Source organism: Apium graveolens, chromosome 2 (assembly GCF_009905375.1).
Source record: "Apium graveolens cultivar Ventura chromosome 2, ASM990537v1, whole genome shotgun sequence".
Taxonomy (NCBI): domain Eukaryota; kingdom Viridiplantae; phylum Streptophyta; class Magnoliopsida; order Apiales; family Apiaceae; genus Apium; species Apium graveolens.
Genome location: NC_133648.1, coordinates 248,512,835 through 248,584,923, shown reverse-complemented (window position 1 = coordinate 248,584,923; position 72,089 = coordinate 248,512,835). Strand labels below are relative to the sequence as shown.

General features: G+C 35.4%; 3 protein-coding genes and 1 non-coding gene across 5 annotated transcripts; 1 reads left to right on the top strand and 3 right to left on the bottom strand.

The window, feature by feature from the left end:
- Positions 1-36,432: 36,432 nt before the first annotated feature.
- On the bottom strand, positions 36,433-37,409 carry LOC141708311 (NDR1/HIN1-like protein 26). The gene has a single exon (XM_074511873.1). It carries the CDS (start codon positions 37,216-37,218, stop codon positions 36,583-36,585), a length of 636 nt encoding a protein of 211 aa, XP_074367974.1. The 5' UTR covers positions 37,219-37,409; the 3' UTR covers positions 36,433-36,582.
- A 2,478-nt stretch (positions 37,410-39,887) lies between these two features.
- Positions 39,888-44,489, bottom strand: LOC141708309 (two-component response regulator-like APRR5). Of its 2 annotated transcripts, none has more exons than XM_074511871.1 (8): positions 44,149-44,489; positions 42,556-42,717; positions 42,339-42,469; positions 42,084-42,236; positions 41,687-41,861; positions 41,307-41,598; positions 40,453-41,212; positions 39,888-40,353 (listed from the first exon to the last, which is right to left on the bottom strand). In XM_074511871.1, exons 1-8 carry the CDS (start codon positions 44,318-44,320, stop codon positions 40,201-40,203), a joined length of 1,998 nt encoding a protein of 665 aa, XP_074367972.1. In that variant the 5' UTR covers positions 44,321-44,489; the 3' UTR covers positions 39,888-40,200. The 2 variants fall into 2 exon arrangements, with proteins under 2 accessions (XP_074367972.1, XP_074367973.1); XM_074511872.1 differs by having other exon boundaries at positions 42,084-42,233.
- Positions 44,490-51,517: 7,028 nt separating this feature from the next.
- On the bottom strand, positions 51,518-51,624 carry LOC141710109 (small nucleolar RNA R71). Its single transcript, XR_012570647.1, has one exon. It is a non-coding gene; the product is annotated as a small nucleolar RNA R71 (small nucleolar RNA).
- An 8,224-nt stretch (positions 51,625-59,848) lies between these two features.
- Positions 59,849-60,316, top strand: LOC141699525 (uncharacterized). Its single transcript, XM_074503500.1, has one exon. The coding sequence runs from the start codon at positions 59,849-59,851 to the stop codon at positions 60,314-60,316; it is 468 nt and encodes a 155-aa protein (XP_074359601.1).
- The last annotated feature ends 11,773 nt before the right edge of the window (positions 60,317-72,089 follow it).

Below are 72,089 nucleotides of genomic sequence, written 5' to 3'. Positions count from 1 at the left end.
TTTTAAGTGCAGATGACTTAGTGGTAGTACAATCACTCCTAGGATTGAGGGAAGAGAGTGTTATGAGTGAGAGTCTGGGTTGCTCCCAGGAAAAAGGAGAGGAAAAAAGTAAAAATATGCAATCCAGTTCTTCAGGATTGGCAAAAGAGAGTGTGTGGAGTCCCACCATAGATGCTGAAGGTGAGGGTGTGAGGGTGGGGAGCCAAGGTGAGACCTTGATGCAACAAAAGAGAGATTATGAGAGAAATGCTGGTACAGGAGCTATAAGGGTGGATGTCATTGCAAGTGAGTTAATGAATGTCCAGGATGCAGACAGGGAGGGACTATCTCAGCAACCTCAAGCTGTTATAGATTCTACCTCCCTTGATGCTGAGACATTTACTCACCCTGTTCCAGCATATCAACTTCTAGCTGAACAGGGCAATGACAATGCAGAAAGGATACTCAACTTGGCGCACACCACACAGTCAATGCTAAGAGCTAAGGATGTCATCACAGCTTTGCCCTCTACAGCTGGTGATGTTGATTATGAGACTGGTGGTTCAGAAGAATTCTTTGGAGGTGAAGGTGGAGATAGTGAAGAAGAGCCATTAGACATAGGGGGAGAAGTAGGCTCCAGTTCAAGATCAGGCATGCCATCTTGGGCATTTTCAAAGCACTGTGATGAACACTACTTCAAGACAACCCTGATTCAACTAATAAATCAGACAAATTCTGCTCTTCAAACCACCACAAATGCCAACACCAAAAAGCTCCTTCAAGCACATCTTGCTTCTCTGCAACTACAATAAATTCAAGGTTTTCAACATGCTCGAGATGTCAACACTATCAAAGGTGATATTGATGAGATGAAAAAGGCCATTTCTGACAAGATGGACTTTAAACTTCCTGAAGCTACAATGCTTGGCATCAAGAGACAACTCAGGAAAAATTATGATCTTTCCAAAAAGATAGATGCCTTAGATACAAGAATGTCAGCAATGAAAGCATCTCTTACAGCAATTCATCTATACCAAGCTCAACAGACATACTTGCTTCAGAAACTGGTGGCTGCACGTACCTCCTCTACTCAACTTGCTGATAACAAAAAGGGGGAGAAAGAGAATTCTAGGAGTGAGGGGGAGCAAAAAGTGCTCAATATTGAAGTTAGCAAAGTAATTGTGCCTTCAATTACTTTCACCAAGCCACCAGCCAAAGATAGCATTGATCTGATAAATGAAACAACAGCCAATATAAGAGCAGCTGAAAAGGAGTAGTTGATTCCAATCAACTGGGAAAAAATTGATGAGGACATTCAAAAGAAGTTTGGGCTAGCAAAGAAACCAGAAAAGTCAGCCATTCATCACTCTCAAGTCAGGCAAATCTCTGTGAATGAAATGAGCATGAACTATCTGGAAAGAGGACAGCCATCCTGCATCAAATCTCCAAAGGCTGAAGTAATTTTGAAGCCAAGGGTGAATTATCCAAAAACCTCATTAAAGAACCCTTTGGACACAGTGTATGAGACGCCTAAGCCTGATGAGAAGAAACTGTTATGAAGGTCCATTGCCTTCTACAAGGATCCAGCTAATTCAGCTTTAAAAAAGAGAATTGCTAAAGTTTATAGGAATGGTAAAGAAATTTGTGTGGTGGCTGGACATCCTCAATTTGCTGAAGCAAAGAGAGAAGAAAAGGCAAGATTGAAGCAAGAAAAGAAGCAAGCTGCTCTAGATGCTAAAAAGGTTAAATAAAAGAAAGAACAGGCTGCTATCTTGGCCAAGCTACAAGCTGTGAAACCAACACAACAAATTCCTGCTCAGCCATCTGAAATCACTGAATCTCAAGATCCAAATAAGCAAGTTGAACCACAATAGAAGAAATCTCAAAGATAAAAGGAATTGGCCAAAAGAACCAAAAGGAAATTGAACTGTGCTGGTAAGGAATTGTAGGATCAGTTTCCCAAAGAATCCACTCCAATTACAACTCAAGCATCAAAACCCTCAGTGGTATTTGAAGACATTAAGGTGGTGGATCCTTACAGGAACATTCATGGTGAACCTATTGTGCCTAAGGATGAACCAATAGACTGGGAAAGTCTACCAATTCCTGACTTCAATTTGCCAATCATTAACAAGCCAAAGAGAACAAAGTCAAGAGCAGTCAAGAAAGTAAAGTTGTCACCTCTCAAATCCAAATCTCTAATCAAAACTCAATCCAAAGTCAACAAGGGAGATTACATGTACTTATGTGACATCAAGAAATTCTCTGATCTAAACCTCTATCTAGATGAACTGGAAGAAGTTAGAGGGACTGATGCCTACAAAAATCTACCTGAAAGGTTAGTTTTCAAGTACAAGGGAGGAAAGGAGATTTAATGGCCACTTCACAGGATCCTTCAAGAAAGCCAATCTGTGCTGATAAAAGTTTATTCATCATTCAAGAAGAACTTTGGATTCAATGTAACTGTAAGAAGACTAGTTCTAAAGAAGATTGAAGAACTAAGGAGTATTAGAGCTAAAGATGCACTCTCAAAGACTCTAACTATTCCTTACACAGGAAGAAGAGTGCATCTAAGGCCCTACTGGATGATGGAGTTCATGGATGACAAAGGTGTTAAAAGTTTTTTCAGATTAGAAGACCAATTGAGCATCTCTAGCAATGAGACTCTTCTGGAAATGCAAGAAAATCTAAATCTCTCAGAATCTGATGAACTGGAATTCCACAGACAGCTCCAAAATCAGAGAGAAGAAAATAATAGAAAGCTTGGAAAGAGATCCAGACCTTCAAGGAACTAGATAAATCTGCTCAGGCTAGAGGAGCATCTTGAAAATGACTGTAAGCTAATCTTTGAGCATTTTGTTATTTGAAGCACTTTACAGTTTTATCTACTTACTTTGAAGTTGTATTTTTTTTGGGATTTTGTTATCATCAAGTTTCTCTTAATTTATGGCTACAATTCCAGTAGACATAAATTGGGGGAGATTGTTGTGGATATGTTGTGAACTTGATGATTTCATTAACAAAGCACCTTAGTATATTTTACTTAGTGAAAAATGTAGCACTCGACGGATAAGGAATATAGTTTCGGCGGATGACTCAATATAGTCCCGACGGATGATGATCAATTATCCATCGAGTGAGCAGCTTATGTAATAATGCGTCTGTAGCACATTTCTACATACACCTTGTTTAGATTCTGTAGTAGAACTCAAGTCATGTTGACTTTAATTAGATATGCAGAATAGGCTAATTAATTGTACATAGATGATGTCTTGTAATTCTGCATAAATGAAATGAAGTCAAATGCCATATTGCTACCCGACGGATAAATAACATTTCCACTCGACGGATGATCAACAAGGCAACCCGACGGATGATCATGTACCCGACGGATCATCAATTCAAACATCAGTTGACAGTGACAACACAGTCACATGCGTCGAGTGTATGCAAAAGGAATGTGGAAACCTATTCAACTGGGTTTTAGAGAACAAAGTGTTAGTGTTTGTGCCCTAAAGACAACACTATTATGTTTATATTATGAAACATTTGGATAATTAATTCTGATTATATGGATTATTCTTTAGTAATTTATTATATCTTTATTTTCTGTGATAAGATGTTAGATTAATAAATGTCCTTGGAATATGATATGTAATTTTATATCTCTAAGTACGTGACTTAGAATCAGATTATGAGAATAGTATCGATATTCCTAAAGATCCCTAGTCGAGTATTATTATTAAGGGACAATAATAATGCATTAAGACTAGTGTGAATGTTGACTGATGATCACATCTCATTGATCATAGGTATAGTGATACTAAAGTCAAAACACAGGCACATGTATTATATACATGGTGCTGGAAGACCCAATGTGAGATTCTACATGTCTGTTGTGTCATAAGTAATTCTCATAGTGGTAATGATGTATTGGTCCTTAGACTTGAAATCATTATATTTCTATATGAGAATTAATATACTTTGGTTGCATAAAAAGTTACCTTTGACCGGGTGATGATAAAAGTGTATATTGGGTATATTATGAATCATATGAGAAATATGAATGATCTAGAAAGGATTTAACCCTCCTATTTTAGGAGCGATATTATTGGCCTCTTGTTTGAGTTAGACTATGAAATGCATGGTCATGCTCAAATGTTGATTTGATGTTATAGTCTACTCATCGATCAAGGAAACCTGGATTAAATTATGAAGAGGATGACACATAACATGCCTCGAGTTTAATCTATAATATATGGTTAAATGGATTATAATAGAATTAGGGTTACACGTTTTATTTGATAAAACATAAACCCTAGCAGCTTGAAGAGAGATAGAGAGAGCAAGAAGGCGGCCACAAGAACGTGCTAGTACACACCCATCCTCCGGGCGATCATTCGTATGGATACCTTCAAGGCGTAGATCGTTCCAGCGACGGGCTACGTGGTGATCATTCAAGACCTCCATCTTTCCATTAACGTAAAGCTTCTTAAGCTAAACATACTGAACTACGAATTAAATATTATTTTTTACATGGATCCTGCGGAGGGTTTCATTTTTTTAAGATTTAAATTTACGTTTTCGTTGCGTTTATGTGCTAAAAAACCCTTCAATGGCATCAGAGCTACTTGCGAAAAGTTTTTAATTCGTTTATGTGTTTAACTGTTTTCGATATATGAGCATGTACGTGATACGCCATGATTTGATGTTGATATAATATGCTTGTATATGTATGGTTTTGAATATATGATATTCATGTGAGTTGTATAATCATAAGATGATTATGTAATATGTATATATACTGATATATACATAATTTATGTTTGTTCTAATTATGAGAATCATATTAGATACGGATTTTGAATTGGCTGCTGCAGATTTGCTGAAATCTGGGTCTGGTGTCCGATTTACGCAAACGAATACCCTATTCGATAGGTAAACGAGCGTCTGAACAAAACTGATGGCAAAAGCTATCAATGACTCGTCTGTAAGGCGTTTGACGTCGTTTACTGCCCGTAAACAGTGATTCTTGTTTTTCTGATTTTTTTGATTTTTGTCATATTTTTTTTATGATTAGATCATAGATAATATGATATGTTAAGATCAGATGTGTTTTAACATGCTTTTACGTGTTGTATGAGCATGGTGGATGGTTATGGCCTTTCGAACTTAGTGTAATTATTTTGGTTTTGGTTTTAAATACGACTTGCATGTCGTCAATCTTTGTAATCAGAAATCTCGAATGTAACTCGAGTTATTCTTGTAAGTTCATTAGATTAGTTTTACTTTCAATCATGTAATGTAATTGAAGACTCAAGAAGGCTATCCAATGGAGGTGATACAAAGAAGAAGACGAGACATACAAGGAATCTAAACAAAGAAGAAGACGAAGTATACAAGAAGTCTAAACAAAGAAGAAGACTTATATAATAAGTAGTTGTATTTATTTCCATCACCATATTAGATTGACCTTGATCTTTATCATGAGCTTGATAAAGATCACATAGGATGGGGCCATAACCAAACACATTTACTTTATTGCACTTTACATATTGATGTATGAATGTATGTATAGAATAGTTAATGATGCATGCTTTAATTAGATTAATCATGCATGAATGTATGTATTAGATACGTCACCCATGCCATGCCTAAACAAGATAAAATCTGTAAGACTCAAGATTTTAAAATTTACAAACGATTATGAGATTCTCGTGTTTATGAAACACGGAATGAAATACAAATCTTCTTTATTTCCGACATGGGGCGATTTTGTCAACAACGGGTTCATAGAACTTGTAAGGCTGTGGGTTTTAAGCGAGACCGATGTGACTCCTCCACTACCTGGAAATCAAACCATTGACGAGTATTGATTTGAAGTATTTTATTCAAGGAAAAATGGGAATCGTTTTTTGATGGGATCATGACCGTTATAATACTAACAAAACCCTAATATTTATATTAAGTTATTTAGATGCCTTCCAATATGTCCAACGCGTTAACCCCTAGATCGATAAGGAGTGGCTTCGCCAGAGCGAAGTACTCCCATCTATCGTGGGACGGCGTGTTGAAGTATATGATACTTTTAGACCTTTGGGTTTTAACTTTACTAAGTTACCACAATAGGATTGTGAACTTAGAGGCATAGAGTTTGGTGAGATTTATTGGATAAATAAGAATAAATGTTATTCCACTAAACTATCCAAGAGTTATATAGTTGATATAATTGACAAATGTTGTCTACCTTATTGAATCATGTTTTAGGAGTAAAGCCAAAGCTGAACTAAAACGTTGTGAAAATTTGGATCTTGGCTCACTAGAAAGTATATAGAAGATACTCTTTCCGAATTAATAGTTAGGGCTGTTAATTTGATAAAATAGTGGGAGATATATATTTTGAATATATATGAATAATCACTTGAACATAATTTAATAATCCTCTGTAAACTAATTTATCTCATGCATTTTAAACATTGTAGATATCAAATGGAAATCAATTCAAACAATTTCTCTGTGCGATCAGTTCTTGAGAAGGACAAGCTGACAGGAACAAACTTCCTTGACTCGCAGAGGAACTTGAGGATTGTCCTCAAACAAGAGCGCAAGCTCTATGTCATAGATATCCCTCGCCCGACACCTCTCACTGAAGGAGCATCCCATGCTCAATATAATATTTATCATAAACATATCGATGATGACACGGATGTTCAATGTCTCATATTAGCGACCATGAGTGTTAAACTTCAGAAACAACATGAGAATATGGATTCTTATGATATGATTGAGAACCTTAAACGTATGTTTGAAGGACAGGCTCGTCAAGAGAGGTTTGATACTTTCAAATCGTTGCATGCATGTAAGCAGGGAGAACGTGATCTGGTTGGACCGCATGTTCTAAGGATGATTAGGTATATTGAGTACCTTGCCAAGTTGGGTGCCCCGACTGTTGTGGAACACCAGATTGACCTAATTTTGCAATCTTTAAACAACAGTTATTCTCAATTTGTGATGAATTACAATATGAATGAGATAGATAAGAACCCCACCGAACTGTTGGCTATGTTGAAAACTGCTGAGACCAACGTTCAGAAGACATCCCATGCTCCCATGTTGATGGTGAATAAGGGGAAGGCCAAATAAAATGGTAAATGGAAAGGCAAGAGGAAGATGGGATCTAAATCGAATGCCAATCCGAAACCTGATCTGACCAAGGCTTTGAAGCCTAAAGGTGGTGTTCCAAAGTTTGGTGATTGTCACTATTGCAAGAAACCAGGTCATTGGAAGAGGAACTATCATGCTTATTTGGAGGATCTGAAGAAGAAGAAGAAGGCTGTTGTTACTGCTTCTGATTCAGTTATTTATGTTATTGAAGTCAATTTGTCTACTTCTACATCTTGGGTATTAGATACTGGATGTGGTTCTCACATTTGTATAAATGTGCAGGAACTGCAGGGAAGTAGGACATTGGCGAAGGGAGAAGTCAACCTACGAGTTGGCAATTGAGCAAAGGTTGCTGCTTTAGATGTAGGGACTTACCGTTTATCGTTGCCCACTGGGCTTGTTTTAGAACTAGATAACTGTTTTTACATGCCTGCGATTTGCAAAAACATTATTTCGGTTTCTTGTTTGGACAAGAAATGTTTTTCATTTTTGATTCAGAACAATAGTTGTTCCTTTTCATTCAATAATGTTACCTACTGGATTGCATGTTTGTTTAATGGTTTATATGTTCTTAATATAGATACTCCTGTCTATAACATAAATAATGATAATAAACGTATTAAGATGAAAGACTCAAATCAAACATACCTTTGGCATTGTCGTTTAGGTCACATAAATGAGAAACGCATTTCCAAATTACATAAAGATGGTTACTTGGATAAGTTTGATTTTCAATCTTTCGAAGAATGCAAATCTTGTCTCATTGGCAAAATAGCTAAAGCTCCTTTTACCGGACAAGATGAAAGGGCCACCAAACGATTCGGACTTATACATAGTGATGTATGTGGTCCAATGCGTACGATGGCAAGAGGTGGCTTTTACTACTTCATTACTTTTACTGATGATTTCAGTAGATATGGATATGTGTATCTTTTGAAGAATAAATCCGATTATTTTAAAAAGTTCAAAGAATACAAGGCTGAAGTGGAAAAGCAAACAGGGGAAAGTATAAAAGTTCTACGATCAGATCGTGGAGGAGAATATTTAAGCCTCGAGTTTAAAGGTTTCTTGAAGGAGTGTGGTATCGTATCACAACTTACTTCTCCTATAACGCCTCAATGGAATGGAGTCTTTGAGAGGAGAAATCGTACCTTGTTGGACATGGCGCGATCGATGATGAGTCTAGCAGATCTTCGAATAATTTTCTGGGGTTATGCTCTAGAAACGGCTGCATATACACTAAATCAAGTTCCAACTAAATCGGTTCAAAAGACTCCATATGAGATATGGACTGAGAAACGTCACAACATGTCTTTTATGAAAGTATGGGGATGCGAAGCATTTGTGAAGCGCTTGGTGTCTGACAAGCTGGGACCAAAATTGGATAAATGTTATTTTGTGGGATATCCTGAAGAAACTAAAGGGTATAGTTTCTATAATCCTACCGAGAACAAAGTGTTGGTTGCTCGAACCGCTGTATTTCTTGAAAGAGAGTTACTTTCAAAGAAAATTAGTGGGAGGACTATAGATCTCGATGAAGATCGAGTTGTACAAAATAATATTGAACCAGAGCTGGAAAATGGGCAAGAAGTACATCAAGATGTTCCTGCTCCGGAAACACAGGTTGTTCGTAGATCTACTAGGGCTCGTCATGAGACAGAGAGATATTATGGATTTCTCTTGACTCAAGATGATGATGTAATGCTCATAGATAATGATGAGCCTCTTACCTACCAAGATGCTATGAATAGTCCAGACTCCGAGAGATGGCTAGAGGCCATGCAATCCGAAATGGAATCCATGTATCAAAATAAAGTATGGACTTTAGTTGATCCACCTGAAGGGGTAAAACCTATAGGGTGCAAGTGGGTTATCAAGAAGAAAACTGACATGGATGGTAAAGTGCAGACCTATAAAGCACGACTGGTGGCAAAAGGTTTCAAACAAGTTCATGGTATAAACTATGATGAGACCTTTTTACCAGTTGCTATGGTCAAGTCCATCAGGATTTTGCTAGCAATAGCTGCTTACTACGACTATGAGATTTGGCAAATGGATTTCAAAACCGCTTTCTTAAATGGGAGCCTTGAAGAGGATGTATACATGATACAACCTGAGGGTTTTGTCGATCCCAAGTTTGCTAAGATGGTCTGTAAGTTACTTCGATCTATTTATGGATTGAAGCAAGCCTCAAGGAGATGGAATCGTCGTTTTGATGAAACAGTCAAAGAATTTGGCATTATTCAAAATGAAGATGAACCATGTGTTTACACAAAGGTTAGTGGGAGCCATGTGGCATTCCTAGTACTATATGTAGATGACATATTACTAATAGGGAATGACATACCTTCTCTACAGGCTGTTAAAGACTTGGTTGGGAAATAGTTTCTCGATGAAGGACTTAGGTGATGCTACCTATATATTAGGGATCAAGATCTATAGAGATAGATCAAGGAAATTAATCGGCCAAAGTCAGAGTACATACATTGACAAAGTATTGCAGTATTTTGGGATGCAAGAGGTAAAAAGAGGATATGTCCCAATGTCTCATGGGATATTGATCTCAAAAGACAACTGCCCTAAATCATTAGATGATAAGGGCCATATGAGCAAAGTTCCATATGCTTCAGTAATTGGATCTATAATGTATGTGATGATATGTACTCGACCTGATGTTTCGTATGCCTTGAGCATGAAGAGCAGATACCAGTCTAATCCTGGCGAGGGTCACTGGACAGCAGTCAAGAATATTCTTAAGTACTTGAAAAGGACTAAAGATTCATTCTTGGTGTATGGAGGAGATATACATATATGTAAAGTGCATACTGATGATAATGTTGCAGACCCACTAACTAAGGCTTTGTCGCAGCAAAATCACGAATGTCATACTAGTTCCATGGGTATTAGATATCTGGGTGATTGGCTCTAGTGCAAGTGGGAGATTGTTAGTGTTTGTGCCCTAGAGACAACACTATTATGTTTATATTATGAAACATTTGGATTATTAATTCTGATTATATGGATTATTCTTTAGTAATTTATTATATCTTTATTTTCTGTGATAAGATGTTAGATTAATAAATGTCCTTGGAATATGATATGTAATTTTATATCTCTAAGTACGTGACTTAGAAATGAGATTATGAGAATAGTATCGATATTCCTAAAGATCCCTAGTCGAGTATTATTATTAAGGGACAATAATAATGCATTAAGACTAGTGTGAATGTTGACTGATGATCACATCTCATTGATCATAGGTATAGTGATACTAAAGTCAAAACACAGGCACATGTATTATATACATGGTGCTGGAAGACCCAATAAGAGATTCTACATGTCTGTTGTGTCATAAGTAATTCTCACAGTGATAATGATGTATTTATCCTTAGACTTGAAATCATATATTTCTATATGAGAATTAATATACTTTGGTTGCATTAAAAGTTACCTTTGACCGGGTGATGATAAAAGTGTATATTGGGTATATTATGAATCATATGAGAAATATGAATAATCTAGAAAGGATTTAACCCTCCTATTTTAGGAGTGATATTATTGGCCTCTTGTTTGAGTTAGACTATGAAATGCATGGCCATGCTCAAATGTTGATTTGATGTTATAGTCTACTCATCGATCAAGGAAACCTGGATTAAATTATGAAGAGGATGACACATAACATGCCTCGAGTTTAATCTATAATATATGGTTAAATGGATTATAGTACATTGTACATTATACACAAAAGGTTTAATCGATCACCGATTTAATTATTATTACTTGGGTAACAATGATGTATTACTAGATGCCGCTCATTGTTTATGATTTTAAATTAGATTTAAAATTGTTGCCAACGTAATAATAACCTAAAGGGTCGCACAAAGAATGATTGGAGGATTATTTAATTTAGATTCAGATTTAAATTAAATGTAAGTAATTTGAATTATTTGTTATTAATTAAGTGTGACTTAATTAATTAAATAAATAGGAAATTCGAATTTAATATTAAATCCGAAATTAAGTTATTGGATGATTAAGTGAGACTTAATAATACAATAATTAGAATTTCAAATTTAATAATAATAATAACTCTAAAATTAAGTTTTGGGTTGGAGGCCCAATAGCTCTTGCCTATATAATATCTTTTTCTAATAGAATTAGGGTTACACGTTTTATTTGATAAAACATAAACCCTAGCAGCTTGAAGAGAGATAGAGAGAGCAAGAAGGCAGCCATAAGAACGTGCTAGTACACACCCATCCTCCGGGCGATCATTCGTGTGGATACCTTCAAGGCGTAGATCGTTCCAGCGACGGGCTACGTGGTGATCATTCAAGACCTCCATCTTTCCATTAACGTAAAGCTTCTTAAGGTAAACATACTGAACTACGAATTAAATATTATTTTTCGCATGGATCCTGCGGAGGGTTTCGTTTTTTTAAGATTTAAATTTACATTTTCGTTGCATTTATGTGCTAAAAAACCCTTCACAAAGAAGCATTGCCATTTCCATGCTATTATGAAGATATCCAAAGATGCTGGAATAGAGTAATGAAGTAGCATAGTATTAGACTTGATAGTTTTTGTTTTATTATCTTGTCTTATTACTTTGTAATCTTGGTGATATAAAAACCAAGAAGTAGCAAATAGAACAACAAGAACATTAAGCAAGAAATTCTCAGAGAAACATTTGTAAGCTGTATTTTTAGCATTTCTCTGAAAACTTAGTTATTCATATTTGTAAGCAGCTGTGAGCAAATCTTGCTACACAGAGTTCTCTTGATATAATATATATCTATGGTGGATACATTCAAATCCACCAGAAAGTTTTTAAAGACTTGTGTTTTTAATTACTTGTATTTTGATTCATTCCAAGTTATTATTCCGCACTTTGAAAATCAATTCACACATATATATATTTTAAGTTAGAACACTTTTAAACCAAGAAAAAGTTTCAAGAATTCCATTCAACCCCCCTTCTGTAATTCTTGTTGCATTGTTAGGGACTAACAATTGCGTTCAGAGATGATGATAAAAATCAAACTTACACATTCCAATTTTTTTAAGAAAATGATACTATTTTAACCCGATTAACAAATAATTTGTTGATTGTTACTTATATTTATTTTTATTAAGAAAATTGTTGCTTGTATTATATATATAACAATTTTAATATTATTTTATATCATTTAAGAATATATATTTATAGTTTAATTTCTTAATTAATTATCTATTGTGTTTGTTATGCGGATTATTAAATATTATAGGGCTTCTTTGAAAATATCCAAATCTAAAAATATCTTTTCAAAAATACATTCATTTTTTTAAAAAATTGCAAAAATATTTTTGTTTGCAAAATTACAAATTTTCATTTTTTTGTAAAAATACGGTTTTTTGCAACTGGATGCAATATTTGATGAGTTTCTGCAACTATACGTAACCTCATGCAACCTCAAATGCAATAAAAAAACTCGATTCAACTAGTCACATATCTTCTTAATTTTGGTTGATTCTGTATTTTTGCAAAAAAAATCAGAAAATAGTAAAATCGTAAGAAACTTGAAAATATAGTATTTTCGGTCATTTCTCAATATTATAATAGAATAATAGAATAATGAAATAAATATAATATATAATGTATTTTATTATATTTATATTTTAATTTTTAATTGTAATAGATTTATTATTTTTACATTTGTTCCTTGTTTTTATGTTTTATAGGATTCATGTGCTATAAATTTTTTAGAAGATATTCTGTAGTTTTCCCTTTTTACAAAATGAAACATAAAAAATATTTATTGCTAAATATAATCTAAATATTTTCCTTATTTTATAATGTTGGGGTGTCCAACATCTTCTTATATCGAAATGCGGTGCTGATTGTTACACAATAAAGGTTATAGTTGTGCATTCTCCATAAGTAGATGCTTTTAAAATTACTGGTTAGCGCTGAATCCTAACAAGTGGTATCAGAGCAGGTCACGTGTGTGATTCCCCTTTGTCGCGCAGATTTATGGATTTATGCCAAAGGAATACTGCGCAGCCATGGTCTCAGGCTCTTGCTGCTACACTATAAAGGTTATAGTTGCGCCTTCTCCACAAGTAGCTGCTTTTGGAGCAACTGGTTAGCGTTGGATCCTAACATATAAGATACCAATGAAAATTAGCTATTCAAAAATATTACAATGAAGATCATGTTGTTCAAGATCAGGACTTAGTAAATTCTGATATTACAATGAAGCAAGCAACCTCTGACAGAGCTCAAGTTGGCTTGATATCAGAAGATAAAGAAAAGGAAACCTCTGACATTGCTCATGTTAAACCTTAAAAAATTCTACTACCTGGGTTTACTAAAGCTCAAAAATCTACTCAACCTTTGAAGACTACATCAAGTGGTTTTGAAGCAAGAGTTATTCGAGGAAAGGAAACTAGAGACAAATCAGGATTGGGAAGTTCTGAAGAAAAGAGAGTAAATAATACTACCTCTGATCCAACCTCTTTGAGTGAACCAGGAGTGGGAACAACTCCTGAAAGATTGAATCAACTGGAGTCTGTATAAATGGTCTACCACTATGTGCTAAAAGAAGATATCATGTTATATTTCATGACAGATGGGAGGGTATTCCATATAAGAAAGGATGCTATTCGTTTGAAGTACTTTGAAGAATTGTAACATGTGTTATTTTAACTTTAAGTGAAGAACAGATCAACAGATGGTGCTGCCAGATACATAAGGTCTAATATTGAAATACAGAAGAAATTATAATCTGTAAAGTCTGACAGGCCATACTATCCTAAGTACAGAGCTCACAATGGTGATATAGTTGAGATGAAGCCTAATACCGCCAAAATCACTACATTTCTTGGTATTAAGGGTCTTGAATTCAATCCGGAGTCTGATAAAGCCTACGTCATCAGACTGGATCAAGAGATAAGGAAAGCAAAAATAAATGATCTCAGGGCTGCTATCTTTCAGACAGCAGAAGATACAGCTGAACTTAAAGATGCAAAAAGGAGGATACAGAATGAACTTGAATATACTGAGAGAACTCTTTTGAAGAACTATCTCAGAACAACTCCTGATATTAGAGAAATCACACACTGAAGCCAAGTGAAGAACTATAACTGTTAAATTCTGAAGGATATACAGGCTAAAGCTGATATCAGACTTTAAGGATGGTAAAAGCTACAAGGACTGTGAGTTATAGTTACTTAGTCAAATTCTCATATGCATTTGTACTTAATGTTTTTGACATCATCAAATATCTATTAAACTTGTATATTATGCTAATTTACAAGTTGGGGGAGATTGTTAGATATATTAGTGATGTCATGTTTAATAGTGATTTGTGTTTAGTTTTCAGATCTTGAATAACAGGACAAATCAGGACTTAACTGGAAATCAGTACTTATACTGAAGTCAGAACTTAAGATATCAGAACTTAAGTTATCAGAACTTAAGATATCAGAAGATATTTATCAGGAGATAATATCAGAACTTAAGAAGACATTCAGATAAGGAAGGCCGCTGATTTAAAGGAAAGAAGATCAAGGCTAAAACAAGAAGAGATATGCATGGAGAAGAATTCTATAAAGAATAGAAGACTTGGAAGAAAAGATAACTAGTTGATATATTTTAGGATACAGAATCATATTCGATATCAATTAGAAGATTATCTTGTAACTGTGTGTCTATATAAACACAGCATAGGGTTTACACTATATGTGTTATCTTAATCGAGAATATTATTCATTGTAACCCTAGCAGCTCTCGTGATATTTGTTCATCACTGAGAGAGAACGGTTTCATTGTAATACTGTTTTATTAATAAGATTATTATGTGTTTCATACTTGTGTTCTTAATTCAATTTGATTGTAGTATACATTGTATTAAACCCCCTTCTACAGTGTGTGTGACCTAACATATTAAAACATAGTGGTAATCTGTAATATTTTAATCATTGATAAATGTCTATATCTTTATATATATAATACTCAATATGTCCCCCGAGACGTTTACCTTGGGTGATGAAAGTTTAACACATATTTTAAAGCTCCTAAAAGATGTAGTTTCATAATTTTTTTAATTTTTTTTTTCTGAATAATAATTTAATATTTAAATTTTTATATACAAAAAGAAAATCTTTAAAATAAGTTATAAAAGTATGCTTATAAGAAAAATATATTGTGAGAGTTGTATGATTTAATACCAAATTCACATTATTACAATATTATTCTATTTTTGTATTTATATATATACTTGTTTCACGATTCTCTTAGAATGCATGAGTTTATAGTTTTGATTCGGGGTCGGTAAGAGTTGCACGAAGAAGTTGTGATTTGTGATTGCATTGGGTTTTTGAAAGTGTCCATGTGGAAGTTTGATAAAATATTAATATGTAACTTTTTAATGTTTTTAGTACTTTATGATCAGTTTCCTAATTTGACTGTATTGATTTTTTTATTTTCTTATTTCCCAAATCTCTTACTTCAACCAAAGAAATCTCCTAGAAATTTTAGTAGATCTTCTGCCTTGTATATGTAGTAGTTAAATAATCTTCTTAATCTTAACAGGCTAAAACAGTTGTTAACTTGTTGCTCCTATTACGATTATATTAGCATTATTGACGAATTGGGATGTCTCTTCCTAATAATTTTGGTTTTGAGCTTAGTACCCCACCTAAAAAATAACAGACGTACATGATCTGATTTTATGCGTCTGTTTATAATGTATATACGTCAGTTCTGACCAGACGTTTAAAACAATATATGTCTTTCTTATAACATACGTATATAATTCATACATTATACGACTCCTTATTACAATATATATACGTCTGTTTTGACCAGACGTTTAAAACAATATACGTCTTTCCTATAACAGACGTATATAATTCATACATTATATGACTCCTTCATAAGCATCCAGCAAACTCAGATGCATATAAGCTCTTTTATAAGACGCATATGACACTTTTTGTACTAGTTATCAATATGTTTTGATAGTGCTACAAAAAGTTGACAAAATGCTAATAATCAAATCCGAACCCAACATTAGTGATTGAAAAAAATTTGAACCTAACATTAGTGAGTAAAATAAAAAAAAATATAATTAAGTGGTAAGTCTGAATGACCAGTAAAGCCTGAATCAGCAGGTGGGGGTTCTCTAACAGGGGGTCTCATGCCTGGGGGTGGAATAGTCTGCAGTGGTACGGGCTGTAACACAGGTGGAGGTAGAATAGCCAATGCTGGAGGAATAACAGGACGAGGATCTGATGATAGCGCTCCAATTGAAGGCTCTGAGTGATCAGCTGATACGGGAATAAAAGAGTCGGCCATCGCTGCTATCTAAAATCATATCGCAACATAAGAATCTCGAACCACGACGCGAATTATACTAATACCGGTTATACCGTAACACTCAACCTCTCGACGTTCTATCATTCTATTCCTTACTTCTAATCCTAACCCTCTACCCATTTCCGTCAACCTAAGCTTGTGTCAGTGACTTCCCACACACCTTATTTTTAACCTGCTTATAATAATAATAAAGATAATAATAATATGCAGTGACCCTACTTACTAACTACCACGGACCACAACAAGTTAAAGTATGCACACAAGCTGAACACACACTTATATTACAAACCGTTCAAATCCCAACTATCCAAACTCAGAACTGAGTATTAAACATTATTACAAACTTTTACAAACTTATATTATCCCAAAAGAAGCCTACTAACTCAGCTCGATCAACCTGAACCCCTAGCTCTCGCGCTGGACTGGGGATCTTCGTTACCAACCTATTCCTTCTTAACTGGAAAAGAACATAAACAATATCGCACAAATGAGCTAACTAGCTCAGCAAGTCACAATGACAAAACTGAGAATAATGATCATCAGGTGAAAATGGTTACGATATCAAGTGAACAATGAATTATGATTTAGAATTGGACATTATACTTTCATTTTAAAAACCAAGGTTAGGCTGCTGATCAGTCACGCATTAACCCCGAGCAAAGCACACAGCATTGCTCTAACTACTGGATCCAAGGCACATATTGGCCTAATTTGACCATCATATGGTCTGACCACGAATCTGGTCCACAATTTTTATAAAAACAATCCAATTCTAGCATAATAACAGAATAAGCAATAATAAACAATAAACAGAATCATTAACAACATTGGATGTTTCGTAATGAAATGGTTTCAGAGTTCATGAGGATCAATATGGCATTTTCAAAGCTTAGATGTTGGGTAATGAAAGAATTGGATAACAAAGGAATCAGTGTTTCAAGGTTTCAAGGATTTTGCCTTTCAAAGCGTAGGATACAATGGTTTGAGTGTGAAGATAATTCGATTCAGTGTTTGGTGTATAGTTTGTATATATTTGCAGAATGATATTGTATATTTGTGGTTCGGGTTTAGGTATACAACAATCAATGGTCTAGAAAGAATCAGGTTTACGGCTCAAGATCAAAACTGGAATCGGGGTTTGGGTTTTAGTGCTTCAAAGCACTTGCAATTTAGAACAGGACTATCAATCACTACAATATCTCGAGAAAGTTCAGAACACTTGCCTGGTGTTAGCTTACTACACTGTACTCGCTTCCAATCTCAACCGCCTTACTCCTCAACTACCTGTTTCCCTTTCCTACGTTTTGCCTCTTCTGCTTACATATCATAAGCATCTATCAATAATCAACTCATACGATTCTATTCAACACATACTTCTATCTACCCTTTGTTTCACCCAAATCCGATTAACGGATTAAAAGTTATGCAATAAACAAGTACACATCGAATATAGAGACCGACAGTCAACCAACAAATCACATATAACACATAATACGTCACATAATCAATGACATATCATTTGTAAAGAAGTTTCGGGTCATAAATAGGCTTTCTGGTATTTAAAATGATTTTTAAAACATTTTTCGGAATTAAAACGGGTGGTTGGATCAATTTCGGGTTAATAAACAGGGTTCGGTTAGCCAATTCTGGCTTCGAAATAATTTTATAATAATTATCGAGTCTTGGAAATAATTTAGAATAATATTTTAAAGTTCGAAACTATTTTTTGGAATTTTTAAATTATTTTTAAATAATTAAATCTAATTAAATAATTAATTAAAATTAATTAATAATTAAATAAATCAATTAATCAATTAATTTTCGAATTAATTGACCAATTAATCAATTAAAAATTAACTGAAATTAATTAACTAAATAATTCAGATTTATTTTTAAATTAAAAATAATTTTCGGAATTAAAATAATAGTTTTTAGAATTTTCAGAAATTAAAAATGAATTTTTCTAATAAAAATAAATAGAAAATATGATTTTTAAACATTTTTAAAACAGGAATCCTAAATTTGCAAAGTCTGAAAACTTCAGGGACCTAACTGTATCGTCCCCAAAAGTTCAGGTACCAAACTGCAATTTTTATTGGGGGTCGCCGGAAAACACCCTGTCTCGCCGGAGAACACGATCCAGGGGTGCCCAGGCCACCACCACCTCCAGATCACAACTACACTTCACCAGGAACACACCCATGCCAACAAATCAACCTAACAGTCCCTGAGTTGGCCGGAATTTGGCCGTGAAGTTTGCCAGTTTCCGGCGAACTTCGGAAATATTCAAAACACAACTCCCTTCTCTACAGACCTCGTTGATTCATGAAACTTATACGACTGGATTGCAAATTTCAAAGAGGACACAACCCACTATATCACAACATCAATCTATTCCAGAATAAGAAACCCCCAAATTTCAATTAAGAACATTCATACGGGTTATAAACCCTAATTTTAAAATTCGAAAATCAAACTCAAATTTGAACATGTTATTGAACTCCAAATCAGACGTATAATATATCAAAATCATCAGGAAAACAAGCTCTAGAATATGCAATCATCAAATCATACAAACAATCATCCGAACAAAAATTCATATTTTTACTAAAATTAATTCGAAAATAAATAAAATTATAGAAAAATAACCTTGATTTCTGCAGGTGTATGGATTACAGAATCTGGTAGAGCTCTTCAAGACCTTCATCAGATTGGTTACTCGAGCTTTCCAAACCGAATTCAATAACACCTCCAAAAGCTTGTTTGATTCTTAGAACAGTTTATGAAATTAGGGTTTTTCTCTGAAAATTATATAATTATCTGTCTGAAAATGATTTTGATACGAAATAAAATATGGGTAAAGGCTATTTATATTTACGGAAAATTAGTATCCCGTTGGATCATTCCGGATATAAAACGGTACGTTTATTTATAAAAACTGATCCAAACGGTATCGGTTTTCGGGATAATTATCCAAATCAGTACAATTTGTACTACAGTCTTGGTCTCAGCGCCTAGTTACACGTACTACAAAGTGATAATTGTGATAGTTTAATAAAAAGCTCCCGTTTATCGAAAATACGAGTTTTATTGATTTACCGAAACGAATATTGTATCGAAAATATTGCGCCGGGACCCCCGCAGGACAAACCGTACGCCGGATCGAAAAAGTCGAAACATGTAAAATGCTCGGAATATTACAATTAGGTTAGGAAGGAGTTCTCGGAAGAGTTTCGGGTTCCAAAAATGTAACAACGGGTGACGTCGGTTGGTTCCCGTTTTTATAAAATAGATTTTAAATACCCGGAATTTTTTTATAAATTTCATATGATTCTTATAAATTCATAAATCATCATAAAAATAATTAGGAAGATATGACAATTATCTATATTTTATTTTGGACATATAAAAATTAAAATACTCAATTAATATTATTTTTAAATATCCAAATACAGATAACATTTAACAATTAATTCACAGAATAGATACTGAACACATAATAATTATTTAATAGCAAAATAATTACATGATATATCCCGGATATTACATCCTTCCCCCTTAAAAGGATTCTGTCCTCAGAATCTCCTAAGAAAACAAATGAGGGTAATTTTCTCTCATATCACTTTCTAACTCCCAGGTTGACTCTTCAACCTTTGGGTTTCTCCATAAAACTCTTACTAACTTTACCACTTTATTTCTTAATACTTTCTCTCTATCCTCTAGAATCTCTACCGGACTTTCTGCATATGACAAATCCGCCTGAAGCTCTATTAGCTCATATTCTATTACATGCCTGGAGTCTGGATGGTACTTCTTAAGCATTGATACGTGAAAAACATTGTGAATGTGCTCCATGTGCGGTGGTAACGCCAACTCATAAGCTACTTTGCCAACGCGCTTTAGGATCTCAAAAGGTCCGACATATCTTGGACTTAGCTTTCCTTTCTTCACAAACCTTGTTAGTCCTTTGCACGGTGATACTTTCAGTAATACCAAGCTTCCTTCTTCAAATTCCATGTCTTTCCTTGACTGGTCTGCGTATTTCCTCTGACGATCTTGTGCGGCTATCAATCTCTTCTGGATAATTTCAGCAACTTCCTTTGTCTGCTGTACCAGTTCAGGTCCAAGTATCTTACGTTCTACTACTTCATCCCAATATACTGGAGATCTGTATTTGCATCCATAAAGGGCTTCATAGGGTGGCTTACCAAAACTGGCGTGATAACCGTTGTTATAAGCAAACTCTACCAGGGGTAAATGCTCGTCCCAACTTCCTTTGAAATTAATAGCACAAACGCGTAACATGTCCTCGATTGTCTGGATCGTTCTTTCACTTTGGCCGTCCGTTTTGGGGTGATAGGTCGTACTCATATTCAGTCTTGTTCCCAAATATTCTTGAAAACTCTTCCAAAATCTCGAGTTAAATCTTGGATCTCGATCAGATACGATAGACACAGAAACTTCATGACGAACTATGATTTCCTTCAGGTACATATGGACTAACTTGTCGAGCGAAAATCTTTCATTTATAGGCAGAAAATGAGCTGACTTGGTAAGTCTATCCACTATAACTCAAATGGCATCATGATTAGCCCTTGTCCTTGGTAATCCAACTATAAAATCCATGGCAATATGTTCCCACTTCCACTCTGGAATCTCCAATGGCTGTAACAATCCACTTGGTCTCTGATGCTCTGCTTTAACTCTCTGACAGGTATAACTTTTTCTAACCCATTCCGCAATTTCCCTCTTCATGTCTGGCCACCAATAATTCTTCTTTAAATCTCTGCACATTTTGGTACTCTCTGGATGGATGGAATATCTTGAACTATGTGCCTCTTGTAAAATTTCGTTTTTCAGCTCTGTCACTGGTGGAATCCAAATTCTAGATGAAAACCTCAGAATACCTTGATCATCCTTTTGTGTGCATAACTCTTCACCTACCAAATGATTTATATCTTGATCCATTACGTCTTCCTGACCTTTCTTTATTTTCTCCAGCAACTCCGGCTGGAAAGTCATACTGTACACTTTCACTTCTTCAGGCTTGCAAACTCTAATCTCCAATTCCAAACTCTGAAATTCCTTATATATCTCTTCAGGTACTGATAACTCATTTAACCTTTCCTTCCGACTTAAAGCATCCGCTACAACGTTCTCTTTACCGGGATGATAATTAATCGAGCAATCATAATCTTTGATCAATTCTAACCATCTACTTTGCCTCATATTAAGTTCCTTCTGGGTGAATATATACTTCAAACTTTTGTGATTCGTATAAATCTCACACTTCTCTCCATAAAGGTAATGTCTCCAGATCTTTAAAGCAAACACTATGGCTGCTAGCTCCAAATCATGAGTAGGATACTTCTGTTTGTGTGGTTTCAATTGCCTTGATGCATACGCAATCACCTTGTCGTGCTGCATTTGAACACATCATAATCCTTTATGACAAGCATCGCTATAAATTACGAAATTCCCTTGATCGTCTGGAAGTGACAAAACAGGTGCCCTGATTAATCTTCACTTCAACTCCTGAAAACTCTCTTCACACTTATCGTTCCATATAAACTTTTCATTCTTTCGTGTAAGCTTTGTTAATGGTGTTGCAATTCTTGAGAAATTCTGGACGAATCGTTGATAATATCCTGCCAATCCCAAGAAACTTCTTACCTCGGTGGGTGTTCTCGGTATCTCCCAATTCGTAAGTGCCTCGATCTTTGCCGGGTCCACTTTGATCCCTTCATTACTAACTATGTGTCCTAAGAACTGAACTTCCTGTAGCCAAAACTCACACTTCGAGAATTTAGCATATAACTTCTTTTTCCTTAAAATCTCCAAAGTTGTTCTTAAATGTTCCGCATGATCCTCTTCCGTCTTTGAATAGATCAAAATATCGTCTATAAATACAATAACGAACTTGTCTAAATATTCCTTGAAAATTATGTTCATCAGGTCAATAAATGTTGTCGGGGCATTGGTCAATCCAAAAGACATTACTAAAAATTCATAATGTCCGTACCTTGTTCGGAAAGCTGTCTTTGGTATATCTTCTGGCTTGATCTTCAGTTGATGATATCCCGATCTTAAATCAATTTTGGAGAAATAATTGGCTCCCTTCAATTGGTCAAACAAATCGTCGATTCTAGGTAACGGATACTTGTTCTTGATTGTAAGCTTATTGAGCTCCCTATAGTCAATGCACAGTCTCATGCTTCCATCTTTCTTCTTGACAAATAATATCGGTGCTCTACGGGGACACACTGGGTCTGATTACTCCTTTCTCTAACAGTTCTTTCAATTGCTTTGCTAACTCTTTCATCTCAACGGGCGCCATTCTATACGGGGCCTTGGATACTAATTCTTTTCCAGGTGCTAAGTCGATCGCAAATTCAATTTCTCTATCTGGAGGAAGTCCTGGTAATTCGTCGGGAAACACATCTGAAAATTCATTTACTACTGGAATAACTTCAATTTTTGCTGGTTCCTGACTTCTATCGATCACATATGCTACGAAATGCTCGCATCCTTGCCGTAATAACTTCTTAGCTTGAATCATTGTTAAGAACTTCTTTATTTGTTTCTGGCCCTTGAACGTTACTATCCTTTCGTCTGGCGTTTTCACCATTACCTTCTTATTTCGACAATCTATCTGGGAATCATGCTTAGATAACCAATCCATCCCTAATATAACGTCAAATTCTCCTAACTTAAATGGTATCAAATCTACACAAAATTTACTACCAGAGATCTCAATCTCACAATTCCCACAAACTTGATTAACAGATATACGTTCTTAATTTGCTAATTCCACCGTCATTATTTCATTTAAATACTCAACTGGACAATTTAACTTACTAACAAAATCCTGTGAAACAAACGATCGAGTTGCTCCCGAATCTATTAACACTTTGGCACATAAAGAATTCACATTAAGCGTACCTGCCATGACATCTGTATCCTGGATAGCATCCTTTACAGACATGTCAAAAACTCTAGCCCTTGGAGTCTCATTCACTGTTGGGGTAGATCCCATAATCCTTAATGCATTACTGACTGGGGCTGGTGTCTTGCAATCCCTGGCCATATGTCCTGGCTTTCCACATTTGAAGCATGTAAATCCAATGGTTGGAACCTTCGCTACTGGATTACGGATAGACTGATCCTTATTTGCTGGCTCTCTTGCTGGCTGATTTCGGCACTCCCTCGAATAGTGCCCTTTCTGGTTGCATTTGAAACATACCACATTCAACTTATTAGAAACTCCTCAATGCTTCTTTCCACAAACTTGACAATCTGGAAAAGTTATTCTCAACTGATTTGGCTGATTCACATTAACCGGACGGTTGCCTTGGCCTCCGTCGCCTGCATTCTGTCTCCTAAAATTAAAATTTCTCCCTGGATGAAACTTGCCCTTCTTAAAATTTGGAAACTTTCCTGGTTGTAACTGACCCTCACTTCCCTCAACTTTCCTTTTCTTACTTTCCTTCTCCTTCTGTGACATCTCACTCTATGTCTCCGCGATCATGGCCTTCTGTACCACTCCTGCATAGGTCTCCTATTCAAAAATAGCTACATTCCCTTTGATCCAGGCTTCAAGCCTTGTTGGAACCTCTTAGCTTTCTTCCTGTCAGTATCCACATACGACGGCACATACCTTGACAATTCTTCAAACTTACTTTCATAATCTGCCACCGACATAGTTCCTTGCTTTAACTCTAAAAACTTCAGCTCCATCTGATCCTGGACAAACTGAGGAAAATACTTTTCTAGAAACAATTCCTTAAACCTCTCCCAAGTAATAGCATTTGTACCTTCCAATGTCTTCACCATCTCCCACCAATAGGCGGCCTCATTCTTCAAATATTAACTTGCAAACTCAACCTTCTGCTCCTCTTTCACTTTTACCAAGGCAAATGCCTTCTCTATTTCCTTTAACCACATATTTCCTTCAATCGGCTCTAAGGAACCCTTGAATTCTGGTGGATTTATTGCTTGAAAAGTTTTGAAAGTTACCTGGGGATTGGTCTATCTTTGTTGTTGTTGTGCCAGGTGAACTGTTTGTTGGGCCAAGATTTGAAGAATCTGGGCTATTGCTGGGTCTATGGGTCCTGGGTTCACATTCGGGTTTGTATCGTCTTGGCTGTTATTGTTGTTGTTGTTGGTTTCTTCATTCTGGGTGTTGGTGCGAGTATTTCTTCTGGGAGGCATTTTCTGTAAAGAATCAAACAACTAATTTAGCTTTTGAATCAAATCTTTTACATAAAAGAAAAGTTTTGTAAAACAGAAATATCTTTTTTTGAAAACAGTTGTAACTAAGTAAATTGCATGCTTCTTTACAGAATATAAACAGTTATGGAAAACAGGGTACATGGTATTACGGGGTATAACTGGTGCAATAAATAAGGTAAAGTAAAACAGGTGCAATAAAGGAAATGACAGTAATGGAAAGAAAAAGGTATTGATATATATAGATCAAAAGTTTTGGGTAGTACAAGCGTAAGGACGCTTCGAAAGTTAAAGCAAAAGGGTACAACAACCTACTCACTAGTCAACATAGCTAGTCAGTAAATATAACTCAAAAGCTTACTGATACATACTACACACTACTGTACATACTATATAACCATAACAACACTGCTCAGCATCTCTATCTCTGGATCTCTGACTCATGGCAGGTCTGGACCTCCAATCTCCTCAAGCTCTTCTAGAACCCACTTAGCCCACTCCACTAAGAAATTAGGGGTGATGTCCTCATGTGTAGCCTCAGCAATCCTCACTGCAGCTGTCCTACGAAACGCCTGTAGCCTCTCTCTGAGTCGCCTCTCACCACTCCCAACCTCTCTGGTACGCATAATATGTAGTGACCCTACTTACCAACTACCATGGACCGCAACAGGTTAAAGTATGCACACAAGCTGAACACACACTTATATTACAAACCGTTCAAATCCCAACTATCCAAACTCAGAACTGAGTATTAAACATTATTACAAACTTTTACAAACTTATATTATCCCAAAAGAAGCCTACTAACTCAGCTCGATCAACCTGAACCCCTAGCTCTCGCGCTGGACTGGGGATCCTCGTTACCAACCTATTCCTTCTTAACTGGAAAAGAACATAAACAACATCGCACAAATGAGCTAACTAGCTCGGCAAGTCACAATGACAAAACTGAGAATAATGATCATCAGGTGAAAATGGTTACGATATCAAGTGAACAATGAATTATGATTTAGAATTGGACATTATACTTTCATTTTAAAAACCAAGGTTAGGTTGCTGATCAGTCACGCATTAACCCCGAGCAAAGCACACAGCATTGCTCTAACTACTGGATCCAAGGCACACATTGGCCTAATTTGACCATCATATGGTCTGACCACGAATCCGGTCCACAATTTTTATAAAAATAATCCAATTCTAGCATAATAACAGAATAAGCAATAATAAACAATAAACATAATTATTAACAACATTGGATGTTTCGTAATGAAATGATTTCAGAGTTCATGAGGATCAATATGGCATTTTCAAAGCTTAGCTGTTGGGTAATGAAAGAATTGGATAACAAAGGAATCAGTGTTTCAAGGTTTCAAGGATTTTGCCTTTCAAAGCGTAGGATACAATGGTTTGAGTGTGAAGATAATTTGATTCAGTGTTTGGTGTATAGTTTGTATGTATTTGCAGAATGATATTGTATATTTGTGGTTCGGGTTTAGGTATACAACAATCAATGGTCTAGAAAGAATCAGGTTTACGGCTAAAGATCAAAACTGGAATCAGGGTTTGGGTTTTAGTGCTTCAAAGCACTTGCAATTTAGAACAGGACTATCAATCACTACAATATCTCGAGAAATTTCAGAACACTTGCCTGGTGTTAGCTTACTACAATGTACTCGCTTCCAATCTCAATCGCCTTACTCCTCAACTACCTGTTTCCCTTTCCTATATTTTACCTCTTCTGCTCACATATCATAAGCATCTATCAATAATCAACTCATACGATTCTATTCAACACATAAATTCTATCTACCCTTCGTTTCATCCAAATCTGATTAACGGATTAAAAGTTATGCAATAAACAAGTACACATCGAATATAGAGACTGACAGTCAACCAACAAATCACATATAACACATAATACGTCACATAATCAATGACATATCATTTATAGAGAAGTTTCGGGTCATAAATAGGCTTTCTGGTATTTAAAATGATTTTTAAAACATTTTTCGGAATTAAAACGGGTCGTTGGATCAATTTCGGGTTAATAAACAGGGTTCGGTTAGCCAATTTTGGCTTCGAAACAATTTTATAATAATTATCGAGCCTTGGAAATAATTTAGAATAATATTTTAAAGCTCGAAACTATTTTTCGGAATTTTTAAATTATTTTTAAATAATTAAATCTAATTAAATAATTAATTAAAATCAATTAATAATTAATTAAATCAATTAATTTTCGAATTAATTGACCAATTAATCAATTAAAAATTAACTGAAATTAATTAAATAAATAATTCAGATTTATTTATAAATTAAAAATAATTTTCGGAATTAAAATAATAGTTTTTAGAATTTTCAGAAATTAAAAATGAATTTTTCTAATAAAAATAAATAGGAAATATGATTTTTAAACATTTTTAAAACAGGAATCCTAAATTTGCAAAGTCTGGAAACTTCAGGGACCTAACTGTATCGTCCCCAAAAGTTCAGGTACCAAACTGCAATTTTTACAGGGGGTCGCCGGAAAACACCATGTCTCGCCGGAGAACACGATCCAGGGGTGCCCCGACCACCACCACCTCCAGATCACAACTACACTTCACCAGGAACACACCCATGCCAACAAATCAACCTAACAGTCCCTGAGTTGGCCGGAATTTGGCCGTGAAGTTTGCCAGTTTCCGGCGAACTTCGGAAATATTCAAAACACAACTCCCTTCTCTACAGACCTCGTTGATTCATGAAACTTATACGACTGGATTGCAAATTTCACAGAGAACACAACCCACTATATCACAACATCAATCTATTCCAGAATAAGAAACCCCCAAATTTCAATTAAGAACATTCATACGGGTTATAAACCCTAATTTTAAAATTCGAAAATCAAACTCAAATTTGAACATGTTATTAAACTCCAAATCAGACGTATAATATATCAAAATCATCAGGAAAACATGCTCTACAACATGCAATCATCAAATCATACAAACAATCATCCGAACAAAAATTCATATTTTTACTAAAATTAATTCGAAAATAAATAAAATTATAGAAAAATAACCTTGATTTCTGCAGTTGTATGGATTACAGAATCTGGTAGAGCTCTTCAAGACCTTCATCAGATTGGTTACTCGAGCTTTCCAAACCGAATTCAATAAAACGTCCAAAAACTTGTTTGATTCTTAGAACAGTTTATGAAATTAGGGTTTTTCTCTGAAAATTATATAATTATCTGTCTGTAAATGATTTTGATACAAAATAAAATACGGGTAAAGGCAATTTATATTTACGGAAAATTAGTATCCCGTTGGATCATTCCGAATATAAAACGGTACGTTTATTTATAAAAACTGATCCAAACGGTATCGGTTTTGGGGATAATTATCCAAATCAGTACAATTTGTACTACAGTCTTGGTCTCAGCGCCTGGTTACACGTACTACGAAGTGATAATTGTGATAGTTTAATAAAAAGCTCCCGTTTATCGAAAATACGAGTTTTATTGATTTACCGAAACGAATATTGTATCAAAAATATTGCGCCGGGACCCGCGCAGGGTAAACCGTACGCCGGATCGAAAAAGTCGAAACATGGAAAATGCTCGGAATATTACAATTAGGTTAGGAAGGAGTTCTCGGAAGAGTTTCGGGTTCCAAAAACGTAACAACGGGTGACGTCGGTTGGTTCCCGTTTTTATAAAATAGATTTTAAATACCCGGAAAAAGATTTTATAAATTTCATATGATTCTTATAAATTCATAAATCATCATAAAAATAATTAGGAAGATATGACAATTATCTATATTTTATTTTGGACATATAAAAATTAAAATACTCAATTAATATTATTTTTAAATATCCAAATACAGATAACATTTAACAATTAATTCACAGAATAGATACTGAACACATAATAATTATTTAATAGCAAAATAATTACATGATATATCCCGGATATTACGTACTTTTACCTCATGCTTGACACGCATTTTAAGGCTATTATAAAATACAATTCTATATTTTTTTAAAAAAAAATCTTTTTTTATAAAAGTTTAAACACTATATTTTAATTTAAAAGAAAAAATATTTAAAATTATTTAGGGAAGCATGTTTTACGGGAGTCTTAAAATGCGTGTCAATCCTCCGTCCCCCAATGTAAACATCACAGTGGGACGGAGGGAGTTAGGGCTATGAAACGGATAATTCGAATACGGATCTGCCTATATCCGTATTCGGATCCGAATCCGAAAATTTGTATCTGTATCCGTATCCGAATCCGGAACTATATAAAGAATGATATCTGAATCCGGATCCGACAGTAACTATCCGGATACGGATAATATCCGGATCCGAATCCGATTTTCAATCAGATTTTTTATATTTATATTAAAAATTCAAAAAGAATGAAAAAATATAGTAAAAATTAAAATTTCATTTTTAAAAATTAAAATAAGAGTGAAAGAGATTTAATCCCATTTAAATTTATTCAAAAATTAATTTTTATTTATATTTTCAATATATTTGTTATATTTAAATTGTTGAACTCAAATAATTTTTTTATATATGTCAACACTGTTTTTACAATTATATAAAATTTGTGTAAACATAATATTTAAAATATGTGTGTGTCTATATACACATACACACGCTATAAATTTAATATAGTAAATTTTAAATTATATATAAATATATAAATATAATATATTTATTTGGATTCAGATATTATCGAATACAAATATGCCTATATCTGCATCTGTATCCGCAATCGTCGAATTCGAATACGGATAATATCCGCTTTGCTTCGGATACGGATAATATCCGCTTTATTTGGGATACGAATACAGATTTTTTCGGACGAATGTCGGATTTTTCGAATTTTTTTGACAGCACTAGAGGGAGTAGTATTTTTACAAAAATATATTTAGCCTATTTTTTAAGAAAACCCTATATTATATCTCCATCAGTCTTGTTTTTTAATACAAAAATGAAAAGTTTGTACCATAAAAACCAATAATCCCTGTATTATATCTCCATCAAACTTCTTTTTATACAAAAAAAACAAGAGTTTTTAGCATAAAAACCAATAATTAGACTTCAACTTGACGCACGGGTTTGGAAAATCTAGGTAGGTATTATAGGTACGTGGATTGATGATAAGTGATGAGTAGATAAAGATGCAATGTAGATGACAATGGAATGTGTGGTTCTGGTGTATGATCAAGCACTGACATGTTTTTCTGTTGTTAAGTTGCTAACCCCCTACGCTTGATATGAATTTTCTGCAATTCTACTGTACTCAGCAAGGGATGTATAAACAAGTCATAACATATGCAGCGTGATAAATGGTGCAATACGAAGTTGGATCCAATTTACAAGTAGAGTTTATACATGTTTTCATCATTTCATTGCTCAGGATTTAAAATTGCGTGAGTTTGGGTTGCAGGAGCCCCAAAATATTTTTAAAAGAGCAAATTAAAGAAAGAAGCTATGTTAACATATAGAAAAAGCTAGAGGGAGACAAACTTGTGGAAAATATTTTAGGTAACGACCTGTGATGGACAATACAAGGTGATCAAGTGTTGATGACGATTGATCCAGAACATGCGTGATCGTTTGTATGTGAAGACCGAGTCTTATAAAATTGATAGTATTCTCTATTGTAATAATCGAAATAATATTTGGACCGGACAGTCCATGTATTTAAATATTAGCCATCGCACATCAAGCATTCCAACGTGTTGGTCGGGCGGGTCTAAATAATACACACCACATATATATAAAATTATAATGCACTTTCTGTGTATAAGTCGGTGCGGTGCACATGATGGTTGATTTCTTCTGGAGGGCTGCTATTTTCTGGGCTGTTCATATGATTAGCTAGACAGCCATTGACTTGGTATAACGTGTGTGCATGCGTACCTTGTACATATATATGATTCAAGCCCCTTTTTTAAGTCTGAATATATAGAACCAGATCGATACCAAATCTCAGGGGAATAAAAAACTTGTTTCCCATCTTCATAAGTATTCCTGCGACCTGGACAAGTGCAGACAAAACCATATTTTATTTTATTTTTGCTAAATCAGACAAAACCATATTACTAGTACTCTACCAAATTTTAGCAATAAAATAAGAGAGAGGGTGTTTTTGAACAATTCATCTTGCACTCTAGTAAAATTTAAATAATCAGATTACATAGTAAATATTAATCAGCCATGGGTCTTTCTAAGATACATAGTTGGCACCTAACTCCCAAAATTTTGGGTCATTTTTATCCATAAAATTATTATTTATGCAGGTGAGTATATTGATATTTAAAATTAAAAGGTCAATTAAAAATTTGACAACTAACATATAAGTCCTTTAGAACATAATACAAAAATCGATAGTTAAATCATAATTCATGATTTTACACGACGGTAAATTACCTCGTTATATGATATGTCATAACAATATTCTATCCTAATTAGAAAAATCTTATTAATTAAAAACTCGTAGAGCCCAATTACCACTAAACCAAGAGTTTAATTTACACGTAACTCAAATATTAATGAATGGAGTTTAGAAAATAATATAACGTGATTAGAAAATTCCTATTAATTAAAAACTTGTTCATCCTAATTGAACCAGAAGTTTAAATTACCCAGGATTCAAATATCAAAAAATGGAGTTTTGAAAATAAAAAATCCTGATAAAAAAATCCAATTAATTAAAAATTCGTTCAGTCAATTAGTGGTCGAACTAGAAATTTAAATTATGCTGGACTCATATATTAAAGAATGGAGTTATGAAAAATATACCGGGCTCAATAAAATTATTTTTATAATTTTCAAAAAATACCGGGGCTAAAAAACCTGTGCTCGTTTTTTGAGTCTAACCCAGGCCAGAGCCTCTCTTGATCCCTGGATTTCGGCCCCGAGCCCATAGTGCATAGCATAGTAATAATGTATATTAGTTTCTTTTCTCTGCCAGAAAACCAGTTTGGGTGGGTAGATGTATGTAATATATTGTGATCATCTTGTTGACATCATCTTCTTGCGCTCATACTCTAGATCTACACGTCAACTTAATTTTATATCAACGTAAAGAAGCTCGTTAATCACGGGCTCGACTTTTTAAACATTAGTAGACAAGTTTACACACAAATGTGGTCCTTGGTAGCATGCAAATTCTACATAAGTTAATTAATATTAATATATTAGGAAACTTATTAGTGACATGTTTATGTAAATGCTTTTAAGTTGGTAGAATTGAAAGTACCTAATCTCTTCTATATATAATAGCCCCAACAAGGATATAATTTCATAAGATTAAAAAGTCTCATTTAAAAGACTAAATTACCCCTATTTTTAATATTTATATAAAAAATGTGATTCGTGAGAATCAAACTCGGGTTATTTCATTCAACTATATAATCTCTTATCACTACATCATATTCTCACATGTGTTTTTTATCATACACATAATATGTAAGTGTGTTAAATGAATATTTTATTTAACTTTAAAGATACTTACTTGAATTACTTAAAAAGCAAGATAGTTAGTTAAATATTTGTACTGTTAATTTTAAGGAATTGAATTTCAGATATAAAATTAGGCATAGTACATAAATGGATTATTATCTTATTTATTAATCATTTTTTAGTTTGAAAATATATCTCATATATTTTTAACATATTTTTATTATAAAAAGTAATTAAAATGTACATATATAATTTTTTAAAAAATATTGAAAATAGGATCGCTTATATATAAATAATATATATTGTTATTACATATTTAGATAAGTTCGAATTATAATAGGTCAATGCATTTTAGAACTTGACCCATTGTTTAAAAAATATTTACATATTTTTATAGGATCAAGTCAATTGATTATTTATATTAAAATTACTAACTTCACTGTTAACGTATTATTAATTTTGGGATTTGTCCCGATTTTAAGAATATTTGAAATTTGAAATGAGATCTCAAGAGATTTGTTAAAACTACAATGATATACTACATCGATTTATTTTTCATTTTTCACTTTAAAAATCTAGCTTTTATAAATGAATTCTTTTAGATCGGCAATATTCATTGATCAAGATAATATTGTACAAATATTTTGAATTATTCAAATAAAAGTTATATCTATACGATATTATAGCATTTGAATCAATGCATTTTATATTATTTAAGGAAAAAATATATATTGTTCAGTAATTTGAAGGAATTAACCAGTTCAACTGATATTTATAAAACTTTATTGAACTGAAATTTTTTAATTTTAGGAGAATAGTATAAAATGTTATCAAATTATTATATGAAGAAATATTAGAGTCGTAATGAAAGAAACTTAAAAAAACAGTTTAAATAACGATATAATTACAATTTTTCTTTTGAATGTTTGAAAAAAAATCATGAATATCAATAGTAAGTCTTAAAAATATATAATTCATTTTTATGTTACAACCATGATTGATACCGGTTGCGTAAAAAATAAATATGGATTGTTTGTCAGTGATAATGTGAATATCATATATAAATAATAGCAATTTATTTATTACATAATTTTAATTTTTGAATAATTATAAATGCATGTTAGTTAAGTAATCAATTATTTCACTACATGTTAATAATGATTATACATTTACATAAATAAGATATTTAGCATATAAATAATTGAAATCATCATAATTTACTAAGAGATATAACATACAATAATTTACATATTAACACACACATATTCATATAAATTAATCTTACTTTCTTAACAGTAGTGTAAATAAAAAAACTAACATTTCCCATACATACATAATACATACATGCGTTAAATTTCAAAAACTAATATTTTTCAATAAAATCAAATTTAATATTAATAATAATGTAAATTTTACATTATTGTATATTATGATTGCAAGACATTCTGACTTTAGTTATGCATTTTTTTATCTTTTTAAATTGAGTATGTCAATTGTAAGTTAGTAGTGAACTCAGTAATAATATAGAGCAGTACATAAGTTTATTTAAATAAAATTCAAGATTTTTGTCAACTCAGTAATAATATAGTTGATGGGATATTCACTCCTAAAAGTGAGAAAACATTGGAAACTTTTAATATTATAGAGGGGGACATGAAACTTGTTGGAGAGAAAGTTTATCTTCGTTTCTTCAAAATTTGACTCAAGAGGATATTGTTGAAATTACTCTAAATATGTGTGGTGTATAAAAAAACTCTAGAAAATGATACTAGTTTTTTTTTTAAATCTGATTATGATTTTAGGTATTATCAACTGATTTTACCTGCAGGTACACCATGAAAATTTGCTTAGTTTGATTTATTTTAATTGGAATCACCTCAGAAAAAAAATAACACAATCTTTTGCAAACTGGAATAATAAGAAATCAGTTGTTTTGTGACATGATGCGAACCTGCAAAACCAATTTAGAACAACATAACACCTGTGTTTTCTTAGGTTACTTGATCTAGTTACTTGCAGGATTTCTACGGAGTAGATGTCAAGATGGCCCCGTATTCTTAAAAGAGTAGAAGTCGTACTAAAATAGAAACTGCACTGTAATAGACATCCCAAAAATCTGCAGTAAACCAGAACTTGCAGATAAACAAGATTTGCGGAGAAGTAGAATTCGTCAAAAACACTAAACTTGGTCAGTGTAATTGCAATAATTAAGCTCGCAGACATGCTGCTAAGACGGAGATGCAGGTACATAACCCGTTCTTATTTTTATTTATTTTTTTACAACCGCATTTATTCATGTTAAACCTAGTAGTTATGGTTTTCTTTACTTCGTGACCGAAATAAATAATTTTAGAGGTCCCAAATTAATGCCCAAAATGGATCCCAAATACCACATGTAATCAATTAATAATAAAAAACATCTAATTGACAAGTCACGATGCCTCATCATTTTGGACCAAATTTTGGTAACTGATTTGGTACATCTAGCACTACTCTACAGAAATTGGCCATTTCCAAAAAATATTATAGTCCCGAAAAAAATTATAGTCAATGCTTGCAAAGGATAAGCGTCAATGCTTGCAAAGGATAAGCTTAATCAGAATTCAGAACTAATATTCAGCACAGCCCAGAATAGCAGAACCTGGAGAACGTGCTTTTGTCAATTCTTATGTGATCAAGTAACTTGAACCAATTTTAAGTTTTGACCATGTCTCTCAAACTCTAACTAGTGCTGTGGATAATTTTCTAGTCGCTGCAAAATTAGCACGTACATGCAAATTATATTATGCATAATGTACACGCAATGATCGAAGAAGCCGTTAAACTAGAGAACACCTAAAGATAATAAACATATTAACACTTAAAGTTTATAATGGAGTGAAGATTATCCGAGAAATGAAAAAGTGTGGCTTGAAAAGGCTCCACTAAAGAATTTGGGAGGGTTGTGTCCATAGTTTCCAAGAGTTTTAGTGTTTGATAGGGACTGCCATTATATTCTGTTAACAAATTAGTGCACGCTTGATTGTAAAATTGCCCAACACTTCGGAAAATATTATATGAGACAGATTCTACGTTATGTTATTTTGTCCACGATAAATTGTGATCGGGACCATTTGAACCAAGCTTGAGAAGATAATATCAAGTCTTCTATGAGGAAAAACAAGAGGCACACTTCTCGCATGTAATATTAATATGCTAGATCCTAATAAGTGTAATTTAGTTCATGTTGTTTGATAATAGTTTGAGGTTCTTAAGGAATAAGGTGACACATCCGGCATTGGAATGCTGCCCCTGTGTGGTTGAAAAAGTGAATCAAATACTTCTGCAGAAAGAAATTTTTGTAAAGGGTTTTCCAGATCAAAAATAAAAGTGGCTTGAAGATCTTGTGATGTAAACATCCTAGTTGTTGGTACTTGAGAATAGTTAGGGAATCAAGAGTTTTCCGAAGTTTTGATTGGATTCATCAGAATAATCAAGATTCTTGAATGATGAATCAGAACATTCAAATTCTGTTGAAATATGTATCAGAGCATATGCTCATTCCCATTCGTGTCCTATATTTTGAGTAATTCGTTAGAATGTATGTTCATATTTCTATATACAGACCAACTTGGATCTTCTCATTTTAAAGGCATTGAGGATGAGGACCACCGGATAGAGGAAAGAGAAGTGGACATTACAGACTACTCACGATGTATATCGTGGGGAAAATCATTATGTGGTGGAGTTTGTTGTTTGTAGGGACGAATTAGATTGCAAGTTGTAACTCTGTTTGGCCTTTGGAACTTCAAAAAAGTTATTCATCTTTAGCAACATATTTGGTACTGAAACTTTTAATTCCTTTACATTTTCCACCTCTTGTATAAAATTTATATTTTTCTTTAGTGAGAGTAGACTTGCTGTTGTTGTCATTATCTTAACACCTGGCTCTGGGTGCCTCAATCCGCCCTTCTGGTATTGCTTTAGCTTGGAGTGCACTATCGGCATGGAGCTATTATCGTTCCAGAAATTAACCATCATCATTCCCGCCCCTATTTAAGTCTTTTTCTGGTTTCCATTTTGATCCCTCGCAGGACATTAGTAGCTATTGTTGAATCATACTGCTCCGGTACAGCCACTAAGATATCCGCTACAACAACTAATTGCCACTTACGACAATATTTGTGCATCTCAAGTCAGGACATAGAGCGGGAGGAAGGGTACTGAGGAAGATAATACTAAATAAAAAATGTAGCAATTATTTTTCATAACAAATGCAACTTTTATTTGTGTAATTTGTTACTATTGTACAGAATTAACAAGCATTTTTTTACAACAAGCTGACATCAAAGTATATAATTAGTTGGTATCTAAGTAAATTTAATCTACACCAAAACTTATTAAACCGTAGTAGAACACTGAGTCCCTTGCTTAGAACTGATTGGACCTGACGGAATAGAAGGTCCAAAAGGCAGAACAGCTACACAATTTACGTTAAACCTGTACTTTCCGGAAGCCCAACTCAATATTTTCCAGCGGAGATGGCCATTTGCTTTCAAATATAAGACTAGCTTTCCCACAGTCTGGTCACGTTTCACTTCATAACCAAAAGAGGGAGCCACTGGCAGCCCAGTACCAACCAATGAGGCCGTTAGGAGGTTGTCATCCCCATGCCCTTGGTAGAATGGCGGTAGAGATGTTGGAACAGTTATCTGCTGGTTCTTGTAGGATGCATAAACATTTAGCTCATCATAGTAGATGCCAACTCTCTGGTTTGGATTTTTGGATAGTAAGGTGAGTTCAATGGAAGAGTTGACAAGCTGAGGATTTGAGCTTAGGTTGAGTTGGTTGATATCAACTTCTTTGAGTGAGAATTCAGGCTTTGAGGGGCGTAGGATAAAATATACGATGAAGATGATCGAGATAACTGATAGGAGTACGGTACACAGAGTGTATAACAGCTTCTTATAGCGCTTTTTGATGTGGAAACCTTTCTTGGCACAGTGTTGTGGGGATTTTACATCGAATTGAGACATTGGTAGTGATTGAATAATATTTACAAGGCTGCGCCCATGGGGTTATTATAGGAGGCTAGCTAAGAAGACCTGGGAAGCAATAATTTGGCTTGCTGCTTTTGACTTGTGCCCGGCATTTGATTTAAACGTGGCTCCTCAAAAGCATGTTTTTTCAACCTTTTGGTTAGCTGAGAACTTGCTGAACTGAATTATATCTAAAAAGCAAATTAAAAAGTTCCTAATTGCATGCAATCTGAAGTTTTAAGAAAGTTGCTTTTAACAAGTCTTGTACAGTTTGCATACTGCTATACTTTAGGAAAAACATGTTTCTTCAAAGTTTTGTTTAATCTGTTGATTGAAAATTTTAAACATGCAAGCTTTGTTCAGTGCTGAATCTTTCCACTATAATATTTTCCATCGATCACCGGTTTGATTAACCTTCAAGTGCTTACTAAATCTCGTGTTGATCTGACAATATTTGTGAGTGATGCAGCTGAATATTTAGTGACCATTTTGATCATGAGATTTCAACCCCATTAATGTGAATGGGAATGAGTTTCTAATACATTTTTGTATTGAAATCATATTACCATTCTTGTTAACCGGGTTGAAATCTCATGATCAAAACGGACACTTAATATTTTCTTGATGGGTCTGAATAAATATACGGCCTTTTATCATTATTTAAAATTTGATTTTCTTGTTAAATTTCCCTCCGAGGCTGACAGGAAAAAGTTAAACCTTAATGGTTAGCAGATGGAACTGCAAATGGTGGTCCTAATTGTAAACTATAATACCATAATTGAGTTGTGCACTTAACTAGCAATATGTACCAGCATAGATTTTCTTTACATGATGTTACAAATGAAACTGAAACTGGTTGATGAAAGCAATGGATACACTATACAGGCATTAGAAAGATCAGAAGAGAAGTGTTTTTGAACAAGTGAAGGAAAAAGTTACAACTTTTTTTAAGTGGTAGCAGTTTGTGGCTGGCTTATAGCCTTTGTCTTGTTGATTGAAATTTTGTTTGATTAGAATTCTGTCCCGTGCTACTTGAATATATTGGTCTTCTTCTTTTATTGTTAACAAAGTGTGGATACATTATATAACATACATACACGCAAAGTGCTTGCAGCGACAACACAATAATTGCGCTGTGCAAGATTGCAGGAAAACAATGCAAAGAGAGGAAGCCATGGAAAAAATGTTAGCTTGAAACTTTTTTAGATTTCTAGTGGTGGACCTGAGAGGAGTCTAAATTAGCTATTGCTTTTAGGCTAAGGAAAGGAAGTAAGTTCTTACGAGATTGGTCGACTCGAGGGTCCCCGTCCACAGATTATCAGGCTTAACCGGATGTTGTAATTCATATACTAAATGAATCTTAGCCCTTTGATTACATAACAAAGGATGTGGTGGAGCATGATCATCAGTAGTTCTGGATGAAAGATCATTCCATGTTAACACTTGGTTTGTGACAAATGTTGTGTTGTCGCTGCAAGCACTTTGCGTGTATGTATGTTATCTTAGGCATGTTCTGTTTGATAATGCTGGCTGCTGGGCAGAAGGGACCTGGTTCTTTTACCAGCTTCGCAATGCAAGTCGTTTGAATACGAATGGACCTTTTCTTTTCTTTTTCTCTTGAAGATTGTCGACTGCAAAATCTCCTCTGAGACTCGACCCCTCAGCCTTTGCTATCCACAGAAAGGAGGGGGGGGGGGTCTTTTGATATTTATTCGGTGAATACCTCCGTTTATCATTTAAAGAGCCCATCAACCAGCTAAAATATTCATAGATTAACCCATGCTTTTACATTATTTGTGATTAATGGCAGGTAAAAAGGATCCAAGTTGATCCTGTCACTTCTGGCCATATAGGTGTCTAATGGTATTTGGTTCATAAGGTTATTATCAGTATCTACTATATTCATCCCTTGCCAAATTCAATTATTACCTAGTACATGCACATCTTAATCCAAATTATCTTTGTTCAAACTGTCCCTGTTGCTTCTTCTTTCTGCAATTACACAATAATTAAATTACTTTTTGCAGTATTAAAATAAAAAATAAAAAAGAGCTATCAGTGATGTTAAAGTATATGCATTATGCAATCTAATCAATATGTTTTCTAGTAGAGTGGCAGTATCCTAGTTCAGGAATATACAGTTCAATCAACTCTTGGGTGCAAATAGCAACACTTGTGAAATATCCCTATTTTGTAGTTTGTGGTAAAGCCTTTGAAGTTCCGCTTGTGATTGCAACTACATGTCCGTTCTTTAAAGAACAGAGGCAAAAAATATTTGCAGGTGATGTCAAATCAAATTTCAACCTTTTGTGTTGTAAACACTGGATTACAAAGTCTAGTTAATGTGAAATAACTATCAAATAGATTAGTTTTCCCACGACATAATCTGTTTATTTGCATAATAGACATCAAATTTACAGTGTCCAGAGATTGCTTCATTACACTCTGGAAGAATGAAAAAAAATAGGTCTCTATACATGTACTATAAACATGGAAAATCCTCCATAAAAGAATTGCAGTGCAGTGCAACAAAAACGAAGATACAGGCATCTATACATATAAACAGGAAAATCCTCCATAAACAAACTGCAATGTATTGCAATAAAAAAAGGAAAAACTTGAATACAAAATGCAATGTATTGCAATAAAAAAAGGAAAAACATGAATACATATAAACAGGAAAATCCTCCATAAGCAAACTGCAATATAGTGCATTAAAAAAAAAAGAAAAACATGTATAGTACATATAAACAGGAAAACCCTCCGTAAACAAACTGCAGAGTGCAGCAAAACTGAAAAATCTGCCTCTATACATATAAACAGGAAAATCCTCCAAAAACAAACCGCAGTGTAGTTGAGACACATAATTGTACACGTCTATATAACAACAAAGACAAACTACAGGAGCTATATTGAAAGTTATGGGCGTTAGCACCTTCCGATTACACTACCTAAGATAAAAAAACTGTAAGTTGCTAGCTAATTGGCTGAGGAGTCTACATTGTGATTATCAGTTTCTATTGACGGATCATCATCACCAGTCTGCAGATCACCAGTCTGCAGCTGACGAACAAACTGCCCTTTCACTCGAGGGCGTTGCTCTGCAAGTTTTTTTCTGCTTTCATACCTCACCTGGATTACAAATTCGACATTGTGTAAGTGATGAACCTAATAGCATATAAATGCGACTGAAGAATTATGAAGATCTGAATGATGGTAATGAGTGTATACCTTCTTCTCAAAGCATCTATCTTTCCGTTTCATCCGGAATTTGGTCAGAGCAGCTTCTCTTTGAATAGAACGATTATTAGTTCCGTCCTGAACAAGGGTAGTCTCGTTTCTAGACACTGGACCAAACTTCATGTTTGGAACTGAATTAACATTGCCTTTGTTTATACTGTTAAAACGGTTCAAACTGCTATTACAAAAACTGTTACTACCACTCTGATCGGTAGCTGAAGAAAAATGTCCTCTTTCCTCTGAAATATCTAGTTTATGAGCTTGCTTTTGGTCTGTCTGATCAGGGGAGGCCCTGTTGGTGTTTTGGTCCATCACATAACGTAGCTGTGGAGAGCTTTTGGTTTGAGAATCAAATGGATACGTTTGATTAACTTGAATGGTAGGATCCTGGTAATTAGATAAATTTGGACTCTGCAATTGTGAGCGGCTTGATTGGGAAAAGAACACAGAAGGTATTGCAGAAACATTGGTATTGGATGGATTCACAAGATTCACACCTCTGACAGGAACTGTGACAGGAATTGCTCTCTGCTGAGGGGAGGGCGATTGAATTTCACCTTGACCAAGTTGACTAGTAATCGGGGATAAATTATTGAAATCAGGACCAACCACAGGTGCTCGAGTATCAGAGTTATAATCAAATGCTTGGTAGGATCTCTGTTTATCGGAACTGGTTTCATAACCTTTTTGCCGATAAGAAGTGCTTGCAGATGTTGAATGTGGGAGCTGAATTGTCCTGTTGCTAACATACCTGCATTAAAGATTCAAATCAAATATAAATAAACAGGATATGAATTTTATAACATTATGCACTACTTGCAAAAGTATTAGACATAGAAACTCACCTTGAAAAGGCTGAGGCATCTGACTGTTTTAACTTATGCCCGTCGTCTGCAACTTGATTCACTGAGCCACTAGGATGAGATCTTCTCAGGGTAAGGTCCAGCAATGAGGACGACTCAACCTTGTTCGTCCCATAGGTTGAGCCTAAGCTTCTGTAACTGCGAGTAGGGTATTTATCAAATGATCCAATCAAGTCAATTGCTTCCCTAGAACAGTTGGCTCGAACATTATCAGCAGCCACATTGTCTCTTGACGAAGTCATCATATCAGTGACATTTGGAACTGATGGTACTCCTAAATATATTTAATGCATATAAAATATGTCAGACATTATATATGAAGGTAATGAAGATGCTAGATCCTTATTAATTGAATATTTTACCAGAAGCATTCCCGTCGTGCATTAGCATTTGCTCACTTTCATTGAAGCACTGGTCCAACTTCTGCATATTTATGTCACTTATTATTAGAGATTTGTTCTGCTTCTGTTGTGTGAGGTCCTGCTTGTGTCCCAAGTTTGCTTCCTCGGCTTCTAAATCAGGTTTTGTGCAAGAGCTCTGCCCAAGGAAAACATATAATTAAGTTGTGGAGGGGAATTGAGTACACGTTTTAAAAATGCAAATCGAAAAGCAAACAAGCCCACCAAGTGTACTTACTCATAACCCCCGTTCAATAATAATATTGCATATGACATAATTTCTCACTGAAACTCCTAATCCATCTAAGCAAAATTTGCCCATTTTAAAAAAAGACACAAATGTAAATGAAAAAGACGCTACCTGAGCATCACTTCCTTTCTCAATGCATTCACGATTTCTCTGAATACATGCCTCATAGCCACTAGAATGATTACTAGTAGCATCGTTCTCGGCTGTGGCTTCAACTTTTTGTTGTGCATCACTTGTAGCTTGGGGCCCATCACTAATAGACTGCTGAACAAGTAAGAAACAGATCACTATCAGTCAAACCTCAAGAGGTTTTTTAAGAATAATAAATAGACCAACATATATGGCAAGAGCAATGATGGATCATACAGATTGTCTTCTCCAAACATGCTGCCATAAGTTCTTCAGTTCATTTTTCCTAACAGGCTTAACAAGAAAGTCAGCAGCACCTCTAAGCATGCATTTATAGACTGTGTTAACCGAATCATGTGCAGACATCACTGCATCGTGGAAAACACATGTTAGAAATGGCAGATGAAGTATATAAACAAAGCATATGTAGGATGTGGGTTTAGTCATATCTTACTTATAACAGGAATATTTTTACAGACATCATGCTCTGCGATCAACGTAAGCAGAGCAAATCCAGAGATAGATGGCAGCTCCACTTCTGTCAGTATAAGGTCTACGTTTTGTGGCCTTCCTTTCAGCAACTCCCATGCCTTTAGACCATCGGCAACAGCAGCAACTACTCATGGAGTAAAAAAGAAACTGTTATACAAGTTCTAGGAGAAAAACATATAGCCAAAGCAAAATGGGAGAGAACTGGAGTAGGAAGTATCGGTAAAAGAATAAAGATCTCAAGTAAATAGTTAGTATGATCAATTCAAAGTATAGTTGTGTGAAATGACTTAAGTGTCTCTGTGACTGTTTCGTATAAGTGGGCACGTATGAGGCATAAATTAAATATTATTTAGCAAAAAGACTATAACATTCAGCAAAAGGACTACAACATTCATGTAACAATAAAAATTTAATTCCCTTTCAAAATTGAAACTTCAATGAATTCAGTTACCATATTTACATATTGATATTGATGCTAGATACTGGCTTAAAGATGTCTTTTAGCTCAGGTGTTTTAAAATTATACACAGCGAGGTTCATACAGATACAATAGTCGAAATAACTTAGAATTATACTTTACATTAAAAGGGGATATTCAGTAATATATTTTTAATAGATCTCTACAATTCAGATTTTCAAAGTTCAAAAGCTTTGTGTATGAGTGTGAGTGCGCATTGCGCACAGACTCTGATATATTCTTAATATATTTTCCACGAGATCTCCACAATTCAGATTTGCTAAGTTCGAAAGCTTTGTGTAAATATTTGAGTGCGCATTGCGTGCAGGCTCCTAATTTTCTTTAAATATCTTTAACAGATCTGTACAAATCATATTTCCAAGTTGAAAGCTTTGTGTATGGGTATGTAAATGCGCATTGCGCTACAATATTTAAAGCCCACAAATTATGAAATTTCTTCATGAGTCACATCCTGAGCTTGTGATGGTACACTCATTAAGAGTCTAACATGGAAAGGTTTAATTAAAGTGCATACACAAATTCTACCAATCACAAAGATATATTAGATAAGTGGCAAACTAGTATTGTTCAATAACACAACTCAAAAACTAAAAACCCAATCTCCTGTAATTCCAGAGCACACTGATTTTACATAGTATTATCTTCACAGTTGCTTTACTACCCAGAGCTGGAATTAGCATCGAAAACACATAACATGATCCACAATCAATTCTTAGAAATTGCTTTACTATCCTGAGCTGAAATTAATATCGAAAACACATAACATGATCCACAAACAATTAGCAATTGCTATGAAATTAGTATCGAAAACACATAACACAATCCACAAACAACTACGCCATCATTAGTTCACAATTACATCAAACCAAAAATTAACACATACAACGCGTAGTTATTATTATAACACATAAAAGCCTATTCTCCCAAATCAATTCAATTCAACCATACACCACAACACACAAGTCTTAAAAAACCAATAACTTAATCAAACACAGCTTATAAAAACCCAAGATCTGATAAACACAAACAACATAAACAACAGCTAAAAGACACAAAAGAAATCAAAAAATTGTATACCTTTATAATTACATTTTCGAAGAAGTGCAGTGATAATCTGTCGAGTGGAATCATCAGCTTCAACCAACAAAACCCTCATAGCCATTCTTGGCAAGAACTTATCCCATCTCACAACCCCATCATTCTTCGATTCTATCTCCATTTTTTCACCACTCATAGCTACTTCACCCATCTTCTAAACAAACCCTTGTAATACAATTGTGTATACAAGTAATCACACTACTTAATTATAAGCCACATATATTAGATATTACAAAAAAAAAAGATATTTTGTGCTTAGAACTCGAGTTGAATGTGGTTTGAGATATCTTCTGAAACATAAGATAGAACAGAACATGAGAAGTCTAGTGAGTACTTTTGTTGAATCAATATCTCAAGTGTGGGGCTGCCACGTCTGGTGTACAACCGCCTTCAAATCAACGGTGGATATTAAAAGTTGGTGCCAAAATATCTAATAAATGGATGGCTGAGAATTGCCACGTCAACAGTGGTCCGATCGAAAAGTAAAGCTACAATGTTTATCTTATAAAATTAATATTCTTGGCTAGATATTTTTGTTCAGAGAATTGTGGGGCCGGGAGCTGGAGATATTTTTTTAATCGAGTGGGTAATGTGATGACACGTGGATATCCACTTGATATTTGTGGGTTTTAAGTTATGGGACCATATGCTTGATGCTTAATGTATAGCTGTAAGTATATTAATTTAATTATAGCTGGTGCGGGTTGATTAGAGTAAGGTAGGAGAATAGAGGAAAATAGAGGTAGGAGATATTTGTGAAATTATAAAATCTAGTAGTGGGTGTTGATTGGATACAAATGAATACGAGTAGTTATAGTGAGTTTGATTGATGAGAGGTGATTGGTTAGGGTTTGGATATAAAACAGGACTTAATCATAAGCCCGTGAAAGGGGCCTAATGACTACATTCTTGTACATTTCTATTACTCCCTCCGTAAGTTTCTTTTTCGGATGTCCATCCAATTTTTTAATTTCAAAATTTATCAAAAGTAGTTAATGAGTTCCATCAATTTCTCACGTATCTTTCCTTTTCACATTACTTTTATTCCCCTATTTCCCTTTTATACATTAAAAATTAATGGGTCCCATCATTCCACCCACTTTTCTTTCGCTTTTTCATTATTTTATACATATTTCTTAACTTCCGTGCCCAAACCAAACCTCCGTGCACAAACTAAACGTAAAAAATTGACCGGGACGAAGGGAGTATGTGATAGGTTATTTGGGTTCAAACTAGCTTTTTAGTGTGTGCAAGGCGGTGTCAAGTTCTATAATAATATATATTATTTTTTTTTTATAGAAAATAAGATATATTTATATTTACAATAAATGAGTTAGTGTTAAATTAGTTATATGATCGGTATCTTAACATGAAAATATTTTGTAATATTAATAATTTTCTTTATTAAATTATCCTTTTAAACATGAAATTTTGATATTTATTACATTAATATGAGTTTATTTTTGTTTATAGTCTAAGTATAGTAATTCAGTAAGAAAGATGACGGATAAATTATACGTATTATATTTTTACATGCATGCGTATTATTTTTTTTATAATTTACTTTTCAAGATACGCAAATTATGATTATTTTATAAATGACTCTTCATATTGATTTGCATGTGTATTTTGAAAATGTCATTCTAATTTTTTTAACGAATTCCTTCACCATACGAAACAATCGTTGTCATAGTAAATTTTACATTTACGAAAACTCTAATTTGTCTCTATTTATGTTTAGTTTTAATTGAATGATGTTTTTATAATATTCTCCGGTATCGTTACCATTAAAATATTTTACAATTTTTTGTGCTCAAGTGCACTAACCCTAATAACGATTTTTCCTTAAATATTATCGGTATAATGAATATATCCCCTCAAAATGATAAATTCTAAGCATTGTGTTATCGATTGGTGTTAAAATTATAATATGATAATTATAATTAATGTAATGTACTAAACTAATAATGTAAATAATTAAATTATAATTCTTATATTTAATAAAGACTAATACATGTATATTAAATTCAATTCAAAAATATACAATTAATACATATGCATTATATAAAATGACATTAATATATAATAATATAGGGGCAATATAGTAATTTCAACATAAATAGAATGTCTCACAAACTCCCTAGATTATTTTATAAACGACTGTTCATATTGATTCACATGTATATTCGTTCTAAATTCATTGACAAATTCATTCACCCTACGATTAACAATCGTTGTCATAATCAATTTGTGATTTACAAAAATTCCAGCCTGTCTTTATTTATGTTTAGTTTTGGTCGAACGTTGTTCTTATAATAATCTTCACTACCTTTAGCATTAAAAATTGTTTTACATATTTCGTGCTCAAAGTTTTTCATTTACAAAAATTCCAGTCTGTTACTATTTATGTTTAGTTTTGGTCGAACGCTATTCTTATAATAATCTTCATTACCTTTATCATTAAAAATTATTTTACATTTTGCATGCTCAAGTCTACTAACTCTTATTGTTGTGAAATAAGAACTAGAGTGCATTAGTAACTAATGCTAGGGTTTGTGAGTTTCAAGCTTTAATGGCTGCTCTCGCGTTCGGGACTATCGGTCCATGCAAGATGCCTACATATGTCTGTGTGATAGAGAATCAAATCAAAAACGTAGTTCTAGAGCCCTTTATATAGAGGTGAGTCTAGGGTTAGACTTGTGCGGGGATACTTGTTCGACAAGTCTCCAACTTAGATGGTGATTAGGAGTCCAATTAGGGAAGGAACTCCAAAACCTTCTATGTAGGACTTTGAGTCCGTTTAGGACACATGTCTTTCCTCTTCCAGCCGTATTGGGCCTAGTCCGTGAACAACTTGTATTCGTGGACCTTGACGACCTCTGCTGGTCTACATGGGCCATCTTGAGTCTACTACGAGCTCAGACCCGAAAGGCTGTACTGGACTTCAGAAAAGAAGCTCAAGTGTAGTTAATGCGACATTTAATGTGTCTTTAGGATGTATTTTCTATCTATATTATTTTCCCCCAACTTTCTGGAATACTACCCGAGTTTTCGTGGAAGTTATAATGCTCTTTTCGCGACTCGGGGTACTTTTCGCCCTTCTCGGGTATCGACCCTTCAAGGATATCGGCCCTTCATGGGTATCGTCGTATTATCGTAAAGTGTGGAGCGATCTACATATTTACAATGACTTATTAGTGTGAGTATACACACTTAAGGCCTTTGCACAAGCTATTTTGATAGTGTTCGACACTAAACGGTCCTAATCGGGACTAAAAAAGCGAGCATTTATCACCCCTTAACATTCATCAAGGTTAATTATAGGGTGAAAGCTGCTAACTGGCCCTAATCAAGGCTAATCGGCCCTAATCGGGGTTAATTTCCATGTACAAGCGGCTAATTAGGCTTAAAAGAGCCTAATTTTAAGCTAGAATGCACTAATTGGCCTTAATCGAGGCTAATATGCCCTAATCGGGGCTAATTAGGACTAATCAGCAAGCATAAGACAGTATTTATCCCTAATTCACACTAATCACAAGAGTGAATAGGTTAAATGGCCCTAATTTGGGCTAATTTCATCACATGAATCACTAATTCCCCCAGGTTCGATAATTACGCTTAATATACACTACTCGGCCCTAATATGGGCTAAATTTCACTAATTGGCCATAACCGGGGCTTAATCCTAAAATCCTGAAAATTTAAAAAAATTCTGAATTGTTTCTAATTTTTTCCATTTTTACAAAAAAAATTGAATATTTTCGCTGGGGGTCGTCGGGACCGAGCAGGACAACATGCTGCAGGAGGCTCTGCTCGGCCACATGCCCTCAATTGTGGCCTGGTCGGCCTCATGTGGTCGGCCACCTCCTGGTCTTCTAGAAGCAGGTCCTCCTGCTCCTTGCTGACCAGGGTGTTTGCTCCAATTTTTTTTTTGTAGAACCTCCTACTCAGACTCAAGTCCTTTGTGCTATTTGTTGGGCCATTCTTACTCCTAGTTATCCATGGAATTAACCTCATGGTTGCCCTAGAGTTCCACAGGGTTCTGCTATGCTTGTTTCAGTGAACATTTCGTACTCATTTTATCGATCGTTCTGTACTCGTTCTTACTGAGCGTTATGTGTTCTATTGAACTTGTTCTTATAGGAAGTCCTATACTTCACTGAGCTTGTCCAAACTTACTCTATAGGATGTTCTGTACTCCAAAAGACTCATTCTCGTAGACGTTCTAGTCTTCACGAAACTTAGATCCATTGGGAGTTATCCTTTTCAAGAAATCTTCATGATACTTCTCAGGGGGGGTCTCCGGAACAACTTTAGAAGGCCTCAGGGCTCTCTTAAAGGAGCTCTTGATCGGCTAGAAGGCCTCAATTATAGCCTGGTCGGCCAGGCTTGGTCTTAGTAGGCCTTGTGGCCACTCTCAGGGAGGTCTGATCAGCCGGGAGGAAAACTTCTCTGAACTCATCATGGTGAACGCTTTACTCTTCACGAAACTTGTTTCCGTGAATCCTCTGGTCTTCACGGAGCTTGTTCTTGCTGACTTATCAAAAACTTTAACGAGAAGTCAAAATAACTTATCGAGATGTCCACTCGAGAACATCATAAATGAATAGTGATTTATAATTCATATTTATAATATTTATAATTCATATTTCAATTAATTTCTAATTAATCAAATGAATTTTGATTTATCATAAATTAATCTTCTGTAAAATATTAGCTGAGTTCTTGTCTTTAGAATGAAGAATTTAGCATACCAATTTCACCTACAAGTCTAGTGAAAGTAGCTTCATCCAAAAGTTTAGTAAAAATGTCAGCTAATTAATTTTCTGTTGGAACAAAAATTAGCTCAATGGTACCATTTGCAGCATGTTCTCTAATAAAATGGTACCTCACATCAATGTGTTTTGTTCTAGAATGATTAACTGGATTGGCTATAATAGAAATAGCACTAGTATTGTCATACATAATTGGAATTTTGTGTAACACTAGGCCATAATCCATTATCTGTTTTCTAATCCAAAGCACTTGAGCACAGCAACTTCCATCAGCTATGTATTCAGCCTCAGTTGTGGAAATTGACACAAATTATTGTTTCTTGCTATACCAGGATACAAGTCTTTGTCCAAGAAATTGACAGCTTCCAATAATGCTCTTTCTGTCAACCCTGCATCCAGCAAAATCTGCATCTGTGTATCCAACAGCTTCAAAACATGTTCCCTTGGGATACCACAATCCCAAGTTTGAAGTCCCCTTCAAGTATCTGAAATTCTCTTCACAACCATGGTAAGTGGAATTTATATCCACTTGGAACGCTTCATATCGGTTTAATTTGGTGTTTTGGACTCAAGTATTTGGTGTTTTTGATGTGTTTTTGTGTTGAGTCATTGCAGGGCACTAGTCAGGAGGTGAAAAGGAGCTTTACAATGATTTTATGCTAATAAGAGGTCAGTAATGGAGTTGCGGAAGATCGCACGAAGAATGGAGTGCCAAAAGAAGAAACTACAGAAAAAGAACAGAAGGACAGCGCGCCCCCGCTTGGTCAGGCGCGCCCGTGCCAGTTATTCCAGTAGGTTAGCACGCCCGCGCTCTAGTGCTGCGCGGCCGCGCCAGTACAAAACTGCAGAATCCTGATTTGATTATGAGATGGTTATTGCGAGAGCCCAGATCATCCAGGGCCTTATATAAAAAGATAAGAAGACGTTTTTAATAAGAAAGAAGCCAGGGAGAACATTAAGAAGACCTAGAGCACATGAGACGACTAGGGAGAAGAAGATTTAGTTTCATACTTTTGTATTCTTTGATTTAGGCGATACTTTTGGATGCTTGTTTTGATTTATTCTAAACCCTAGTTCTCATATATTCTATCGTAGTATTCTGAACTTATTTATTACCATGTTTTCATTGGAACCCATGGTGACGATGTGTTCGATCATGAACTAATCGTTGTCATGAGGTTCTAGCGGATTTATTTATGAATTTCAATAGTTGATTGTTTTAAATCTTTAGTATGTGGTGATTTATGATTCCCTATTTTGGTTGTGCTTATTAATCTTTGATGCGTAGCTAACATCTAAGATTGTTTGTTAATCTCTATTGAAGCGACAGTGAATATAGAGGTTTAGAACTTGCCATGCTAGCATAGGTTTATGTATGAATTGACATACATAATTCGTGGAGTAATTTTAACCATCTTAAATACCCTATGTAATCATAATAGATAACTTGTTCTTAAACTGTTATTTTTTCGAATCTTATAGACATACAGGGTCTAAGCATAATTGGTATCTACTCGACTTTTATCTTGATTGTGGATTCTTAGTAGTAGGGTATACGTATATCGAAAGATAGCGTATACTAGTTTCGTGTTATCTGATTAGTTATCATCACCATCGCATACTATTGATAAAGACATAAACTTTGAATAAAGTATTTAATGAAGTTAGAATCTCATGTTTTATTCTCATATAAGTAATTCACTTTTATCTTAGTTAATGCATGCTAGTATAGTCACTTAAGTAGTTAATCAACACAAATTTGTTACTTGTCTTAGCTGTGAACGATAATCATACATTTTTGCATAAGTGCATAATCTGAACTTAACCTAAACCAGTCTCTATGGGAACGAACTTGACTTAAATTTTATACTACTTGTGATTGCGTACGCTTGCGTGTATTTTCGTGTGTGTTTTATTACGAACAAGTTTTTGGCGCCGCTGTCGGGGACTCGGTGTTAATTTTTAGTTTATGTGCTTGACATTAGTGGTCGTTAAAGTTCACTGACTCGGATTACTTTACTTACTACGGTTACTTTGTTGTGTTTCAGATACTCTAGAGAGCGTGTATGTGAACACGTTCTCAGTCTCATAAGGAAACAATTGAAGAAGATAGGGAAGTTGAAGAATTGGAAGAAGAAGTTCTTGAAAAAGTTAAAGAAGCCGAAGATGAAGTGATCATTACAATGGGAGAACCAGCAGCAGCAACGAAAGCGTTAATGGATTATTCTCAATCAAAGATCAATGACATTCAATCTAGCATCATCAGGCCAGCTATCGCAGCTAATACCTTTGAGATCAAGCCTGGCACAATTCAGATGGTGCAAAATTCAGTCCAGTTTGGGGGTGCTCCAACGGAAGATCCCAATATACACATTAGGGATTTCATTGAGATCTGTGACACCTTCAAGTTCAATAATGTTTCTGAAGATGCTGTGAAACGGAGACTTTTCCCATTCTCTCTGAGGGATAAAGCTAAGAGCTGGTTACACTCTCTACCAGCTGGTTCTATTGCGACTTGGGAGGATGTTGCTCAGATATTCCTTACTAAATTCTTCCCTATGAAAAAGACAGCTACAATCAGGAATGCTCTTACTCAATTCGCACAACAATCGGGTGAATCTTTATGTAATGCTTGGGAGCGCTATAAGGAGATGCTTAGAAAGTGTCCTCATCATGAAATGCCTGACTGGATGGTGATCAATTGCTTTTATAATGGTTTGTGAGCTTTGTGCAGGATCGCATGTGACGGAGCAATGTGCTATATCTAGTGAATCAGCTCAGTTTGTGAGCAACGTTCAGATGTCGCAGCAACTTGTTCCTACTACTTATCATCCTAACAACCGCGACCATCCTAACTTCAGTTGTAGCAATAATCAGGGTGGTATGCAATAGCCACAACAGCCATACCAGCAGTTCGGAAACAAGTAATTCAATCCTCCTGGTTTTCAACAACAGTTTGTACCAAGGTAGTAATTTCAGCCATAGGGGATGCAACAGCAATCTCACGGGGGTGCCGGTCCATCCTTGAATAAAAAATTTAAATTGAAGGAGTTGAGGCTTATGTGCAAAAGCTAAGCGGTTTCGATCAAGACTCTGGAGAATCAAATAGGGAAAATTACTAATGCCTTATTGAACCAACCACAAGGAACTCTTTCGAGTAATATGGAAGCTAATCCAGGAAAGAGGAAAGTCAAAGAATAGCTTAAGGCAGTCACCTTGAGGTCTGGAAAGGTCGCTAACCCTGAAAATCATCAAAATAAAGAAGCTAAAAATTTTCTCCAGAAGGGCAGCACGCCCGCGCCCATAAGGAGCGCTCCCGCGCCCATAAGGAGCGCGCCCGCGCCCTCTCAAATTCCAGAAATTGACAATTTTGCTGATTCAGCTGAGAAAAAGGATGGCGAAGCGGAACCGAAGAAGAATGCTATTGAAAACACTACTCCTAAAGATAATACAGGGGATAAACAAGTCTATCCACCTCCTCCATATCTTAAAAGGCTTCAGAAGTAGAAGTTCGACAAGCAGTTTGCCATATTTTTTGAGGTTTTCAAGAAGTTGCACATTAATATACCTTTTACGGAAGCTCTAGAACAAATGTCGAGCTATGCTAAGTTCATGAAGGGTATTCTATCTCGAAAGCTAAAACTTGAGGAGTTGGAAATCGTTGCTCTAACGGAAGAATGTAGTGTTATGCTGCAACATAAGCTTCCTCCTAAGATTAAAGATCCAGGAAGCTTCACGATACCGTGTACCATTGGCAATCTATCTTTCGATAAGTGTTTGCGTGACTTGGGAGCTAGCATCAATCTGATGCCCTTTTCCATTTTCAAGAAACTTGGTTTGCCTGATCCAAAACCGGTAAACATGTCCTTGCAACTGGCTTATCGTTCCATCACTTATCCGCGAGGAGTAGTGGAGGATGTCTTGGTTAAGGTGGATAAACTCATCTTCCCTGCTGATTTTATCATTTCGTACTTCGAGGAAGATAAGAAGATTACCATTATCTTGGGGAGACCATTCTTAGTTACAGGCCGAACTCTGATCGATGTACAGAAGGGTGATCTTACTATGAGGTTACAGGGTCAGGACGTGACTCTCAATGTCTTCAATACAATGAAATTCCCTACTGATGAAGAGGAGTGCTCTAAAGTAGAGTTGTTCAACTCTGTAGTGACTTCAGAGCTTGATCAAATGCTAAGGACTGATGCCTTGGAGAGAGCCTTAACAGGGGAATCTGATAGTGAAGATGAAGAGGGGCCAGAGCAGCTGCAGTATTTGAATGCTTCTTGTAATAACCTCAAAATTTTGAACTTTTTGTAACCCTTATGAATAGTGTTTTTGCTGATTTGCTGAATAAGAAAACTGTTCATGCCACACTATGTAGGGTTTTTTTTATGGATATTCTGAGATTTTATTAGTACTCTATATGGTATATAAGTGTATGTAAAGATCGTCAGAATCCAATTCCGAACACTTTGATTTTTCCCGGAAATCCACTAGATACGGAAAGAATTGAGTATAAGGTAACAGGATAAAAAGGATTTAAATTAAAGGATTATAGGAGAGGATCATAAAAGGAATATAATGTATTGAGAAAGGTTAAGGAAACCCAAGTAATAAGATCCCGGGTATGATCCCTCAAACAAGAAACGAGAACGAAAGTTAAGCGAACCGTATAACAGATCAGCGGTCATTAGGCAAACAATTAGGGAGTTAATCAAGGAGGTTAGGGATGATGAGATCATCCAACCAATAAGAAGAGGGCAAGTAAGGGATGATGACATCATAAGCATGACATAAGCATGACATAAGGGGAAGGAGATGTGGTTGAATTAAAACCATACAAAGTTCAAGGTTAGAAAGGTAATTAACCAAAAACAAAACAAAAACAACCAAGCTAAGCTAAACAAATCAAAAACATAAAATCATTTCATTTCTCCCACATTGCTCTCGGCTTTTTCCCATTTCAAAGAGAAGAATTTTCAAAATTCAAGTTCCAAGCTTCCTAAATTGGTAAGATAATTCTCTAGTACTCCTTATGCATAGTTATGGCTATCCTATGAGTTTAAGCCTCCAAATCATTCACAATCTTCTCCAAGAAATCAATGAAGAAGATAATGAATAGTGATTTCAAGATTTTTAACTTGATTTTTCTTGTTTTTCCTTTAAGATCCAAGCATCCCTAAGACATCTCAAGGCTTCTTAAGGCTTCCTAGCTACTCACATCACTTCAAGGAAGGTATATCATCTCCAAATCCTAGCTTTACTTTGTATATTAGGATTATTTTGGTTGTTATGGTAATAGAGTAGCTTAATGCTTGTTGGTTTAGAGTTTGGGTTGGAATGGTGGTGAATTGAATGTTGAAATCTTATGGTTTGGTTAAAGGACTTAAGTATAGTTTAAATTCAAGTTTAAGAATAAGTATAATTGTTAATATTGAGTTGATTGGGGCTGTTATGATGTATTGTGGATGGATGTTGGTTGTATGAATGAATTGGGATTGATTGGTGATTGAATTGGAATGGTATAAAATTGGGAAATCGCGTAAACATAGCCGTCGTAATGTCCGATTTACTTTAGACTGCTTTTGGTCATAACATTAGGACCCGAGAACTCCCTGCTAGATTTTGACCATTGTCATGTTTAGATATTCATGTTATGAGCTTCGTTTTGATATGTGGTTCGTTTGATTCCGATGTACGGTTTAGGAGAAACGGCCGTTTTAAGTAACGACGTTTAGCGAACAAATCATTACCCCTCGCCTTACTTTGAAACCTTGGTTAAAGACCTTAAAGGACTAATTGGAGTATGAAACATTTATGTAGAGTGTGTTAGGCAGTTGGTAAGACACTCGCGAAAGAATCGCCTTAAAACTCGTAATGGTTAAATTATTAAAAATGGTGGAGCCGAGGGTACTCGAGTGACTTAAGAGAATCAGTAAGCGCAAAGCGAGCGTTAGAGTCTAAATTGGTTAAAGTATAGATTTACAAGTGACTTTGGTTTAATTCCAACTCACATGTTGTTTATAGGTTACCAGACTCGTCCCGAGCCATTTGTAACCCCCAGTCGCTCAGGCAAGTTTTCTACCCGTATAACTGTTGTTGTGATGTATATGTGTATATGCATGATCTTGTGATAAATGCATATTTGTTATTAACAAATTCTTGCGATATATTGGAGCATGTGATATGGTATATATGCATGCCTGTTTCGTATTCTTGATTTATATATCTGTTGGTTTAAATGCTTATTAGTTGCATAATACCTATGCTAGAGATAAGCAGTAGTTTCGTATACCCTTAGTATAGGGGACCCAAAGGTGAACATATTTCTAAACCGGGAGTCGATGTTCCCGAGTATATTATATATATATATATTTATATATATATGGATATAGTTTTCAAAACTATTGATCGAATAAGGTTTATTCGATAACGTTATTTTATTTAATGAATATTATTTGAACATTCATTCGAGGACTTATGACTCTGTTTATTCTATTTAATGATTATTAATTGGATATTCATTTGAGGATGTAAGACTCCGATTATTTTATTTAATGAATATTATTTATAATATTCATTCGAGGTATTATGACTCCGCTTATTTTGTTAAATAATATTCTTTATTTTATTAAAGAATAATGTTTCGATAATCAAACTTATTTTCGATTATTCAAATAAAGATAGTACTTTCATATAAGTATATCTTTGGTTATTTAATATCCATTTCAAGTATAAGTTTTAAAACTTCTACTTCGATTATTTTTATAAGGATTATCTTTATGAGAATATTATTTAAATAATAATATTCAGATATTTCTAATATATCGGGACTGATTTATTTTAATAAATCAGCAGTACTCCAAACATTCTTAAAAATGTTTTCGAGTCTTCAAAATGATTTTTAAAAGTTAGGGCGGATCCCAAAACTCATTTTTATATTTAAGATCCTCCTTTCAAAGGGGATTTAAATACTCGCTCAAAACCTGAGGGATCCGGCTCTGTGGTATATTTTATATTCACAACGAGGTTGTTGTTTTGACAAATGAATTGATTACTTACCCAACGTTCGGGAAGTAAGTCCATCTAATTGAGTCGGCATAGGCGACAGGCCGGGGTACGGTCTATCGAACTGTAAGTGGCCGGGTGGCAGTCCATCAACGTGTAAGAGGCCGGGTGGCGGTCCAGCACAAGGTCCTTATGTGGCCAGGGTGATGACCGATGGGGGATTCATCCATCTACTAGTAGAAAAGGTTACTTATTGGTATTTTTGCCTGATCAGCAAGATATCGGGTTTATTCCAAAGGTTTTCTCCTTTCCAAATTTATTGGATATTGCAACTCTGTTTATAATTTTCATAACAGTGGTTTTCAACGAGTGTATGAAATGTATATATATAGGTGTATATATATATCGGGACTTAATGAAGTATCTCGTAACTTCATTATTTATAATGATATTTCAAAGATTGAATCTATTCAAATCTTGTCTTGTAGTCTCATCTATGTGATGAACTTTTAAAACTAATTATAACTTGAACGGTGGTAGTTCAAGTAGTATTCAGAAAAGATATAAGTATATTGGAGTATCTTGTAACTTCATCTTTTAAACTTATATCTAGTAAATGATTATCTTATGCATGACAAAGATTTTCAGAAAAATGTTGAGACAAGGTTAGATATATGAGATCACCTTGCAACGATATTTTGATACAGTTATACACTGGAACTCTGTGTGTATTATGCATGGAAGAGGACTTCCAATATTTTGAAAAGTATATATGTATATATACTGAATATTTTGCGACTTCATCGCATTAAGATATCAAACTTGGTCCATTTCTTTTGACCAAGACTTTCATGAGTACTATGAGAAGGCTCATATATTGTTAATCATTATACATATTATTTTGGTGGGCTTGCTGCTCACCCTTGCTTTCTTCTTTCATCACACAACATCAGATAGACAAGATGAACAGGACCAAGCTTCCAAATTCGCGAGCGGATAGGAAACGTTCCGCAGTTTCCTATAGGCGTTGATGTCGCTGTAGCTGAGGTAGGAACTACCAATAGGCTAGGCTTTCAACTTTTGATGTACCAGATTTATGTATATTTATCAATTGTAATAATGGCAAAGAAATGTAAATTTATTCAGAAACTCTTTTAAGGTGTATTGGCATATAATTGTGGAATAAAATGACTTGTGATTATTTTTTGGATATTCATCTCTGAGACTATAACTTGTGGTGTGTGTGTTTATGGTGGGGTCACAGTACAGAATAGTTGATTATTTATTAAGATTGGGTGTTATTAAGAGAAATGGAACTCGTGACAACCCGGATCCCCGACCCCGGATTTGGGGGTGTTACACTTCTCCATGGAAAAAGAGATTGGATTTGCCATTCGAGTCTCTTGGATTAGCAGAGCTAAAAAATTCTCGGGAGCGTCTCAAACCATCTATTGAGGAAGCTCCCACACTTGAGCTCAAACCACTGCCTGATCACTCAAGGTATGTTTTTTTAGGCGATGCATCTACTTTGCCTGTTATTATTGCATCTGACCTTTCAGTTAGTGACGAAGACAAGCTCTTGAGAATTTTAAGAGAGTTTAAATCAACAATTGGAAGGACTATAGCAGATATCAAGGGAACTAGCCCTTCTTACTGCATGCATAAAATTCTGCTTGAGGAAGAAAGTAAGCCAACAGTTGAATAACAGAGAAGACTCAATCCTATAATGAAAGAGGTTGTGAAGAAGGAAATTCTTAAATGGCTGGATGCAGGGATCATCTATCTGATTTTTGACAGTTCATGGGTGAGCCCAATGTAGTGTATGCCTAAGAAAGGAGGCATTACAATTGTTGCTAATAAGAAGAATGAGCTGATTCCTACTCGGACAGTCACAAGATGGAGATTATGCATGGAATATCTAAAGCTGAATAAAGTTACTAGGAAGGATCATTTCCCACTTCCATTCATTGATCAAATACTTGACAAGTTGGTTGGTCATGGGTATTATTATCTTCTGGATGGGTACTCGGGCTATAATCATATTTGCATTGCCCCAGAAGATCAGGAGAAGACCACCTTTACTTGTCCTTTTGGCACTTTCGCTTCCCATCGAGTTTCTTTCAGACTTTGTGGTGCACCTGCTACTTTTCAGAGATGCATGATGGCCATATTCTCTGATATGATTGGCACTAATATGGAGGTGTTCATGGATGACTTCTCTGTGTTCGAGACTTCATATGACGAGTGCTCCTAATCTTGGCTTGGTGCTGAAAAGATGCGTTGAGACCAATCTGGTGCTCAACTGGGAAAAATGTCACTTCATGGTGCAACATGGTATCATTCTTGGGCACAAGGTATCTAGAAAGGGTCTTGAATTGGATAAGGCTAAGGTGGGGGTTATTGAAAATCTTCCTCCATCAATCTCAATTAAAGGAATCCACAGTTTTCTTGGTCATACGGGTTTTTATCGGCAATTCATCAAAAACTTCTTCAAAATCTCTAAACCCCTTGTGCAATCTGTTGGAGAAGGATGTTCCCTTCAAATTTAATGAAGAATATTTGGCTGCTTTCGAGAGTTTGAAAAAGAGTTTGACTACAACACCTGTTATTACTGCACCTGATTGGAATGAGCCCTCCGAGATGATGTGTCATGCAAGTGATTTTGTAGTTGGAGCTGTTCTTGGCCAGAGAAAGAAGAACATTTTTCATATGTTTTACTATGCTAGTAAAACCATTAATGGTGCTCAGCTGAATTACACTACTACAGAGAAGGAGCTTTTGGAAATTGTCTACGGGTTCGAGAAATTTCGATCTTATTTGCTTGGGACAAAAGTGACGGTTTATACCGATCATGCTGTTATTCGATATCTGGTCTCGAAGAAAGATTCAAAATCTCGATTGATTCGATGGATTCTCTTGTTATAGGAATTCGAGTTAGAAGTCAAAGATAGGAAAGGTACAAATCAGGTAGCGGATCATCTCTCACATTTGGAAGATCAAGGCAAAGCTTCACAAGATAAGATGTTGATCAATGAATCTTTTCCAGATGAGCAACTTTTTGGGGTACAAGAAGAAGAATCATGGTTTGCAGATATTGTGAACTATCTTGTTAGTAATGTTATTCCCCCAGAACTCTCTTATCTCAAAGGAAGAAGTTTCTACATGAGGTGAAGTGGAATCGATGGGATGAGCCATTCTTGTTCAGATAGGGAGCAGATCAAATAATAAGGAGGTGCATTCTGTATAGTGGGACGTAGGGTATTTTGAGAGATTGTCACTCTACTGGGCATGGAGGCCATTATGGTGGAGAGAAAACAGCTGCCCGTATCCTTCAAGCGGGATATTTCTGGCTTACGTTATTTAAAGATGCTCATTAGTTCGTGTTGAGATGTGATCGCTGCCAAGGGGTTGGAAATATGTCCAAGAAAGATGAGATGCCTTTCAATGTTCTTCTTGAAGTTGAGATTTTCGATGTTTGGGGAATCGACTTCATGGGACCATTTATCTCGTCATGCAATAATCAGTATATTCTTTTGGCGGCGGATTATGTGTCCAAATGGGTTGAGGTTAAAACTTTGCCAACCAACGATGCGAACATGGTGCTAAATTTTCTTCATAAGCAGATATTCACACGTTTCGGTACTCCAAGGGTCATAATCAGTGATGAGGGATCGCATTTTTGCAATCGCAAGTTCACTGCATTGATGGAAATATATCATGTGAATCATCGTGTTGCCACAGCCTACCATCCTCAAACTAATGGGCAAGCTGAAGTGTCTAACCGAGAGATCAAACGAATCGTGGAAAAGGTTGTGAGTCCATCAAGGAAGGATTGGTCATTGAAGCTCGATGAAGTTGTTTGGGCCTATAGAACAACATTCAAGACTCTTCTAGGAATGTCATCGTTCCAGTTGGTGTATGGGAAGGCGTGTCATTTGCCTGCGGAGTTAGAGCATAAAGCATATTGGGCTTTGAAGAAGCTGAATTTGGACATGGTAGCTGCTGGAGAGAAGAGAATGCTTCAACTTAATGAACTCGATGAGTTCCGACTACAGGCTTATGAGAACAATAAAGTATACAAGGAGAAGGTCAAGAGATGGCAAGATAGGAGGTTAGTGCACAATACATTTATGCCTGGTCAGCAATATCTATTGTTCAACTCTCGTCTCCGACTTTTTCTAGGAAAGCTTAAGTCACGGTGGTCAGGTCCGTTCATTGTCAAAGCTGTGTTTCCATATGGAGTTGTGGAAATTTTTGATAAGCATCCGGACCAAGCGTTCAAAGTAAATGGTCAGAGGTTGAAGCATTATTATGGGGATATGACGAACCGTGAGGTGGTGAGCGTCGTTCTTGCGATAACTTGATTTCGAAATTTCACGTCAAACTAAAGACTAAAACAAGCGCTTCGTGGGAGGCAACCCATGCATTTGTTGTATTTTTGCTGGGAAAAAAGTAAAAAAATCAAAATTTAGGAATTTTGCCAGAAGCACGGCGCGCCCGCGCCTGAAGCAGGGCGATCGCGCGAGGTCACTGGATAAGAAAAGAAAAGAGAAAATCAGAAAAAAATTAGTACAAACCCAAGCAAACCTGAATTCTGTCCTATTTTTATCCTAATTCTACACCCTAAACAATTCTAAACCCACATCCATCCCTTTACCTCTTATATATATATACACCACATCTTCATGTATACATACATCTCCTATTCTCACAAAACCCTAGCCTCTCTTACATACAATACTAACACCCTAATCTCTATTCACTTGTTGTTATGGCACCCAAATGAGCATGAACCGCGGTTAGTAGTAGCATTAATCCCTCATCTATCGAGGATTCGAGTATGGGTGGCACAACAAACAGATTTTCTTCTCTGGAGGCTCAGGCAGAGTTTACTAGGTTAATGTCTAAGTTGGTTGCTAAGGAGAGGGGATTCTTACCCACGACGAAGGATGTGAAGCTTTTGGAGATGATTGTTGAGATGGGTTGGCAGACTTTCTGTGAGACACCCGCTGCAGTCCCGGTGACCATTGTGCGAGAATTTTATGCAAATGCTAAGGAGGACAAGAATGATTTTTCTGTAGTTCATGGGTTGACTGTTGATTATACTCCTGATGCTATTCGTCGGGTTATTAATTAATCCGCGAGACTTCCGACTGCTGAGGATTGGGTGCAGAAGACTAGGGAGGATTTTGACTTGGATTATATTTTGGATGAGTTGTGTGTTCCCGACACAGAGTGGAAGTACAAAGCGGCATGAATGAGCCGTTTACTTTTCCTGCTTCTTGTATGAACAATTATGCTAGGGCTTGGAACCTGTTTGTGTGTGCTAATATCATGCCATCTTCGTATTCTCACGAGGTTACTGTGGATCGTGCTATTCTGCTATTGGGGATTTTGAATGAAGAGTATGTGGATCTCGGCTCTGTGATTCATCAGAGTTTGCTACGTTTTTTGCAAGGGGGGACCACAGGGGCGATTCTTCATTCATCCATTATTACAAAGTTATGTACTTCAGTTGGTGTTAGGTGGCCCGAGCATGAGCAGTTGTAGATGCCGAGTGCTCTCATTGATAGCTCGACGATTTCGGTGATGCAGGAGTGGTATGGCGGTAAGGCCCATGAGAAGGGATTGGGTTATACATATGATCATCTGTTGGGTGGCCATCCAGCTGACCAAACATATGCAGGGGGTTCTTCTTAGGCATGGCAGGCAGCTACTAGATCCACTCGTGCAGCCGCTAGATCTTCTCGTGCACAGCAGACATGGGATATAACTGGACTTGGAGATGTTCGGTATAGGAGATTGACTAGGCGTATGGATTCCATGCCTGACATTTACAACCATTTTTCTCAGGATTTGACACAGGGTTTGAGTACTGCTTTTAGAACCACTAGTGTCGAGGTCGATTGGCCTGTATTTGGAACGAGCACTGTTTTCCCGCCACCTGATTCTCCACCCGAGGAGGATGATCCCACCGACGACTAGGTATGCCTTGTATCCTTATTATTACCTTCAATAAGTACATTGAATATTTTAAGTTTGGGGGTGATAATGTAAGGATTAGTTGTGTGTCGTGTTCATATAGATTCATATTGCATGTTTAGTTGTAGTTCGTTCATTATTTTTGCATGATTGTTCATATAGGTCATATTTATTTGCATATTTGTTCATGTTATTATGTGAGTCCATTTAGTTGCATTTGCATGCATATAACATGATCCCGTAGGACGAGCTGTTTTTGATTGGTAGGTTGGTGTTGATTTCAGTGTAGTGATATCGAATAGAGGGATGATTATGTCCTAATGAATTGATTTGCAAGCCCAGAAATAAAGTTTTTTTCACAAGTTTTATAGGTTGCTTTTGAACTAGATCATGATCATACTTGTTGTTGTTGAAATTGAATCACTTGGTTATATTCAGAATTTTTGTTATTCTCGTAATAACGTAGGAACACTGATTTTTAAACTAGGGGAAATCATGGATTTCATTGCTTGTTGTGAATAAAACTAGACGTCAAATGGCTAGTAGCCGACTCATATATTTATGAGTAGTCTAGGGTTGAATGAGATGGAGCGAAACACACTCATTCAGAATCATTGAAAAAAGGAAAAAAAAAGAAAAAAATATATATGTGTTGTTATGTGTTTATGCAAAATTGGCCACGAGTGAGCTCTTTAATACTCGAGCAAGTAAGTTCTAGGGGACTTTGTGCCTAGTGACCTAAGGCTTGTATAGTCTGGGATCCGTTAACCTAAACCTCGCTACATGGGTATTATTGTATAAGTCTTTTGGGACCTCATCCATTGCACGGTCGAATAAGCATTTTTGTGTTTATGTTTCAGTATTATAGCATGAATCCTTGTCTAACTCTAGTAAAATTGAGGTGTTGTGAGTCATTATGTGTTTAACGTTCATTCTATTTATTAACTTGTGATTGTTTTGGAGAAAAATATGATATGATTATTGATCTAGTGTTGGGAGTATATCTGATAAGCGTCGCACACACACATTTTTGGTTTGTAAGTTGGTTTATTGGATTTAGTCGAGCTCTATTTAGAGTCATTGCATTCTTAGAGATGTTGCTAATTAATTGGTTATGGTTATTCTGAGGGATCATTGCATTTTCATATTAGTTGCATCCATACATTTGTTTTTTTAGTGGTGAGTCTGTTTATGCTTGAGGACAAGCATTGATTTAAGTTTGGGGGTGTGATAAGTGGAATTTATATCCACTTGGAATGCTTCATATTAGCTTAAGTTGGTATTTTGGACTCAAGTATTTGGTTTTTTTGATGTGTTTTTGTGTTGAGGCGTTGCAGGGCACTAGTCAGGAGGTGAAAAGGAGCTTTACAATAATTTTATGCTAATAAGCGGTCGGGAATGGAGTTGCGGAAGATCGCACGAAGAATGGAGCGCCAAAAGAAGAAACTGCAGAAAAAGAACAGAAGGATAGTGCGTCCGCGCTTGGTCAGGCGCGCCCGGCACCAGTTATTCCAGTAGGTCAGCGCGCCCGCGCTCTAGTGCTGCGTGGTCGCGCCAGTACAAAACTGCAGAATCCTGATTTGATTATGAGATGGTTATTATGAGAGCCCAGATCATCCAGGGCCTTATATAAAAAGATAAGAAGATATTTTTAATAAGGAAGAAGCCAGGGAGAATATTAAGAAGACCTAGAGCATACGAGACAGCTAAGGAGAAGAAGATTTAGTTTCATACTTTTGTATTCTTCAATTTAGGCGATACTTTTGGATGCGTGTTTTGATTTGTTCTAAACCCTAGTTCTTCTATATTCTATCATAATATTCTGAACTTATTTATTACCATGTTTTCATTGGAACCCATGGTGACGATGAGTTCGATCATGAACTAATCATTGTCATGGGGTTCTAGCGGATTTATTTATGGATTTCAATAGTTGATTATTTTAAATCTTTAGTATGTGATAATTTTTGATTCCCTAGTTTGGTTGTGCTTGTTCGTCTTTGATGCGTAGCTAATATTAAAGATTGTTTGTTAATCTCTATTGAAGCGGCAATGAATATAGAGGTTTAGAACTTGCCATGCTAGAATAGGTTTATGTATGAATTGACATGCATAATTCGTGGAGTAATTCTAACCATCTTACATACCCTATGTAATCATAATAGATAACTTGTTCTTAAACCGTTATATTTTCAAATCTTATAGACATATAGGGTCTAAGCATAATTGGTGTCTACTAAACTTCTATTTTGATTGTGGATGCTTAGTAGTAGGGTACACGTATATCGAAAGATTGCGTATACTAATTTCGTGTTATCTTATTAGCTATCATCAGCATCGCATACTATTGATAAAGACATAAACTTTGAATGATGTATTTAATGAAGTTAGAATCTCATGTTTTATTTTTATATAAGTAATTCACTTTTGATCTCTTAGTTAATGCATGGTAGTATAATCGCTTAAGTAGTTAATCAACTCAAATTTGTTAATTGCCGTAGCTGTGAACAATAATCATACATTGTTGCATAAGTGCATAATCTGAACTTAACCTAAACCTATCTCTTTGGGAAGGAACTTGACTTAAATTTTATACTACTTGTGATTGCGTACACTTGCATGTATTTTCGCGTGTGTTTTATTGCGAACAAGCCATCAAATGTGATTCATTTGGATTGGATTGAAATCTTGCACACAGGCATGTTTTAAACATAATATCCGGTCTACTGGCAGTTAAATATAGCAAAGATCCGATCATTGCTCTACAACCTGAGATGTCTATATTTTTTCCTTTCTTATGTTCATCTAACTTAGTAGTTGTAGACATATGTGTTGATGCAGGTAAATAATCAACCATTCCAAACTTCTTCAATAAATCCTTGACATACTTGGTTTGGCTGATGAAGATTCCATCACTTCTTTGACTAACTTGGAGTCCAAGAAAGTAACTCAACTCTCCCATCGTACTCATTTTATAGTCACTCTGCATGAGCTTTGAGAATCTTTGACACAACTTTTCATTAGTAGAACCAAAAATGATATCATCCACATAGATTTTAACTAGGATCATATCATCACCATGTTACTTGTAGAAGAGAGTCTTGTTTATTATTCCTCTAGTGAACCCATGTTTGATAAAAAATTATGACAGAGTGCCATACCAAGCTCTAGATGTTTGCTTTAGTCCATAGAGAGCCTTGAATAATTTGTATACAAAATCTGAAAATTCTAGATCTTCAAAGCCAGGTGGCCGTTGCACATAAACTTCTTCTTCCATCTCACCATAAGGAATGCACTTTTTACATCCATTTCATACACCTTAAAATTTGAGTGTGCAGCAAATGCAAGAAAGATCCTTATTACTTCAAGTCTTGCAACTGGAGCAAAAGTTTCATCATAATCAATTCCTTCTTCCAATGAATATCCTTTTGCAACCAACATTGGTTTGTTTCTAGTTACAATCCCATTTTCATCCATTTTGTTCCTGAACACCCACTTTGTTCCAATTACACTCATGTTCTTTGGTGCAGGAACCAATTACCAAACTTTGTTTCTTTCAAACTAATTTAGCTCCTCTTACATAGCATATATCCAATCGGAAGCAAGTAGAGCTTCCTCAGTTTTTTTAGGCTCAACTTATGAAAGAAAATATGCATGAAGACATTCATTTGCAGTTGTACTTCTAGTCCTCACTCCAATAGTTGGATCACCAATAATTGCTTCTCTTGTATGACGCCTATCCCATTTCCTGGTGTGAGTTTGTTGACTGGAGTTTTCTGCATTTTCTTCACCATTGGCATGACTTGCAGAACCTTCTTCTCTTTCTCCCCTGAGTTTATGCTATCAAACTCAGGTGTTTGAGATGAGCTTCCATTTTCATGGATCACTTGTTCAGTTGACTCTTCATCTATTCTATGATTTATGTTGATTTCAGCTTCAACCTCAGAGTCACTATCAATGTTGAGATTTTCAAGTTTTAGGGCCTCAGCTTCATTTTCATCAAGGCATTCCAAGCCCGGACACTTGTCATCATCAAAAGTTACATCTTTGCTTTCCATAATTTTCTTTTGCTCAAGCACATAGACCTTGTAGGCAGTTCTCTCCAATGAATATCCCAGAAAAATTGCTTCAAAAACCTTAAAGTCAAATTTTTCCACATATTCAGAGTTGTCTTTCAAAATATAACACTTGCTTCCAAATACATGAAGATGCTTCACAGTAGGCTTTCTTTTAGATAAGATTGAGTTGGGTGATTTTCCAAGATTTTTGTTAATGAGATATCTGTTTTGAGTGTAGCATGCAGTGTTGACAACTTCTTCCCAAAAACTTGTTCGTAATTTGGCATCTTGCAACATTGTTCTAGAAGCCTCCACTAATGTTCTATTTTTTCTCTCAACAACACCATTTTGTTGAGGTGTCCTAGCTGCTGAGAATTCTTGAACAATGCCCTTGTCTTTACAGAATTCAGTTAAAGTTACATTTTTGAATTATGTGTCACTGTCACTCCTCAACCTTTTCACACAATTCTGATCTTCAGCATGCTTCTCAATCTTCTTGATGTGTTCAATTATGATGTATAGAGTTTCATCCTTAGAATGTATAAATTCTACCCATGTGTACCTTGAATAGTCATCCACCATCACAAGTGCATACTTCTTTCTTGAAATTGATAAAACATTTACTGGTCCAAATAAGTCCATGTGAATAAGCTGCAAAGGTGCACTTATGAAATTCACTGTTTTACTCTTGTGACTTGATTTCTTCATTTTCCTTTTTGACAAGCCTCACAGACCTCATTCTGAGCAAACTCCAGATTTGGCATGTCTCTCACTAACTCCTTTATGACTAGAGTATTGATTGCCTTGTAATTCAAGAGAGAGCTTTTTATGCCACAAGTTGCTTTGTTCTTCAGATGCCTTGGTGTAGAAGCAACAAATTCCATCCTCATTTATTGAGTCCGGGTCTGCAACAAATAAGCTTCCTTTCCTTGATCCTTTCAAAGCAGTTTCATCAGTCTTTTTGTTGATAATTAGGCATTCTCCTTTGTCAAATAAAACATTAAATCCTCTATCTATAAATTGGCTAACACTCAGGAGATTCACCTCAAGACCAGCTACCGGTGCTACATCTTCAATGACAACATTTTCAGAAATTATCTTGCCATATCTCATTGTGAAACCTTTGTTGTCTCTAAAAGTCACTAATAGGCCAGCCATCCCCTCAAATTGTGATAGCAGGGTCATATCACCTGTCATATGTCTTGAGCATCCACTATCTATGATCCATATGACCTTCTTCACTTTGCCCTGCACGCAATGGGGATTAAGTGTGTTTAGCAACCCAAGCAGTGTTGGATATTTTCTTCTTGTTAATAGATTTGGTAGAAGTGGAATTTGATGATTCAGAAAGAATAGAATTCATTGATTGATGTGAATTTTCCTTTTTAGCTGAGGACTCAATATTGACCTCCTTAAGATTTACTCTCAGCTTGTGGTAACTTGTCATTACGTTCATGTTGCAAGGTATGCAATCAAACTTGTCACATAATGAGTAGGGATCATTAGCTTTTGCTTCATTATACTAACATGCTCTCAATCTTGACTCACTAACAGCCTTTTTACAAAGGTGAGTTAGATGATTTGTAGAGCCACATTCCTGACACTATTTCCTATGAGCATTTGCAACAAATGCAAAGTTATTGCTTTTGTTTATTCCAACCTTCCCATTTTCGTTTTCTTCTTATTTCCTGCATTCTTAGCCTTGACTTTCTTGATTAGTTTCATGGGAGTTTGGTTGACCATGGGCTTCTTCTTAGCTTTAGAAGTTGGAGTTGTTTATGTTCATTTCCTCTCATTATCCTCATCAGCAAGTTCTTGCTTTTTATCAACTCCTCTTCACTGAAATTTACCTCACATGCTTTGAATAATGGTGAACCAACCTTTCTCAGTATAGATGGGACATCTTCATTTACCGTTGCTTTTCCCTTATCACCTTCAACTTTCTTATTGATGTTCAATGCATCATAATCCAAGCCAATAGCTATGTTTGTATATGGCATATTCTTCTCATGGTATTGACCAACTAGCTGCGATGCATTTTTGAATGACTTCAGTTTCACCTCATTCTTCTCTATCTTTTCTCTTAACACAACTTTTATTTTACTAGCATACTTCAACTTGTTCTTTAGATATTCATTCTCTTGCTTGACTGTCTCAAGCTCCACAAGCAGTAGCTCAAACTCTTGTTTCTCACTCTCAAGCATCTCATTAGCTTTTGATAACCTACTGACCTCCTCAGTAACTGCTATCATGCTAGTTTGGATATGGAACATTTATATGCTCATATTTTCAACAATCTCCTTATATTGACTTTCATTTAAATCAATAGCGGTAAGAGTTGGAACTTGTAATTTTTATGAGGATGACTCTCCTTGCTCTAAGGCCATGAGTGCATAGTTTCTTACTTCCTCATCATCATTATTATCTTAATCATCCCAACTCTTTCCTTCTGTAATATAATCTTTACCCTTTTGCTTTCTTAGAAGAGCATCATACTTTTCTTCCAATTCAAGATAGGCCTTGTCCTTTTTCACCTTTTTAGGCTTCCTACATTCGGTAGCAAAATTGCCCAATTCATCACAGTTGAAGCACCTGATCTTTGACCTGTCAACAGATCCTGTTTTGTAGCCATTTTTGCTTCCAGATTAATACTGTGCCTTTTCCTTCCAGCTGTTGTCCTTGTTGGATGTTTGTCCCTTATTTTTGAAGAACTTTGGCTTCTTTACACTAATATTAGATAATTTCCTTGCTAAGTAAGCCATGGACTGATCTAACTCATCCATTTCATCTAAGGTATAGAATTCATCCTCTTTAAGTTCAAGAATAACTTGCTTCTGTGGTTCCTTGTTCTTTTTCTCATTGTTTGAAACAACTGGAGTCTGGATTTCTTGTTCATCATCAGATGAATGGCTGTCATTTACAACTAGAGCACTTGATCCATCAACAATATGCCCTTAACCAGCTCTTAAAGATTTTTTTGAATCATTTCCAGTTCATAAGTTTTTAAAATACCATATAAAACCTCCAATGTCATTATGCTCAAGTCTCTCCCTTCTCTAATAGTTGAGATTTTCTGTTCTAGATGGTCTGGAAGGGTGAGCAAAATTTTCAAGTCAACCTCCTCAGCTTCATAGTATTTGACATGAAGTTGTAAGTCATTTATCAGCTTATTGAATCTTTCAAAGACATCAGTCATACTCTCCTTTGGTTTAGCCATAAAACCCTCATACTGAGATACCAAAATCCTCCTTTGATTTGACCTAACTTCCTCTGTTCCCTCATATAGAATTTCTATTTTCTCCCAGATCTGTTTGGTTGTGTCATAGTTGATAATGTTATTGTACATTACATTGTCAAGTGACTCTATTAGAATTAGTTGCAAGCCACTATCCAGAGAGACTTTCTCCTTTTCAGGTTCAGTGTACTTTGAGGGATCTTTAGGAGCATAATAAGCTGGGATGACCATGTCTCCATCTGTGGATTCCTCAACTCTTTCCATGGGAGTGAAAGGACCATTTTTGAGAATCTGAACATATAATGGGTTGGCCATCTTTATAAATAGCAACATCTTCTTTATCCATAAAGTATAGTTGGTCATGTCAAAGGGTGGTATTTTGATACTGCTAATCTTCTGTGTATTCATTCTTTCAAGATCTTTAATCTCTTTTCTTTCAGATTTTTCTCTGATACCACTTGTTAGGTAATGAATATAACAAAGAGGGGGGTGAGTGTGTTTTGGATATTTTTAAGGCTTTTTTCAATGTTTATTGCTTGGATAATAAAGCAAATTAGAAATTGCAGTAATATTATATTAAATGAAATAAAACACTACACACAATATTTCAAAACTCACTTAATTTTGTATTAAAATCAAGCTAGTGTTTTGCTACAAATCATGGGTTCTTTGTAAGTAAAGAACTCAGCTTCTTCCTTGAGAGAGTTACAAGCAAAACCAGATCTGTTTGATACAATTTAAAAGCTAAGGACCAGTGTTTACTTTATAGATTAGTAAATACGGGTTTACACAGCATGCAATAAGATATATTAAACCCTTCTTTAAGTTATCTCTAAAGCTTTCCATTTCTGGCTTAGTGAATCCTTGCATATCCTGTGGATTTGTGACTTTCCTTTTTCATTTAATCTTGGCCTTTGATCTTGCACTCTTCAAGCTGCTTTTGTAGACTTTTCAATCTAAGTTATTAGATCGTTTGTTGATTGATAATCTTGAATATTTAACTTGTCTGCATTCTGTACTTGAGGTTCATATCGAGATCTCCAGTTTGTTCTATAGAATACTGACATCTCGATAAGTATAATGGCTTATCGAGACCTCTTAGTTCTCTATAAGTGTCTTTGACTTGTCGAGGTCTCTTAGTTCTCTATAAGTGAACTTGGCTTGTCGAAGTCTCTAAATTTCTGCATGTAGAAATGACTTGTCGATATCTCTAAGATCTCTATAAGCATTTTGACTTGTCGATATCTCTGAAATCTCTAATGATAAAATTTACTTGTCGATATCTCCAATATTCATATCTTCATTTTGACTTGTCGATATCTCTGAGTTCTCTAATGTAGAAACGACTCGTCGATATCTCAGAGACTTCTCTATAAGCTGTTTTGGACTTCTCGATAAGTCATTCTGGAGTTCTCGAATAACTTCTCTATATGACTTGATCTGTGACTTGTAGATATCTTGACTTAGAATATTTTTCCCAAAATAAGTTTATTCAACTCCCATCTTCTTGATAATTTCTCTGAGGCGTGATCTTCTTGATATTCTTCCAGAGTTTATTCTTAGGCTTGGGACTGTTTACAAAAAAATACTCCAGTCTAATCTTTGACATATTTACAGACTCAGGTTCTACAATACACAATACAAATTTAGATTATCTTATAACTAATTCTTAGGGCTGTCAATTTGACTTAGTCTTGTTATGATACATGCATGTCTTGCATAACACCTACAGAGGCTCCTGGTCGGCCATATGGCTTCCATTTGTTGGCTGATCGGCCCTATGGCCTCCATTTGTTGACTAGTCTTAATGGACTTTGAGGCCCTCCGGGCTGTCCTATAAAGGCTCTTGGTCGGCCATATGGCCTCCATTTGTTGCATGGTCGGTCAGGGGTGGTCTTAATGGACTTTGAGATCCTCCGGGATGTCCTACAGAGGCTCCTAGTCGGCCATATGGCCTCTATTTGTTGCCTAGTCATCCAGGGTGGTCTGACTGGACTTTGAGGCCCTCCAGGATGTCCTACAAAGGCTCCTGGTCGGCCATATAGCCTCCATTTATTTCCTGGTTGGCCAGGGGTACTCTTGATGGACCTTGGGAGCCTCCTACAGGGTAATCTAATCCTTCAGGAAGAGAACGTTTTGTTTCAGTACTCGTGAGCACTCTTGCCTTCAAGGGACTTATTTGGCTGAAAAGCTAATCTTATTTTAACTTCTATAAGTTTTCTAATCATGGTGATTAACATAATTAGCCCTTGGCTAAGAGTAAGACTAATGACTTATGTTTAGTCTCAGCCAGGCTATTTCCGAAAGACTGATACGGTAAGCAGTGTCTTGCATCGCTTTATCATTTATTATGTCATCCCTTCCCACTTTTTGACCATTTTTATTCACCATGCCCGGTGTTCTTTTGAGAAGTACCTGCCAACTAGAACCAGGCAGAGTTATGACCTGTTGCAACATGTAGCTCTTTTCCTATAAAAGAAGATGAGAAGTGTTCATTTTAATTCACACTTTTATTTCTCAACTTCTCAAATTCTCAAACTCTTCACAAGATCTCAATCCTTCTCAAGCTTTTTCGAAGATGTCTCAAGGCCAAGATCCTAACAAGTCCTCTTTCTCTACCAAGGAAGCTATGCACAAGAGGGCTACTCTTCGCTCTCTTCAAGGTATAGCTCTCATTTCTCCATTCTCTATTAATCATTGTTCTAACAGCCTGAAGAACATGTTGGATGAGAGGGCGGATGAGTACCCAAGTATCGTCCATTTTGATGCGTTTCATCACAGTCCGTGAAAAAGATGTTGAGGAGATCCGGTCGATTTACTCTTGGCCCGACTGCTTAGAGATTCGAAAGGCTAAGCCTAGTG

What these genes read in the sequence shown, in the direction of transcription:
- LOC141708311 (XM_074511873.1), bottom strand. Translation starts at nt 37,218, where the DNA reads ATGTCTCAATTCGATGTAAAATCCCCACAACACTGTGCCAAGAAAGGT.
- LOC141699525 (XM_074503500.1), top strand. Translation starts at nt 59,849, where the DNA reads ATGTCATCGTTCCAGTTGGTGTATGGGAAGGCGTGTCATTTGCCTGCG.
- LOC141708309 (XM_074511871.1), bottom strand. Translation starts at nt 44,320, where the DNA reads ATGGGTGAAGTAGCTATGAGTGGTGAAAAAATGGAGATAGAATCGAAG. An exon ending in TCGAAAATGTAATTATAAAG is followed by an intron (nt 42,718 to 44,148) that starts GTATACAATTTT and finishes CTCCATGAGTAG; the next exon opens with TTGCTGCTGTTGCCGATGGT. An exon ending in AGAAAGGAAGTGATGCTCAG is followed by an intron (nt 41,862 to 42,083) that starts GTAGCGTCTTTT and finishes TTCCTTGGGCAG; the next exon opens with AGCTCTTGCACAAAACCTGA.